The sequence below is a fragment of the Castor canadensis genome, chromosome 11, assembly GCF_047511655.1.
Source record: "Castor canadensis chromosome 11, mCasCan1.hap1v2, whole genome shotgun sequence".
Taxonomy (NCBI): domain Eukaryota; kingdom Metazoa; phylum Chordata; class Mammalia; order Rodentia; family Castoridae; genus Castor; species Castor canadensis.
The window spans coordinates 125,963,078-126,035,166 of NC_133396.1; the positions used below are offsets into that span (position 1 = coordinate 125,963,078).

General features: G+C 46.2%; 1 protein-coding gene across 2 annotated transcripts; it reads right to left on the bottom strand.

Annotated features, from left to right (window-relative positions):
• Positions 1-14,307: 14,307 nt before the first annotated feature.
• Mapkapk2 (MAPK activated protein kinase 2) lies at positions 14,308-58,206 on the bottom strand. 2 transcript variants are annotated; one of them, XM_020166703.2, is made up of 10 exons: positions 57,641-58,206; positions 19,667-19,806; positions 19,430-19,503; positions 19,117-19,196; positions 18,341-18,467; positions 17,690-17,765; positions 17,158-17,282; positions 16,743-16,828; positions 16,544-16,624; positions 14,308-15,877 (listed from the first exon to the last, which is right to left on the bottom strand). In XM_020166703.2, exons 1-10 carry the CDS (start codon positions 57,923-57,925, stop codon positions 15,734-15,736), a joined length of 1,218 nt encoding a protein of 405 aa, XP_020022292.1. In that variant the 5' UTR covers positions 57,926-58,206; the 3' UTR covers positions 14,308-15,733. The 2 variants fall into 2 exon arrangements, with proteins under 2 accessions (XP_020022292.1, XP_020022293.1); XM_020166704.2 differs by having other exon boundaries at positions 19,439-19,503; positions 57,641-58,199.
• Between the last annotated feature and the right edge of the window lie 13,883 nt (positions 58,207-72,089).

A 72,089-nucleotide genomic window follows, 5' to 3' on the forward strand; every position in this document is an offset into this window, starting at 1 on the left:
TTCTGTGTTTTTATGACCTATGCTCATCCATGTGTGCTTTACTCTTAGATATTTTGAGCAGTTGACCTAGTGTTAGATAAATTTGTTTCCTATACCTTTGCCCAAGTTTATTGTATTAGTTAGATTTCTGTTACTGTAACAAATACCTGAAATAAATGGACTTACCATGAGAAAAGACTTGTTTTGGGGGGATTTTAGTCCATGGTCAGTTGGACCTATTGCTTTTGGGTATCTGGTGAGGGGACAGCACATCATGGCAGGAGTGTGAAGTAGAGAACACCTGTCCACCTCACCATGGCAAAGCAAAAACGGAAGAAAAAGAGACCAGATTCCCACAATACCACAATACCTTTCAAGGGTATATGGGACATATGTAGGTCTCCCAGTTATCTAACTTCCTCCTACTAGGTCCCACTTCCTAAAGTTTCCACCACCTCACAATAGCGTCAAGATGTGAACTGAGCCTTTAACACATAGGCCTTTGGGGGACATTTAAGATTTAAATTATAGCACTAAAAGAATGTTAAATATGGTGGCTAAGGCCATAGCATATCAGATATCAATCAAGGTTCTTCTCCCAGCTAGAAATAATACATGGCTCTATCTTATCCACAAATTGATCATGCTAGATTTTTTTAGGTGCCTTGATATCAAAATCCAAATCTACTGGAAATGCAAATCTACCAGTTCAGTGACCATATGAAATAGGCAACTTGTCTAGACCAGAGTGACCTCAGTTCGTCCCTCTTCACCGAAGTCAGGGACCGAGCAAAAGTATCTGTTCATATCCAGTGAACTTCAGTTTCTCTACTGTAGGTAATCTGACCCCTGGCCATGACACTTGTTCTGTTCTTGCAAGAATGCCCTTGAGGTACTTTGTAAAGACATGGCTTTGCAGATCCTCTAAAATCCGCCTCTGTAGTCACACCTACAGATTTGCCCCTGACTCGGGCATCTTACTAACCCCAGCCCCAACAAGTGGCATTCACTGCCTTAAAGGTGGGACTATGCAATTAACCCTTCCTGGGTCCTAGTGGTTCTTACCTTTTCTCCTACTCACACACCATTGGTTTGAATCATGTAGCATTTCACTCCACTCAGATAGTAGAGAGGCAACAGGGAGCTGGGTTCCCCATGGAAACCTGGTGGTGAACAGGAGACTGAGGAAGGATGGAGAAGTGCCTACCTGAAGCTCTGCTGCTGATGAGATGGGACACGTGGTCTCATCACTGTGTGACCTGCAGCACATAGGAGGGTGTGGGGAGTGTGTACCTGTCTGTGTCCATCACTCCCTTTCAGTCCTGAGCTGCAACTGCCCTGACCCTCGGATATGGTTCTTTGATGGTTGATTCTGCTGTCATGAGCTCTTCCAGTCCCGCCTTAACCTGCTGTTTCATAACATATGTAATCATCTCCTCCTTCCTGTCTTTTTACCATGGGAAAACACTATGAATAAATAAAGACATACTAGTACTGTAAAACGAAAAAAAAATGAGCCATCCTTCCAGAATTGCAGCATCTTTGTTCCTGTGTCCTACATCAAAAGGCTTCACTGTGCACAAGCTGTTCACTGACAGCACCTTCTGTACAGCCAGAAAGAAAATTTCCCAATGACTTTTTTGCAGGTTTCTCAAAAGCTTCCTGGGTCAATAATTAGACAGATAGAGGAACTAGGAGCCAGCTTTACTATTGGGTATGTTAGTTAGGATGACACTTACTGCTATTGCAGATGAACTCTGATCTCAGTGACTTAACACAAGTTTATTTCTCACTCACAAAACAGTGTATGTGGAGTGGGCAGGCATGCTGATGGCGGCTCTGTGTCCTAGGCACCCCTCAGAAACAGGAGGGACCCCACACACCCAAAATGTGGCTTGAGCATCAAGATTGACTCCACAGAGGCCTCAAGAGGGAATGAAAGTGTGTTTTATTCACATGACAAGACTCTCAAGAGGAGAGGAGGGCAGGCTGCCAGCAGATACAAAAATGGCTTGAGAAGGGTGGCAGGCTTGGAATGTAGGATAGTGACAGGATGGGCAGAGTTAAGGATACAGGCTAGAACTTGCATGGTTTGAACTCCCTGCCAGTGTCAAGGGAGGGTGTGCTCAGGCTTTCTTATCAGCTCTGTGGGCAGATGGGTAAGTGGAGTGGTGGGCTTGAAAGCTGTCAGTCAACATCAAGAATGGAGTCAGCCCCTGTCATCCTGTGCCATCATCCATGCAAGGCTCCCACAGTTGCCCTGGATGTCAACATGTGTCCAGAAGATGAAAAAAGAGGGACAGTGGACAAGCATGCAGGAGGTTCTAAAAGGTCAGCCTGGGAAAGGTGGGCGTTCTGGAAACAAGTCACCCAGATGCAAGGGTGCTGGAAACTGTAACTGACTAGGCAGTCATTTTAAGCAACAACTAGGGAAGAGGGGGCAGGAATCTTCAGTGCATGGTTCAACTTTCTCTTTACCACTGAGGAACACATGCAGCAATGGATCCAGGTTTTGTGAGGCTCAAAGTTTGAATAATTTAAAGACTGCCTTACATAAATTCATAAACTGGGAAGTGGAGATTGGGAAGATTGCAGTTCGAGGCCAGCTCAGACAAAAAGCTTGTAAGACACCATCTGAACCAATGGCTGGTCATAGCAGTATGCACCTACCATCCTAGCTATGCAGGAAGTGTAAATAGATGACTCACAGTTCAGACCAGCCTGGACATAACTGGGAGACCCTATTTGAAAAATAACTAAAAGCTAAATGGACTGTGGTTCAAGTGGTAGAGCACCTGCCTGGCAAGTGCAAGGCCCTGAGTTCAAACTGCAGTACTGTCAAAAATAACAAAAATTTTAAAATAAATAAAAATTACAGATACCAATTTAGCAAAGGGTCCTTGGAAGTCAAGGCTCTGAAGTTCAAAATGCACTAACTTCCCAGTGAAGGGCTCATGCTCCACAGACTCTCACACCCTGTGGTTCATCTGTCTGCAGCAGCCCTTATGTAGCCTGCGGGGAGGAGAATGGGGAATGGGTAGGAATGGTTAGTGTGGTTACCGCCACAGGACCCACTGAGGACAGAACAAGAGGAAATGGGTTGAAACAGAAAGAAGAGGGATTGGGTTTGACTTAGGGAAGCTTTCCTCTCTATCAGGGAAGGAGGAACTGTCTTGGGTGACAACCAATCTCCTCCAAGTCTTCCTGGGGAACCTGCTCCTGGCCCCTGAGCACGTACTTTTGTCTCTCCCACGTACTTTGGCACTTACTCATAAAGCACGTCTGCATTCTCTGTAATGACTAGATGCTGCAGGTGCCTGCCAACCTTCATGCCTACTATGCTGGGCACTGGGAAGTGTCAGGGATTGAAGCTGACACGAAGTTCTGCCTGGTGATGCTGACATTCCGCCATTATAAATTTTACATAATTTTAGGGAGTGATCAGGTCTATGAGGAAAACAAAGTAGTGTAACTTTAATAAATACACTTTTTTTTTTAATAAAGCCATGAAGGTATTGAGAGGGTCAGAGTTAAAAGTTAGGGAAGTGTGTTAGTCAACTTTCTGTCACTGTTACACAATACCTGAGATAAACAACTTAAAATGAGGGAAGATTTATTGTAGCTCATGCTCTAGAAGGTTCCAGTCCATGGTTGCTTTGACCCAACATTTTGGGCCTTTTGTGAGGGATTATGGTAGGAATGTGAGGTTGAACAAAGCTGCTCATTTCATGGCAGCCAGAAAGAGAGAGAGAAGAGGCCAGAGTCCCAACATCTCCTTCAAGGGCACACCCCAATGACCTAACTTCCTTCCACTACGCCTCACCTCCTAAAAGTTCCAGTACCTCCCAACCGGTTACACCATAAACTAAACTAGGAGCTAAAGGACCAAGCCTTTAGTTCATAGCCTTTGGGGGACAATTTGGATCCAATCATAATAGGGAGGGAGGGAAGATTGTATTTTAAGTAGGGCAGTAAGTGTGTGCATCACTGAAAGTGTGATGTGAGCAAAACAGAGACAATGAGTGCTATGGATATCTGAAAGGTGGGGTGTCCTATCTCGGGGACACACTTCCACTCCCTCCTCTTTGTGTGTGTGTGGGGGGGGGGCGGTTCCAAGAGGCCACACAACCCTGCCAGACCTCTGGGTCCTGTACTACACGGGATTGCTTCCTAAGAATTTAGTCAAGCTAAGCCTCAATTTACGTATCCATAAAATGGGGATAATACCATGACCTTTTGGTATACAAAAGAGAAGTTTACAAAGGTTAAGTGAGTGTCTCTGAACAGAACTCTGAACCTCTTCACTGGGCACATTTGCTATGTGTCAGGAACTGGGCCAAGGGTTAATGCCAGTCAGCTATTTCATTCTCATAAAGATGCTTTGAAATCACCATTTTACTCACTGGGGCGTTACACTTTACAGAAATTAAGGGCTTTGAGCTGGAGAATAGCAGAGGCAAAACATGAGCCCAGATCTGTAGGAGCCCAGAGCTCCTGCCGGCACGCTACTGCATGGTCAGTCTTGAATTTCTCAAACTACATATTCTTTGATGAGGTGAATTGGAAGAAACCCCAAACTAAACATAGCTACCCTCCTATTTCTCCCAGATCAATCCTGATGGCTGTGGCCTCCCTTGCTGGGATATAATTCAGGGATTTTCTTTGCCAAATTCTTATAAGAAAAGAGAACACCACCCCCCACCTCCCACCCCCAGCCCCAAGCCTGATTAATTTTAGCAACTGTGGGAGGAACAGAGCAGGGAGGCATTCTTAGAACTGGTGCTGGGGTTGGCAGGCTCTGCGTTCAGCACACTTTAGAGACCATGGGCATGGGGGTTTTAAGAGAAACCCTGTGACTCACCCTCACCTCTCGTGATCTCAAAGGCCCACTCTTCCCATCAAGCTCCCTTGGTCCCCTTCCGCCAACTCAGTGACCGCCCCCCCATGTTGCCTCCCAGAAAGTTCACAGCTCAGCATGCCGAGGGACTCCTCTCTGATGGGCTAAAGAGCCACAAATCCAATGGGGGCATCTGGCAGACCCTGTAGCATCCTCTCTTAATCAAAGTCTCATGGTCAAATATCATTTTTGTTCAGATGTGGGATCTGATAATAATAACATGAATGATCGTGAAAGAATGACTGTTTGGGAGGAGAATCTGTATGAGGAGGGTGGGTAGGGTGAATATGATCCAAGTACATTTAAAACAGCATAATGAAACCCACAAAAAACTGTTTAAGAAGGGGAGGAAAGAGGGGGTTTAGAAAGAGTAATATAGGCAGAGTTAATATGATCAAAGTACATTATATGTATATATGTAAATATCACAATGAAACCTTTATGATTAATTTATGCCAATAAAAAATTTGAAACCACAGCATTGTTAATCACTTTTTTGCCACTGAGAGGAGTCAGGGGCCAATTGAGCTAAACTACCACTGTCTGAAAGAGTGACTAAACCTGGCTTGGTGGCACATACCTGTAGTCCCAGCACTTGGGAGCCTGGGGCAATAGGATAGTGAGCTCCAGGCCAACCTGGGCTACATACCAAGCTCCAGGGCAGCCTGAACTACAGAATAAGACCTTGTCTCATCAGAAGTTAGGAAGGGAGGGAGGGAGGATCATAGAAAACTAAGGGTTGGTGGTGCAGAGGAAGGGCAGGAAAACACACTTCTTGATTCTCGTATCTCAATTCCCACAACTTAAAGCAACCTGCTCCTACTGCATAGTAGTGACTGCCTATTGTGGCATACGACAGTATGGCGATAACCAGTTGTGTGCATTCTACGTGACTATAAGGGTTTTACATTTTCCAGCTGCTCCTCACAATAACCCTAGGAAGTAGGTGATGTTATTGTAGGTCTGGGTTCTAAAAGCAGATGCTAAAATGAGATTAAACACACAAGGGGTTATCAGAGGAACACGGAGTGCAAGGCAAGGCCGGGAGGGTCATGACACATCTACCCCACTGAGGAGACAGAGGAGCACAGCACACATGTCTTCTGTTACTGCACAGTCTAGGAAGCTTCCACAAAGCTGCAGGGACTTCTTGAGCCAAAGCAAGCTGTCACTAGCGTCCTGCTTCCTCCAGGAAAGGGTGTGCCTTAGTACCCCTGCAGGGCTCAGTCAGTGGCTGGGGAGGGGGCAGAGAAAAGTGTGGCCTCCACCCAAATGCAACTGTGGATTTCAGAGCACAGCAGCTGGGGCCTGTGGACAAGTAAGTGCCCTGAAGAAGTCTCATGGGTACTTTAGTAATTATCCCCATTTTATTGGCTGAAAAACTGAGGCCCAGAGAGGTCATGTCAACTGCCCATGGTCTGAATAGAACTGCTAAGCTTCTCCAGAGGTGTGTATCTGGGTTAGTGACTATCATACCACAAGCCTGATTCCTCAGACTCAGTAACCACAGAGGGCTGGGCACACAGTGAGTGGCTTATATGAGTTTCTTGGGAGGCAATGTGGCTGAGCTCCTGTATAGTAAGAAAAAGTACTTGCGTGTGTCCTGTGTCACCACACCACCTAGAATGCTGAGCAGAGCCCCTTTTTCCACCACAGGTCTCTCATGAATATTCCTGACCTGAGGGGGTCCCTCCCCCTAGCCTCCCACAGGATTCTGGGTTTCTCTTACAGCACCCAGCCTCCTGGTGTCAGTTATCTGCACACTTGCCATCTTCTTGGTGTTCCTGGGGGCATTTGCACCATGGTCGGAGAAGGCCACATATCCTGTTCAAGACCAATACCAGGAGAAGGGTGAATAAGGCTGGGCCTTAGATGTGTGTTTGAGCCATTCTGCCTACATGACCCAAATAGATGCAAATAACCGTAACTGAGTGAGCAGAGCTGATGGTGTGGGGAGAGGTTGAAGGAATTCCCTTCCCCTCTCTAGATCTGACTTTTCCAGTTGCCTACAACTCTGCAAAGAGTATCCATCTGTCAGTTTGAGGAAGTGTTTCAAATGTCCTGTTATTCTCAGCTGACTATTCTATCCCTAAATTGCTCCGCTGATGACAGCAAGTCCTTCCATACACCTCTTACTCAGAACAAAATATGCAAAGGACATTCATTCATGAACTGATACTGTCTCTCTGGCAGTGACTATCAAGTCCTGAAATGTACATACCCTTAGTTATTCTACATGGAAACTGTCCTTCAGAAATCCTTATGTATGCTCGGAGATATTGTACGAGATATTCAATTACTTAAAAGGAGGAAGGGAAAACAAAGCATCCACCAATAGAAGATAGTTAAATAACATTATGGCTATCCCTACTATGGAATACTCTGCAGCTATAGATAGATTATAGAGAGAGAGAGGGAGAGAGAGAGAGACATAGATGAGGTAGGTATCGATAGATGAGGGCTTGAGATGTAGCTCAGAAATACAGTACTTACCTAGCAATTGGAACTGAGTTCCATTCCAGCACTGCAAGATGAGTGAATGACTGAATATGATAGTTCTGCAAGTTGTCATGGAAACTCATGGAGATATGCTAAGTTAAAAACCAACTTGCGGCTGGGTGCCTATAATCTTAGCTACTTGTGAGGCTGAAATCAGAGATTGTGGTTTGAGGACAGCTCAGGCAAATTGTTTGGGAGACTCCATCTCCAAATTAACCAGAGCAAAATGGACTGCAGGTGTGACTTAACCAGTAAAGTGCCTGCTCTGCAAGTGTAAAGCCCTGAGTTCAACCCACACCCCCCCCAAAAAAAAAGTTGCATGCTGTTTAATGGATAGGTAAATTTCTGAGGGCTGGTTGTATAACACCATAAATACACATTGAACTGTACACTTAAAAGTAGTTAAGATAGGTGGGCGGTGTGATGGTGCACATCTGTAATCCCAGCTACTCCAGAGGTGGAGACAGGAGAATTGCAGCCCAAGCAAAGTTAAAGACCATATCTGAAAGACAAACTTACAAAAAAAAAAAAGCAAAAGGGTTTTGGGGCATGGCTTAAGTGGGAAAGTGCTTGAGGCCCTGAGTTCAATCCCCAGTACTGGAAAAAATTAATATGGTAAGCTTCGTTATGTGTATTTCATTAAAATTTTAAGTTCCATTTATTATTTTTAAACTCTCCAAAGAGATTTTTCAGCTGTGTTTATAAGCATATGTGCATGCTTAACAGAAACTTTTTAGATTAAAACAAAAAATCAGTAAAATTGAGCCATTAAAAGAAATTATGCGGGTTATTTCTGGAGAGGGAAAGAACCCTGCATGGCAGGGTGAGGTTATACAGATTAACTTTCATCCCACTCTGTACGTCTATATAATTCTATGTGCAGTTTCTATAATGTTTGCATTGAATTACTAGTGTTTGTTTTCTTTCAGATGCATTCATCCATCCAAAAGACAACGAGCACCTATCCTTCGTCACTGTCATTTTCAGATCCTGGAATAAGCAGGTCAGGCTGGATTTCTCATCTGCTCCCTTCTTTTCCCTTGCAGACTGGGTCAGCCAACAGCCTGCCCCTGTCCCTCACGTGGGTGGGTGGAGTAAGAGGTAGGGTTCCAGTCTCACTATGAGGACCATTTCCTTACAACAGGTTTATGACCAGAAAAAGAGACAGCTGAGTGCCAGAAAACTAGAGGCCCCCCAGCCCTTACTGCAAACCCAAGCTCTCTCTTCACCACAGACTCTGGCCAACCAAGGTCTGAGTCTCAGTCTCGGAAGACATGGAGTATCTCTGAAAAGTAAACCTTTGACTGGTGAATTCAGAACCACAGCTCTACAAACCAGAGGGCAAGGGCTGGGAACATAGCTCATTCTGAAACTGGAGGCCTTGTTGCCCCAAGAGGCTCAACCTGTTTGAGGAACAAGAGACCCACAGATGCCCAGAGTGGGCAAGGAGCAAGACCACATTTTACGTGGACTCAGCTAGCAGTGGCCTACAGTAGGGACTGCCCTGGGCTGTGGCCAGTCACCGGACAGGGTGTTCATATGCACAGCCTTTGCAGATATTTTGCGTGTCCAGTCCCCAAGATCGGCACTCCCTTAGGATCAAAGAGGTTGAGACTAGTTAGTATTTGCTCACACAGGACCTGAGAGACAAAGAGAGGGGAGGCAAAGGGAAAAAGCCAGCCCCAATATTTCACTTGCAAATCCTGGCAGGGTTCTGAGATGAGGGTAGGAAACTTTACTTTTCCAGACAGCAAGAAAGTTATGCAAATGAATGCATTTGCATGGCAGTCCTGGTCCCCAAAAATGACTTAGCATACACAGGTTCCACTGCCCCAGGACCCCACCTGAAATCCTGCAGGTCTGATGGCCAAAAGACTTCCTGACCAGAGGGCCTTTGGGTAGTAACTTATATTCAGAGCAAAAATAATTCCCTCCCTGGGATAGGTTGCTGGTGTGTTAAAAATCAAAACGCTCTGGGTGCCAGTGGCTCATGCCTGTAATCCTAGCTACTCAGGAGGCAGAGATTGGGAGGATCATGGTTCAAAGCCAGCCTGGGCAAAACAGTTTGTGAGACCCTATTTCAAAAAAACCCATCACAAAAAAGGGCTGGTAGAGTGGTTAAGGTGAGTTCAAGCCTAAGTGTCAAAAAAAAAAAAAATCAAGAGTGAAAGATTCAATATATTAATATTATTATTTGTCCACAGAAGGTCCCAGGGGCTTCACGTCTACTGTGTCATGGGGACCCCAAGCACAGGGGATGAGGAAGGCTGCAAAGTGCTAGGGCTTTTTAAGCAGTAAAGGCTAAAACAACAAGGAAGGCCCTGGTGACCTCTCATCCCACTCTTCCAGGAGGGCCTCCAAATTCATGTAAAGCCATCCGTTTTCACAGTGATTCACAAAATGCATAATTACAAATGACCTCAGTTTAAGATATCACTTCGTAAGGCTCTTTTAAAATGAACAAACTGAAAAACAAGTGGGGAGATCCCTGTCAGATTAGGTTCCCAAATTTTGGTTTGAGAGTAAACATTGTGAAGGAGGGGACTCCAAGTTGGAGAGGTAGGAAAGAGAAAACGGTCAGGAAACACCAAGGGCATCCCACTGAGAGGGGCAAACCAGATTTCCATGGGCAGAGCCCATAGGGACCAAAGGTCAAGCTAAAGTGCTAAGCAAACAGTGGTTTAGACCAGAAGACATAGGGACAAGCCTGCACTCAAGGAAAGATCTGGCTCTCACAGAAAAATCAAAGTACAGATCAGTGGGAGAAGCTCCACCACACTGTTCCCTCATTTCTGCTGTCAAAACTGTCCTGCAAGTGCCAGCTCAAAGGGCAGTAGGAAGCTCTCCTCGAAAGACAGCTCCTCTCCCAGCACGACACCACTGCTCCCACAGACAGAAGGTTCTCCTGCTTTCTGTCATAATGATGGCTATCCACTCCCAAGCACTGAGTTCCCTGATGGCTGGACATAGCCAGAGCTCTAGGCTCCCCAGAAGCCTGGGCACTGGCCTGACAGAGCAGGTGCTCAAGACAAGTGAAACTAAAAGATGGCATCTTGGTGCTGGTAGTGCTGCCTAGCAAGTGTGAAGCCCTGAGTTCAAACCCCAGTACTACCAAATAAATAAGTAAATAAATAAAAAGGATGTAAAGGTGGCATCTTTACTCTCAGATGCAGCTGAAGGTCTTCTCACCAGAGACCACACCACTGACCAGCCTGAAGGAGCTTGGGAAGCAGCAAGACTTGCCCGCCCTTGAACAGTATCCCCCGCCACCTCCAAGTCTTGACATTACCTCACTTAACCTTCACATGGCTGGGTGGGGACAGGACCTCAATCACCCCAACTAAAGCAAGAGTGTTAGGGTTAATCCAAACAGAGGAGGGAAAGCCATAGTTGGCTTCCTTTGACTCACTACCTCTGTCTCAAAACCTTTAGGACCCTAAGAGGCCACAGCACCACTTGCTCTCACTGTCTAGAGCAATTTCTAAGTACCCAGATGTGTGGGTGCAGGGAAAAGGAGGACAAGGGCACTTGTGGCACACCAGCATTTTGCATCTCCCCAACAGCTCCTCCAGGGCAGAGCTGGTCTTGCCTTTCCTTTCTCCCTAAGCATAAGGACAGTGCTACTATGATGGCACCTGGACATTCAGTGGTGTGGTTTTTAGGGTGGCCTTTCCATACTGGCCTGACTATGTATTAGGCAGAGAAGTATACACAGTTATCAAAAGGGCCCTCAGAGCTGGAGCCTGGGGTCCTTTGTAAACAGCAGCTATACCCAAATTCAGCCAGCCTTGCCCGAAGTGGCTGTGGCCTCTAAACATAGGCTTCAAGATATAGATCCAGTCATGATTACACTCTCAAGGCTGAGGGCACAGAAGCTGCCCCCCACCTAGGAAGTGCCCAGCAGGGTTTGTTTACATTCACGTGGTGGGAGAGCCACTTTCCCCAGCCTCACCAACCTCATCCTCCTCCCTTGAATAACTGAATTTTCACAAGTCAAGCAAGCTCTACCTACCCAACCTACCCACTCGTCATTCACAGCCCTCCGCACTTCCTGTCTCCAACCCAGTCAAAGGAAAACCCCAAATTTACTGTTATTGTTTATCAACCCAACTGCCTCCTCACCACAAGGTGTGGATGGCACTCAGTCTCAGTCCTTGGCTGGAGCAAAGGTCCAGCCTAGACCACAGACCCAGTTGGCTAAGCAACCCCTGGAGGGTGGGGCTCTACATGTGACAAAAACCACCTGAGTTTAGCATTTTAGGAAGCCTTAAACCCATTAGCTCACTGAATTTCTTACCACAGCCTCTTCCCCAGCTTAGTAGTATCACCCCTTTCATAGAAAGGGAACTAAACTTTCCTTAGCAGAGTAGAATCCAGTCCTTGTACCTGGAGGATTTCCACGTGCGCTCTGAAGTAGCTCTGAACATGGCAGCAGGAGATCCAGGTTACAGACTCACCCTGTGACCTTGGGCAAGTCTCTACTTCTCTGAACCTGCTACCTCAGCGGGCGCTTCTTTTTACGTATTTATTTTTTCTTTTATTCATATGTGCATACAATGTTTGGGTCATTTCTGCCCCCTTTCCCCTGCCCCCTCTTATCCCCCTCCTACCTCTTCCCTCCCCCCCCCCACCCCCTCGCTACCCGGCAGAAACTATTTTGCCCTTATCTCTAATTTTGTTGAAGAGAGAGTATAAGCAATAATAGGAAGGACCAAGAGTTTTTGCTAGTTGAGATAAGGATAGCTATACAGGGAGTTGACTCGCATTGACTTCCTGTGCATGTGTATTACCTTCTAGGCTAATTCTTTTTGATCTAACCTCTTCTCTAGTTCCTGGTCCCCTTCTCCTATTGGCCTCAGTTGCTTTTAAGGCATCTGCTTTAGTTTCTCTGCGTTAAGGGCAACAAATGCTAGCTAATTTTTTAGGTGTCTTACCTATCCTCACCCCTCCCTTGTGTGCTCTCGCTTTATCATGTGATCGAAGTCCAATCCCATTGTTGTGTTTGCCCTTGATCTAAAGTCCTCAGCGGGCTCTTCTGGTGACATGATGGGGAGGTAACCCAGCATCAGGACTAGGAATTTCCAGAAGGCTCTCTTCATATCTCACACCACATGGGTGTTAGAGAAGCACACCCAGTTCGTCTGCCACACACCCTTGAAAGCCAACATCTCCTCTGGGACAAGTTTCTGTTGCCATCCCACCTGGGAGTTTTGCAGAAGCTGGTTACGTTAGAGACAGAGCATCCCAGGGCCACATCAGGGTGTAAGGTGGAGAGGGCTCTTGGCCCTTCACCTGAGCCATCCTCCCCGAAAGCAAACCCCAGGCTAGATCCTCACTGCAAGAAGTATCCTCCTGAACTAGAGGAAAGGAACTAGAGAAGGAAGCAAAACACAACAGTAAACATTGGGGCCTCAAGATGAGACAAGACTCTGTGGCAGAATAGTGAACCCAAAGATGTCCACACCTAGTTCCAAGACCTGTAGATATGTCACCTTATATAGCAAAAGGGACTTTGTAGGTAGCAGTAAGGTTAAGGACCTTGTGACATGGAGATTACCCTCGACTATGTAGATAGGCGCAATCCCATCACGTTGATCCTTAGAAGAATCCTTTTGTATCTAGGGTAGAGAGCAGTGACAGTAGAAGGATCAGAGAGATGCAAGGTGGCTGGCTTCAAAGATGGAGAAAGAGGCATCATGAGCCAAGGAATATAGGAAATCTCTAGAAACTGGACAAGGCAAGGAAATGGAGCCTCCAAAACATAATACAGCCCTACTTCTCATCTACCAAACTATCAGATAATAAATTTGTGGGTTTTAGCCACTAAATTTACCACAGCAGTAACAGGAACCTCTGAACTCAGACAGAGCTCTGACATCCTTCTCCCTTCTCCCCCAGCCTCCCTTCCTACCAGCTCTCCTTCCTTCTTGCCCCTGGGTTCTTATCACTCTAGCACTGTCATAAGCACAGGCCAAACTGGATTTTTTTTTTTTTTAAACAAAAGCTCCTGCTGGCTGATTCAGAGCAGTGCTCTCTAGAGTGATGAGAGAGGCTCCAGGAATCACAGGCTGAGTGGTAAGGACACGATCCCTTTGATGGATGAGGGACAGGCAAGCCTCTCCTCCAGGGAGAAGGTTGGTGGAAAGAGAACACCCAGGTCTTGGGCTCCTGAGGCCTGAGTTCTAGTTCAAACCCATAGCTGTGTGACCACCAGCACAGTGTTTCCATCAGTAAACCCATAAAATAGGGATAACTAACCATCCCACCTTGCCTTTCTCCCTACCAGCTCTTAGGATCACATAGATGAAATGATTTAGGTTGTGCTATTTCTCCACCTGACTGCGAGGGGCAGCAATGGCAGCAGCACACAAGATTCTAACCTAGGCCCCATCAAGGCAAATCAGCTCAGCACATGGTCTTTGATGAGACTGGCTCTCTGGAAACTCTCTTCCTTCAGCTCAGAGATAGGGCACTTCGGTATCTGCCTCACCCCTACTGCCCCCTCCTGGAATTCTCAGGTACTACACCAACCTGCTCCCCTGGTCTTTCTGGGGACTGGAACCAAATTCATCAACAATACCCCCTCTGAGGGCCCCAGGTAGCTGGTTCCCCCTAGGCTAAGGGTACCATCACCTGATAGTGGTTATGTAGCTCCATGAATCAGGTGGCAAAAGGCAGTTTGGCTCTTGAGTCAGTATTTAGAACAAGAGGAAGGATTGCTCCCCATTCCTCATTGCCTACCTCCCTCCCTTGGCTCTAAAGGAGAGCAGCATTCATGGTCCGCACCCCTTGACCATCCCCCTGGCCCTCAACAGGGAGGCCTTTCTCTCCCGTCCCAGGGCACCAAGCACACAAAACCTCTCTCCACCAGTACGAAGAGCAAAGGTGAAAGATCTAGAATCTGAGCCCCAGAAAAGACTAGGCAGAGAAACTTTCAACTATTAAATCTGTTTAGTAAAGACAATTTCGCTCATACAAAACAACAGTTTACAACAGTCTGAGTGCTGGACACACCATCACAGATGAGGGAGGGGCTGCAGACACCCAGGCCCAGGCCCTGCCCCAGGCCCAGAGGAGCCCAGGTGCCCCTCCACCACCACCCCTGAGGGAGCCACCCCTCCCACAAAGAGAGAATGGGAGACCATGGCACGAAGGACTCTCCCCACATGCTCCTCAATACTGGGGAGACCCCCCTCCCAGGCTGAGTTGTTGGGGGGTAGGTGGCTAGTGAGGAGGAGGCAGAGTCAGGACATCTTTGGTGCAAAGACTGCCCTCCGCCCACTAGGCCACACAGTGGAAATTTGAGGGAGGACCACAAAAGTGGCGTTGCCCTTGTCCATAAGACAAGGCTGGCTGATGCCCAGAGCCCAGGAGAGACTTGTGAGATGCAAAAGCTTTGTCGTATGACCTGGCCAGCCTCGTCCACATGAGCTGACAGGCAGCCCACTGAGAAATGGCTAAAAACTGAAGAAAAATCAACAAGAACAGGTTAATAATGGCAAGGAGAAGTAAAGGCTATTTGGTAGCTCAGCACCCCAGAGGACCTAGGACCGACACTACCAGGGAGAAGGGATACTGAGGGGGTCCAGTCTTGCCTATGGCTGTGCCCCTCTGCCTCCCTTCCCCAGCAAACAGAAAGGCCATGGTCACCTGGCTCCAGATGTGAACAGGTTTCCCAGGCACTTAGGCAGCTCATATGGGCGGGAGAGTTCTGAAGTCACAGCAGGACCCCTTGCAGCCATGCCTGCCTGGGCCCCTTGAATGCACAGCCCCAGTGCAGATCTGGGCACGCGCACATGCACACACACTCACACTCGCTCCTATTTGTCGGGCACACTGGTGATGTCTGAGGGCTTCAGTAGAGGAGGTGGGCAGCACCCCCATTTCAGGGGAGCCTTGAACTCCCAGACTCCTGAGCCAGAGGGGACCCTGGGCTGCACTTGGAAAACAGGAAGGGCAGATAGGACAACACAAGGACATTTCCTGTAACGGTTTCCACAATACCCTTGGATAAGCCCCAAACCTTTGCAGTATCCAGAGGGGATGGGGCCTGGGAGAAAGGAAGAGGAGTATGGGAGAAGACAATAAAAGAGGTTCCATAAAAATTCTGTCAAGTGACTGATAAAATTGCAAAACTAGCGCAGGTTCGAGAGCACCTTGCCCCTCCTCTGCAGCCTCCCACCCTTCTTCTCTGGGTGGCCAGAGCCAAAGGCAGAATTCTACCAAGGCGGTTCCAGGCTCCATGCAGCTGAAGAGCAGAGGAGGTGGAAGTGGGCAGTCTGTGTCTCTTCGTTTAAAAAACATATTCACGTAGAGAGTTATTGCTTGTCCTCCAGTAGAGCAGGAGGGCACGGCGGCTCAGTGGGCAAGGGCCGCTGCCTCCAGGGCCCGAGCTTTCTTCCGCCTCTTCAGAAGCAGAGGGTTGGATGCATCTTCAATCTTTTTTATCTTGATCTGCTCATAGTCAACACGCATTGTGGCCAAGGCACTGGTCATCTCCTCCTGGGGGCAAGGCAGTGGGAATTGCATGAGAAAGGCACAAGAGGAAGAAAAAGAATGTAATAGAGAGAAAGGGCAGAAGAGAGACGTGAGAGACAAGACACAGACAGGGCCAGAGGAAGGTGCAGGTTGAGTGCAGGAGAAAAGAGGACAGGCCAGTTAGTGGATCCATGCTGCTGAGAGCAGTGTCTCCCAGTGCTGGGTCAGCAGAGCCTGATGCTGCTGCTCTCCCAGGAGCCCTCCTATGACCCCATAGGAGACAGAAAGAGCCCTGGACCAGGAGTCAGGAGCTCTGCATCTAGTCTTAGACAGCTGACACCTGTGTGACCTAAAACAGGTTACTGGCCCTCTCTGGGCTTCAGTTTCCTCATCTGCAAAATGAGGAGATGTACCAGATGGTCTTTAAGGTTCCACTGGAGACCCACAGAGTAGAGGGGTAGAGGGCTTGTAGGAAACAGCCACCACAGAATTTGGACAAGAGAACTTCTGCCTAAAAACTGGCAGGGAAGTAGCTGAGTCACAGTTCTTATTAGAGACATCCCTGGGAGAGATGACCTTAGGATGAAGAATACAGATGCAAACTGTCCCTGGCTGGCACCACCATTCACACTGGGCACTCCTGGTAGGCTGCCTCCTTTGAGCCCTCCCACCCTGAGGCACCCCCCTCACCTTGACATCCTCCCACCGCTCCTTGTCCTCCTTCAGAACCCGGCTGGTGTGCAGTGGAGTCTGAGGGACCTTTGTAGATTGCTGAAGAGAGAGAAAAGGGAGCAAGTGAAAGCCTGGGGCGGGTGAAGTCATGACTAAGACCCTGTCATTGTGAGGGGCAGTCTCCTTGAATCCAGGTCTCCCAGCCCACAAGGCTCACCATGATCCAGGGGTGGTTCATGAACTCTGTGATGGTCATTCTCTGAGTGGGCTCTGTTTTCAGCAGGTTCCGGATAAGCATCTTCACTGTGGGGTGGGACAGGGAGACAGGGAAAGCTGAGGCTACTCCACCACAGTTTTTCAGAGAAACCAGTCTTAAAAGGGGGTCATGTGGAGATAGGCTCCCTCAAGGAGCTGTGGCCTTAAGGACCATTGTGCTAAAAAACTTGACGGCCCCACAGTCCTGGCCAGGCCTCAGGCCTGTCACACAGGCAGAGCACACCCAGGTGTGGGCCCAGACGCAGGCTCACAGTTCTACCACCCAAGTGAGTATGTGCTTGAGTGCATGTGCAGTATGCACACACATGCATGTGCACACAAGCTCTTCCCCTTGTCCCAAAGGGCTGAGCTCCTACCTTCCTCCGATACTTCCGACCACTCTGGGTTGGGAAATTCATACTGGCCCATTCGGATGCGAGTCTTCATGCCCGGAGAAATGGCAAGGCCGTGATTAGAGTAGAAGGGGGGATACCCACACAGCCTGCATCCACAAGAGCCGGGAAGAGAGAGACAGAGCAGGTTGTTATTTAGGCCCTGCAATAGGAAAAGTGTGGATCAACAGCCTCTTTTCCTTGTAAAGTCATAAAGGTATCAGGGTTCTTTGATATAGATACAATATACAAAAAAAAAAGGGCAGGACAGGGCCCAGAATCCAACATACCAAGGATCTTAACTGCTTGCCCATTAGCTAGCTTCTACCACCACTTGACAAACAGAACCCACTAAACATTGAGAGAAGAGGGTATGCAGGGGCTTCCCAGGGAACCCCTCTTCCTTGAGAGGAATCTGACATTTGCTTCTTCCTCTTCTCCTGGAGAGGTACCATCCTCCCTGAATCCTTGCTCCACCACAGCCCAGCCCATCTAGCCCCCTCCTCAGCACACTCACAAGATGTACATGATGACACCCAAGGACCACATGTCACAGGACTTGTCATACTTCTCTGGCCCCAGCACTTCCGGAGCTGCAAACCAAAAACCAAGATGGGTGGGCCTGGCCCTCAGAACATTGCAGCCTGCCCGGTTTCTCTGTGGATCATGCACTCCATCCCAACCCTTCCACCCATCATGATGGAACAGCAGCTAGGCAGGGAGGAAGGGCAGAAGACCCTCCCCAAGGAGAAACCCCACAGCTAGAATCTTAAGATGAATACATCCCTAAAATATTCCTGAACTACTGGGGACTTGCAGACCCAACTTGTCCATTTAATGTCACAAATTGCTTTGGAACCTTATTCTGGAACAGTCAGCTGGATCCCAAACTCCACTGAGAACCTGATGGCGCTCCACAGAAGGAGTGCACAGGCACACAAAGTCCCGCCTACAACCCCAGGCAGATGGTTTCTACAGTTCCTCGGTCCTAGCTTAACAACCACAGCCCTGTTTCGGATAGGGTCCTGTCAGAACGAGCACCAGAAAGGGCCATAGAGGACCTGACTTCCCTAGGATCTGTGACCCCCTGAGATTGGAAAAAAAACAGTGGTGACACAACACAAATAGTGAGAAAAGATTAGGTCCCTTGGGCCTCCTCTGAACTTACCCACATAGTACGGTGTATAACAAGGAGTGGTCAAAGAGTTGTGACTGGTAGTCTCCTTGGCAAAGCCAAAATCAGTGAGTTTCAGAATGGCATTAGGTCTTTTGGAGGTGTATAAGAGGTTCTCGGGCTACAGAAAGAAAAAGAGACAGATACATAACCACCCTGTTGAACCTGAGAGGGGCTGTCACAAACCAAGAGTACAGACTTCATCCAACAACCAATCATCCACTCAACAACCAGTCAGCCTCTGCTGCACACCATGTGGACTCTGTGCAACCAGTGCCTGCCTTCCCAGAGCTTACGGAGGACCTGGGGGTGACAGGCCAGCACAGAGAACCATGATGAACACTACAGGGACAGAAGCCAAGGAGTGACAATGAGATGCTGATGAGAACCACAGGGCCGAGAGCAGCTATCGGGTTTGTGGTTTGTCCATGAGCAAGAAGAATAGGACCCCACAGGGTAGAGATGACATGCTGACCCAGTCTGTACCCAGGAAGTGGACAGTCAGGGTGTGAGTGACTCCAGAAGCCCTCCTAAGGCTGAAATACCTCCTAAGTAACATGAGCTCTGCAGAAGGTGGCTGGTGTTCCCCCCACCAGTCTGTTCCAAGCCCTGGCCCCCATGTCGGCATTCCCACTGATGTCACCAACCCCCACACCTGCAGGCTCCTCCTAATTCCCCCATCAGCATCTTTCGCAGCCCCTCCTTCTAGGCCTCAGGCCCCTACCACACAGCCAACAAAGCACTCAGCATGCGGTATAAACAGCTGGTACCTTGACATCCCGATGAGCAATGTTGATTGAGTGCAAATACTGAATGGCCTCGCCAATGCTCTTCATGATTTCTGATGCTTCTACACAACAGAGAAAGATGTGTCTGTCATTAGGCTTGAAAACCATATACCCTGCCCTGCCCCTGGCACCAGCCATAGCTAACCCCCGGAAACAAAGAAACCAGAAGCTGCCCAGTCCTCGGAGGGAGACACCCCGGTGGACAGCCCACAGAAGCAGCAGCTTCAACCTGTTTTTTGGCAGAGGCCCTGCACACTCCCACTGCCCTGCCCACCCAACCCCATCCCCAACAGACCCTTTCTACCTCTTTCTGTGAATGCTTGGTCTCCTCGGTCCTGGATTCGGCTAAAGAGTTCTCCACCATCCAGACTGAAAGAAAGCCACAGTGAGATCCAGGACCGGTAGCCCCCACCATGTGCCACTGCACCCAGAAGTAGTCAAGCTTTTATGTTCCAAGCTTCAGAGTCCACACTGAGCGTGGCATGGGGACAAGGGGACAAGCTGAGCAGGAACCCAACAGGAGACTGCTTACCACTCCATGACAATCAGCAGGCACTTCCTTCCCGCATATAGGTTCTCATAGACGTCCACGATGCGCACGATGTGTGGGCACTGGGAGGCCCGCCAGTGCAACTCCACCTCCCTGCGCGCCTTGGGGCAGTCCTGGAGCATCTGCAAGGCCAGCATCTCCTGAGTCATGTGGGCTTTGCAGGAGGTGGCTGGCGCTCCCCCCAAGAGCATGTTCTAAGTCCCAGCCCATGTGCCAGCATTCCAATCATTGATGCCACAAACCCCTCACTCTACAGACCCCTCCCAGTCCCTGCAGCATCTTCCCTGGCCCCTCCTCCTGACACTGAGAGGACATAGCAGCAACTTTATCTGCTCTCCACAAAACCTCACTATGACCCCTCTAGAGCCTTGAGATCTAGGCTGAGATCAGCCCCCAAACCTACTTCAACCAACTGCACTTTCTGTTTATGAAGTCTACAGAAGGCAGGCAGCAGTTGGTTATCGGGGACAGGGTGGAGGGATGTGCAAAGAAAGACACTGAAAGGAACCGGTACAGTAATGGCAAGGGGCCTAGAAGGGAAATTCCAGAACCAGCAGGAAGGGGCACCTCCATGATTACTTAAACCCATACACAAGACCAGGCAAATATTCTTTTTACCCATGGTTTACTTCACTCAACCAGCCAACAGCCTCCAGAGTCAGCCAATTGTAGGCCTGAATCTCAGTTCTTAACGCATTTGCAACCTTGAGAAAGTGACGTAACTAGGTAACTAGCTCCTCTCTTCCTCTCTGGACCAGGTGTCCGGGGTGCAAAGTGAAGCCTGGCCCTCACCAGTCCCAGGGGTTGAACCTTGACTACTGTGAGCCGTGGTCATTTGTTCCATTCCTTCTGCCAGTGACTGGCTTGAGAACAAGCCTAAGACCCAATGGGACCAGAAGAACTTGGCAGGAAATCTAAGAAGCCTCCACAAAGGAGCAGGATTCTACATCATCTCTCCTATATTTGGCTCTGGGGCCATGCCAGTCACCTTCGTACCAGTAAGAGGGCCAACCAAAGAAAAAATACAGTGTGCTGAAGAAGACAAGCAGGAGAGATGGCAACCTGATTCTTGTCGCATCCCTGAGTACCTCATCACTCCCCATGACTTCTTGGTAAAACAATAAACTTTCCTGGTTTTTTAAACTGCTTTCACTAGAATTTTTATATTGCTTAGAGCCAAGAGCATTCTCAGACAGCTATCTTTCATAAAATGCGTTAAGAGCCACTTTTTCATCAACATGATGAGGACTAAATGAAATATTTCTGCAAATCACCTAACAGAAAGCCTGGCTGCTCAGTAATAACTATCATTTTTATTACAGCATTGCAAAGTGCATGACACAGATGCCAAAATCACTAAGACAAAGACCCTCAGACTTATCAACTATGTGAGAAGTCAAGATCATCCCTATACAGCACACACCCAACTGCTTTGCACAGGTTAAGGGTTGTGGGTCAGGGAGCCAGGCTTTGAAGAAATGGACAGGCAGAGGGAAGGCATTCAGGCAAGGGACACGGGACAGGTGGACACGGAATGACTAAGCTGGAGTACAGCTTGGCAGTATGGGGAGATGGTACAGCAGAGGGCTAAGTGACCTGCTGGGAAGTGCATGGAGCTTGGGAAGATCACATGGCCAAAACGCAGCCAGAGGTATACACCGAATTTCCAACCATACTAGCATACTTTGGTGCTGTGGTTCAAAATATGCTGGATCTTTTCTAACTGTTTAACAATGCCCACTTTACAAGATGAGGAAATTAACCCTACAGAAATATCATACCAAAGGCTAAGTTTCTGGGAAAAGTCACAGCCAGGGTTGGAATGAAGCCTGATAAGACTCCAAAGCCCAAGCCTTCACCATGCCACCCAGTTTTAAGAAGCTAGAGGCTGAACTTCAGGTGCAATTCCCCACCCAGATGTCCAGAAAGAATCAACTAGATGGCTAGCTGTCTTCCCTTGAGTGTGCTGGAGCCATTAATGAGTTGCAGGAGGTTACAGCCCTTGTGGGGTCACACTGCCACCTTGTGGGCATATGAAGCACTGCACAGGTGGACCAAGAAAAAGTTTGTTGTACTTTCCGGTGAGGAAAAGGCCAATTTCATTTGTATATAATTCAACTCAATAAACATTGACTGAGATCCTATTAGGACCCACACACTATGCTGAATGTCAAGACTGAATGGAACAGTCTCAATCTGAAAGTTGAGGCTAGGAGGGAAGGGAGAGAGAAGGTAGACACAGAAAACACTTACAATCCAACTCGTTCTTCCTGCTCTCCAGCACCATGCAGGTTGGAAGTGAAAGGGAGAGACCCACCTGCACATCTGTGGGGGGAGTGGAGGCAGTCGGCTGGCAGCCAAGGGGTTGGAGCAGCCCCCAAGCCAGGTGCCTATGCTTTCCAGAACTAGATGCCCTGCCAGATCCTTTGCATTCAGGAGAAACTAGAAGATGACCACCCACTGTGCAGGCCGTGGGACTGAGGCAGAAGTCCCGAGAAAGGTAAGGGTGCTGGAGTATGAGTTAAGAGAGCTAAGAAAGGCTCAGATACTGCAACTTCCACTTGGGATCCAGAACACATCCATCTGGGGACCAAATATGACCTAAGCACAGGTATCTATGGTCTAAACTTGTATGTGGTGCTGAGCTGGCCAGGTTTTACATCACAGACCAAAAATGCAGGACAGGCTGCCATGGGGCCAAAGATGCAATCAGCAAAGAGGAAGGGCATGCAAGGTTCCAGAAAAAATGTGACAGAATCATTCTCCCTGGCAAGCAAATTCCCATTCCTATCCAAAAGATCAATGAAAAGTTCCCAGTGGCAGGGCATGGCATATCCCTATAATCTCAGCTCCTAGGAGGCTAACGCAGGAGGATCTTGAGTTCAAAGCCAACCTGGGCTACCTAGCAAGAGCCTGTCTAAAAACAAAAAAGCAAAACACAAAATGTTTTTCAACGTTTTCAGTGAAATGTAATTTTTAAGTGCTTAAAAACCCACTGAGATAATATGTTGTAAATGTGCTAAATTCGAAGTGTTTAGAAGCACAAGTTTACCGAGCAGCCAAGCAAGAAGGACCTCTGTCGCCCCCAAGAGGCACATGTGAACAGAGGCCTGCCTGAAGAGGAAGAATCACAGCTGTCAAATTTACTACAACAGAGGCGATGAGTGGTTTTGGATTTACAGCCAGAAAAGATGTGGACCCGGGTCTGGAACTTATCAGTTGATTTCTGGTTGCATAGCCTTGGAAAGGCCATTACCTGTCCAATTCTGTCTAAAGCAGGGATGATGATAGCTGCCTGCCTCCCCTCACAGAGTACTTGTAAGCATCTATTGAAATAAAGCCTCTGAAATATTATTTGGTTCTTCTGTTTCGGTTTTTTTTTTTTTTTTTTGGCAGCACTGGGGTTTGAACTCAGGGCCTTGCACTTGCTAGGCAGGTGCTCTACCACTTGAGCCACTCCACTAACCCTTTTTGCTGTAGTTCTTTTTGGGGTAGGGTCTTGCTTTTCTGGCCCAGGCCAGCTTGGACTGCAATCTTATGCACACTCAGCTTTATTTGTTGAGATGTGGTCTCACTAACTTTACTTGGTCTGGCCTCAGACCGCAAACCTCCCGATCTACGCCTCCTGAGTAGCCTAGGATTACAGGTGTGAGACCTGGCTTCTGAAGTGCTTTGTTATCAGAAAGGCACTCAACACTGCAAACCAGGAGCATTGCTGACATGGAATTGGGGGGCACCGAGCTGAGGCTAGACCCATATAAAAGGCTGGCTCTCAGTCTTTAGCCCAGTAACCACAGCCCTGCACCCCCCCAATCAGCTCCCTATTCTATCCAGCCAGCACCGTGCTTGGTGAGGATGCACCAAGATCCAAACCTCAATGCAAGCTCTGCTCTTTTTGTCTTAGGCAAAAGAGAAAAAAAAATGTAGTCAGATGTATATTCTGAGGTACAGCACACTTCCAAACTCACATGAATTCTTCACCTGTTAGAGGGAGCAGGTTGGTGGGGTACAGTAAAACTGGGCCTTGGAATCCCACACATTCTGAACCCCAGTTCTGCACTTGCTAGCTTGTATCAGGAAGCCAATCAACCTTGCTGAAAAGAATTTCCTCATCTGTCAAACCAGACTCACTTTCATGAAATCCTATCTTTGAAGATACTTTTCTCTTTTAAAAAAAATTACCATTTTGTATATTTATGCCTTATTGCCTCAATCTGAATTTCTGAAGGACAAAAAGTTAATGTGATTTGTTTAATCCCTCCCCTCACCCAGTGGTAAATGTTTAACTTTCTCCTACATTACGAAAAAGGAATTTCTGAGTACTCCTCCACCCCATCCTGTTGCTTCCTCTCCCTAAGCATCTAAACTGTCACTCAGGGGACCGTCCCCTAAAGTGACCAAGAGTGAGGGAAGCCAGCTGCCAGCAGGTTTATCCCCTCTGCATGAAGTACACTGGAGGTGATTAAAAGTATTCTTAATACTTAGAGAGGCACAGTTAGAATTTCTCAGGAAGACTGGCAATTGATATCTAGCCAGGCACATGTTTACCACAAATCCCTAGTTGGATATGAAAAGTAACCCCAGCCATGAAAGCAAGACCTTTGAATTGGTCAGGCAGGCTGGCTGACGTAATAGGCAGAGTCACAAAATGCCAAACACATTTGCAGACAAGTATGGAGCACAGACAGCCAAGAGAGAAATGAAGAATCTGATAATCCAGAGTAGAGGCTAAGTAAAGAACAGAAGGGGGCAATGGAGTAGCTTGAGCTCTGACCTGGCAGAGAGAGGGGAAGCAAGCAACCAGGGCACTGCCAGGGGCCACCAGCAGAATGAGCAAAGACAGCAGGTGCCACCAGAAGGCAGGAAGGTGCTGCGTAGGAACAATCTTACTCCTCTGACACAGACAGGGCAGCAGAGGCCAAAATGCCCAGGACCACAGTTCAGAAGGCCAGAGACTGGAAGAAGAAAGGACCTTCCCACTGCAAAGCCACAGGCTTTTAGTCAAGGAGTGCCTAGGAGGACTATGAAATGTGTGATGCCCACACTAAGCCTAGAACTGATTGTGACTATAGAAAAGGTTAAGTGTTGCGTGTGCAGGACTGCAGTGCAACAGCCAAGGCCACCTGCCAAGTGTAGCAGGGGTCAGAACCAGGTCATGGAGCCCACAACCCAGGGAGGGTGAGAGTGAAGGAGACTCAGGGAAAAGGCCTGGACCCCTCTCTACCTGGTCTCCCTTACCTCGCGTCCATAAGGTCCCATGAAAAGACATTCTAAGCCAAACCAAAGCCAGAGAAAAAGAAAAAAATAAGGGCACCTAGGGGCCGAAGGCACTACTCACCAGCAAGACAGACACGAAGAGAAGGAACAGGCCCTCCTCGTAAACACCACTCCTCACTAGCAGTGTGAACTAGGGAGTTCATTCCTACCTCATGGGGTTAAACAAACTAACATTGTGTAACATGCGTGGACGTTATTTAAATTACCAAGAATGATGTCGACTACAGTGAGCACTGCATGAGCGCTAGCCATCACTGTTCTGTCCCTGCTCCATGTGTTAGTCCCACTAGGTGGGCAGCTGGGATTGATCACATCTGCTTCACTGAGTGGTTATTCATAGCTCCAGGCCCTCACTGTGGGGAACCCAGGATACAGGGAGGAAAGCAGACTAGCGCAGCCCTGCCCTCTCCCTCCCTGCACCACCTAAACGGACAGCTGGAAACCAGGGTGCACATGTAACAAGAGAAGGAAGACATCCCTTCCCAAGGCTGACTCTGATTTGGTGCCAACAGTGATGCAAAAGTCCAACTCAGGCACCAAATGTGTTGTCGGTGTGTGTTGTTAAATTAGACCTCTGCATTCCTGGAGGCAGCCGGGGGTCAAGGGAAAGCCCCATGTGTCATGCACTATCCCACCACGCCTGCAGGCCAGAACCATCCTGTCCTTTCCCTGGAACACAGATGCCTCTTCTGCACCACAGGGAAGACGGCAGCCTTGGATGCGTTTCAGGGTGAGAGGACTGGGGTGCACAGTCACTGTAGGAGAGTCCCAGCAGCCTCTGAGCACAGTGCTCAAGTGGGAAGTGGGCCCAGATTTGGGGGTGGGAGTTCCCTAGTGAAAGTGCAAAGGACTCCCAGTGGGTTATGTCACCCACCTTGCGCCCACCTGGGAGGGAGTGTCCTATTTTACAAATGACATTAATTCACTAATGGGGGATTAGGTCAAGGCCTTTCAGCCGGTTGTTATGGCAGGCCTGGAATTTGAACCTATTCTTGTTGCTCCTGAAGCCCCCTTCCCACTATCCCATGGAAAGTACAGAGGGCTCCATGTGCCCAAAACTGCCTGTGACATCAACAGCCAGAATCAGAAACTGAGAATGCCCTGGCTGCAAACTCCTTGAGGCTGAAACTCCATTTGTAACTTTTACCCTGAAGTACTAACTATAGATGCAGCTTTAGAGGTACACACCCCAACAGCAACTTACCTTCACCAAAAATGGCTAACAAGCAGTAAGCAAAATAGCAACAAGTAAAATAGCAACAAGCAATAAGAGATTGCTTTTTTTTAAAGTGAGTTTATCTATTCAATCCGTAGTCACTGAAATGACGTTTCAGGAGAATATTTAATGAGGAAATGGGAGTCCTAAGTGTTTATTACAGTCTCAGCCACCATCACTACCACTGTCTAGGGTAGCACGGTTTTTTTTTTTTCAGTATAAATCCTAATCTATAATTAATTTAAATTTATTTATCAGAAGTATCCAATAGTAAATGAAAAAAGCAAGTTACAAAACCTGATGTAGAGTATTATCCTAGGCTATATGTATATTCATTTATATCGATATGTAACTAAATCTCTCTATACAAACACATAGATATATGTTCATATACATGTAAAACAGCAAGGATATCAATACTTAGTAAATTAACAGCAATTATCTCTAAAAGATAAAATCAGAGGTGATCTAATTTCCTTTACTATATCTTTACTGCCTAGGTGCTTTACAATTAGCATTTGTTACTTTTTAAAAAGACAGAGACGCTTAAGAGAGTGCCAGTCCACATCCCTAGGCCTAACTTATGGTCACAGAGCAGCATCTCTAGGGTTTCTAGGCAACTTTGCCAGGTGCTCCAGCTGCCCAGGTCTGCAGGCCAGGAGCTAACCTCCCTGAGTCTCAAGCAAGAAAACAGCTCACGCCCAGTAGGTGCAAGCAAGTGGTCCCCAGTCCCCTTCCTAAGATGGGGTAGAACAGATTGAACCTATTCTATCATTCTCCATCCTACTCCAGCGCTCTTGGCCCTGACCTAGTGGCAGATACACACACAGCCCTCCCCAGTGAGGAATGGAGCATCAGCATCTTGTCTGGCTTAAAGATCTCTGGGGAAGTAAATCCCTCCCTCCCCATCCCCACACACACGATGGATGAAAGGCTAACTTTTAACTCTAGCAAATCATTTAATTGTAAAACAAGGAAGGGATAAGGAAGCCACAAGACTGCAAGACCAGGACACACTGTCCTTACATCATTGACTATCTCTGCTAGGTCCCCTAGAGACACTATCCCCAGATCTGGGGCCAGAGACAGACCCCGGTAGGAAGCACACAGCAACAGAATGCCCTCACTCAGCAGAAGCTGGAGTGCCCAGTATGTGCCCAAACTGGTTCAGAGGGTGTGAGGACACAATGGGGAGCCCGACAGGTAAGGCTGGGGACAACCCCACTCCAGCATGGGACTTACACTGTGCTGCAAGAGGTGCACAAAAAGGTAATTCCAAAACCAGGCATTTTTAATTACACATTGTGATTTGTGATGTAAAGAAAAACATAAAATGCTTCCAAAAATCAGCCATGGTTGTGAGAAAGAATCTCAGCTCTCCAAATTACTGACAGCTGCCTACAGTCTGGAGTGACATGTCACACCTCCCTGTTCATCTATCTACCTGACTCAGGAACACAAGAGATGACAAGCAGAAATGTCTTTGTTGAATGATTTTTCTCTATGTTCACAAGGGGATAAAGGAGTATGCCACATTTCCAGAACCCCTGCAAGGCTCAACAAGGGTGACTGAGGGAGCTTCCCTTGAAATCTCATCTACACTCAAATGCAGCAACAGATTCTAAATGCCTTAGAAGGCAGACACATGAGACACACAGAAGCACTGGGCCCTTCCCTGTTGGAGCACACCTTCCCACACATTTGGTCGGAAGGTAAGGATAATTTTCTAATTGTTATTAGCATTCATGAATATGATGGGGGAAAAAATACCCAAAACAATAGCCTTAGAACATTCCTGCTGCATGGCCCAGAAGGTGGGGACTGCCTCTGCTGAGGGTGACCATCCCTGCCCTGTTCCCTCACATTCCAGAACTGTCACAAGAGAGGTCACAAAGGACCGAAGCCCATTGAAAAGTTAAGAGGCTTAAAAAGTCACACTGTAAATGACACATTTTCCAAATATTTGCAACACACAACAGATAAAATGCTAACTTAACTCTAGCAAAGATTATCAATCCCATATAAAAATTACTAGAGAATTAAGAACAGACAGTTCAAAGAAAAAGAAACACAGATGGCCAAATGGAAGATGTTCTCTGCAACTCATTAAAAGAGAAATGTTTATAAAAACAAGGATGATAATTTCACCAGGCTGGCAAAAACTTTTTTAATGTTTGACTGAACTAAACTCCTGGATTTATGCAATGATTTGGGGAGAAAAGGCTCTCTCTTCTCAAACGTTCACTGGGTAGGGAAAGAAACTAGTCTGATTTTGGAGGAATTTGGCCATATCTACCAAAATTGCAAATGTTCAAATCTTGACACAACAGCTATCCAGCTAGAAATCAAATTACACTCATAATATGAATTACATTCAAAAAGCATTTTAACAGCAAAAAAAAAAAAAAAACTAGCAATAATCTAAATGTCTGCCACTGAGGAGCTGGTCAGACAAATGACAGCAGGTCCTTCCAACAGGACACTGTACATAATAATGAGGCAGCAACTGGTCTGCCACGATGGAGAAAACACCGTGTTATTAAGTGGGAAAGCAGTCAAGGAACAAGATGACACTTTTGGCTTTATGTTTAATGTTCTAATTTTTTTTAATGGAACTGTATTCACATTTCTTAAGAAACCTTTAGAGTATATTCATAAAGGCAATTAATGCTTTTTATAAATGATGGGAAGACAGCAACATATTTTTCTTCTGCATATTTTTTATATTTCCAAAACTAAAAAGAAAAATACTAAAAAGAATGTATAGTGTAATTCCCTTTGTGTGGTATGGTCCTTATTTTTCTTCTTAAGATAGTGATTCATGGATGCTTAGAGTTTTTTTTTGGAGGAATTCATTCAAAAAATGTTAACAGTGATGACCATCAGGGAGTAGGTACTACAGAGAAGCACATGTTTCTTCCTTTTTCCCTTTTATTTTATAGTTTTTTGTATTGTCTGAATCTTTACCATCTGTGTGGATTTTTTTTTTTTTTTAAATAAAGTCAAAGAGTTTGTATTCTGAGATGCAGTATGCTTGAAGTCTTACATTTGAACCTCTGGCCTGATATGGTGACACAGTTACACATTCCCCAAGGGCGGGCTGTCCTTCCTGCTACAGGGAAGGGAGCCAAGATGAGGAATGACATTGTGACGCAGGAGGAACACAGGCCTGACACAGTACACAGGAGGGCAAGGCGGGTGAGGTAAAGGCTGCATCTTCCTGGAGGATGGAGCCAAAAGATGACAGAGGGCAGATGAGGCCCAAACCACCACTGCACACCACTTCCGATTTACATGGGAACCCTGCACACAGCAGGGCTGGCGACCACTCAGGAGTCTCGGGGAGGAAGACATGATGTTTTGGTTATGTTTCAGCAGGTGATTATGACTTTGAGAAAAAAAAAGAGGGGGAACATTCATTTATAACGCACTGCTGATGTGCCAGGCATCAAGCCAAGATTCAGACTCACTTCCCGCTGCCACCCCAGTGTTGATTTGGGGATGTTTCCCTTCATGACAAAGAAGGCTTCAACAAGTAAACCCCGAGTTGGTAATATCAGCTTACTGCCAGCTTGTCTCATTCTTCTAAATGTCTCCAGTTCTCGCTCTGTTCCCAGGCCAGTCCTATTTATCTCTCACCCGGCAGACCCACGCACAGCCTGACACAGAAGAGTTGCAATAAACACTTACTGATTAAATGGGCAGACTGTGCATCGGCCACAGGCCATGGCTTCTAACAAGATACAAGACTTCCTGATCTGGGAGACATAGAAGATGGTGGTGGGAAGGAAACACCAAACACTCCAAGTTGGCTTTAAGCTAAAATTTGAGTGGCAGGAAGAAAAACAACATGTCCTTTGTAGCATCTAAGTATGACTGGTAAAAATCTTCAGAGATTATTTTAATTAAGAAGGAAGGAGATCAGGAACACTACTTCTGGCCTAAGCAGCCTGGGTCAATTTGACCTTACACAACTGCCAGAGTAGATTTAATATTTTAGGCTGGCACAATGACTCAACTCTATAATCTTAGCTACTTGGGAGGCAGAGATTGGGAGAATCATGGTTTGAGGCCAGCCTGGGCAAAAAGTTCACGAGACCCCCATCTCAACCAAGGGATAGGCACAGTGGTGCAAGCCTGTCATTCCAGCTAAGCAGTGAAGTACAAATAGGGGGATGGAGGTCCAGGTCAGCCTGGGGAAAAAGGTAAGACCTTGTCTTAAAAATAATCAGCACAAAAAGGGCCAGTGGAATGGTTCAAGTGGTAGCGCACCCATGCAGCAAACACAAAACCCTGAGTTCAACCACCGGTACCTCCACACACACACACAAAAAAAAAGTTTCACTTAGAAATGATATAATGCAATCTTACCTTCACCACCCAATTTAGCAAATGAGATTCATGTACACCAAAGTCAACAGACCTAATACGGAGAAGAAGTGGAGATCAGCGGGAGGGTGGTGAGGAGAGAAGGACAAGAATCAGAGGACAGACCACTTTTGTGGTTACATATGGAACCATACATGATCAGGCAGAAAATGTGAGCCATTCTTTCCATGCAGGAAGCAAAAATGGCCCAGGCAGGAGACAGAGTACAAGTTCCCTAACACAGACATGAGAACATCTGTGACACAGGGTAACTCCTTTTTCTGCTAAGTTCAGAGCATCTGACACATTTCTGTCTTTCCTTACTCAAGACACAAGGAAGGGAACTGCTACTCTGAACTAATTCTGACCAGGAAGTAACACACACACCTTACCAAAAACAACAAGAACAAGAACACCACATTGGGAGGAAATAACCTTGTTAATTTTGAGTTCAAAGGAGGGAATTAAAAAAAAAAAACTGGTGTCAAAACCAATATTTAGTCTAGACTACAATTTAGGTACTGCCCAAAGGAGCAGTAGAGGCAGAGATCCCAAAAGGGAATCCACTCAGAAGACACAGCCTGAGTCTCTAACAAGTGAATTCTGAGAAAGAAAGCAGTAGATGCAGCTGCAGGCAAGAAGTGAGGAGCTCAGAGACTAAACAATGTGTCCAAAGACACAGAGCAACTGCCACCAAGCCAGGACAGACCCAGAGAACAGCACAGGCTCACAAAACAAAAGCTTGTGAAAAAAATAAAAGGACTTTGAGAAGCATGTCTTAAAGCTGTTGCCAGAGTTGCCGGAGGAACCAGGAAGGAAGTGGCGCCCTGATGGGAACAGAGGCTGGTGTACAAAAAAGACAAAGAAAGATCCCAATGTCAGAAGAGTCACATCCTAGGATGCAGCAAGGAACAGGGGTGTTAGGTCAGAACAATGGAGGGCAGTGGCTCAGCAGCCCTGAGAGAGGGGCTGTGCAGTGCTGTATTTGGGGCAGCCTCACATCCTGGGTACCTACTGTTAGCCAAGAGAAAAAAGAATCAGTATGTAAGCCAAATTGTTAGTAAGTGGATACAGGATACAGGATTTCTGTTTGTTTGTTTATAGGGAAAGAGATAAACAGGACAGACTACTTCACATAACCTCCATCTCTGGCAAAGCTTTAGAACAGATCATGAACTAAACCTTCACAACACAGTCTGGGCTCCCTAAGGAGCCACAGCAAATTAGTCTCATTTCCTTTCTAGCACAATTACTAAATTATACACCAAAGGAATACCAGACACAAGAGGCCTTGACTTCTATAAGTGCACAGACACAGTCTCCTGCCAGGCCTTTGGGATAGCAAAGAAAGACAGGGTGAGATGATAGGCATTTAGATAATATTTGCAATTGCTGTCAGTGACCAATAATAAAGTGTCATTTAATGGATCTAGGACAGGCTGCTGAACACCAAACTGAACTCACTGCCCCCTCCGATTTGCTCCGGAACCTCAGTAAATAGCAGTGGCATCCCCATGTAGCCAGGCTCCCAGATATAAATCATGAAAGACTCCGCCTCCCTCCTCTCTTCCCCCAACAGGACCAATTCGACTGAATCTCTGGAGACATCTCCAAAATCCACCCTTCCTGTTCAGCCTCGCTGCCCCTTGCACCCCACTTTCTCCCGTGCATGTTCTAACTGGTTTCTGAATGGCAGACTCACTCTCTTCCAACACATCTTGGATCAGGCAAATCTGAGCATTTTCCTTCCTAAACATCTCCACTGAATAAAGAATAAAATCCAAATTCTGAACTTGGTCCTTCCCAGTTTCTACCTCCCAACGTTCCCCATACTTAACTTACACTGACTTCATGACTCAAACAAGCTGTGCCTTTTTCACAACTCCCTGTCTTTAACCCCTTCAAGAACCAGCAGTACAGTGTCACCTTTCCTAAAAGCCTCTCTGACAACCTGCAGGCAGCTGGTCCCTCTTTTCTCTTCATTCCCTGAAAACTATTGTTAATGTGGTACTCACTGGTAATCTTTACAAAACAATTCCTCCTCCCACCAGAGGCCTCTGGGAACCTTACTCTCATTCTCACTCTTAATCATCTTTGATTCCAAGTCCTAAGCCCAATATATGGTATTTAGGAGATACTCAATAATACTCACTTGTTGACTCAACTCAGAGAACATCTCTAATGAAAAACCAAGGAATGCTACCCTTGGCTTTGTCTAATATTTTATCAAAAGCTGGGAAGACACAGCAGACAGCAAGCTTATCAAACTTAGAAGTGAGCAAAAGTAAATAAAGGAGAGATTGGTGTGCCAGATTTTAAAGATTACAAAAGGAGAAAATATAGGCCAAAACTAACTCCCCAAAAAGTCATACATTAGTATTCAAAAAAAAATAAAATAAAATCACCCATACCACAGAAGAAAGAGAACTTTCTCAAGCCAAGTTCAGATACCAGGAGTGACAGCAAAGGCTCTGAAGCCAGCCTGGGGCCAGATCCCAGAACCACCACAAGCCAGCCGGGGCCTGGCAACTTCCCTCATCTTCTTAAGCCTCCAGTTAGTTGCTTTTGCTGGAATTTAGGGACAGCAAAAGTCTACCCATTGGGGTGTATTAATAATGCAACAGCACTTACAACTGTGCTTCCTTTCTTTTAGTTTGCTGTTGCTTTTGTTGTTAAAAGCTGCTTCTGAGAAAAGGGAAGAAAGGTGTAAAGCACTGTGGTTAAAAGCAAGGGCTCTTAAGTTGTTTTACTTCCTAAATCTCCATTGTCCTTACCCACTAAATGGAGCTGATGATAATATCCGTCGAAGGTACTCAGTTCCATGCTACCCATTTCAAACTGGAAAAAGGAAAAAACTAGACAGAAAACCTAAATAAATTAAACATCTTAAAGATAAGTTGGTCAAACAGATAGAAAATGGGTGCAATAAATTATGCAATTCTACAGTTGCAGAAAAGAATGAAGATCTTCAAAATGCCAAAATCAGAAGGTCTTCAAACAGATATTCTTCCACAAAAAAGCAAACTGCAATTTGATAGTCTGATCCCAGTTTTGTAAATGGTTTAAAATTAAAAAAAGAGAAAAAGAAGTGCTGTGTGTGTGTTTGTATACATTCACCTTTGCTTCTATATAAATACTCTGGTTTCTCTTCAAATCGTTTAAATCTTTCATCTTTTATGAATATACAGGCAGCCTTGCTTTCTACAGTAACATGTGACATAAAAGTGACCATGCAAAGCAAACTTAATCATCACTGGAGAAAATTATGATTGCTCCAAGGCCTTTAAAAAAATCTGTCAAAATGTTTTTAAATTACTTTCACAGTACAAATGAGTAAGGAGATTAAAAGTCAAAGTCATATTTTTTAGTCATTTAAAATATTACAAACACTGAGAATGAGTGTTTCGTTTCTTTGTGAAAATCTTACCCAGAGTGATCGAGCGGTGTTACTCAGGGAACATCTTTTCCAGCCTTCACAAACTATCCAACTGCTTTCTAGGTTTGGATCCATTTCTAACATTTTACCCTTCACACTTAGTTGTGAGATATCTCCAAGAGTACTACTAATGTGAGTTTTTCCAGTGTAACTTCCTCTGGGACCTCTTTATCCTCTTCCCAAAACTACTTTCTATAATCATGTCCACTTCCATTTATGTTTGGCTTCCAGCCAACATCACTTAAACTTTTCATTTCTCTGCTGAAAATCTGTATGTGTTGGCCAATTCTCTCCATCAAGTCCCTCTCAATTGTTCATTTTTACAAACTATCACATCAGTTCCTCATTAGGAGATAAAGAGGCAACACTACTACTAAACCTTTCTGTCTGAGTGTGAACTAAACCAATGGGGCAGTGACCAATTACCAACTGATGTTTACAGAAGGAACATAATTGGTCAGCGACCATAATGAGCATCTGTTACATGTGCACTGAAGAGCTCCCTGTGAAGTTTGTACTCTCTGCAATTGCTCAGTTAATATACTAAAGCAACCGAAATCCGAGTCATGTTGTTGGGGGACTGGTTTTATTTAATCCATACTAGCTAAAATACATAAACCATGAAAAGTGAAGACTGTCCAAAGAACACAGAAGTATGCACATGAAAGAGCTAATAGTGATCACATTTGGGAAGAGCTACATCTCGGACAGAGTTCAATCTGTGCTGATTTTGCCCCCAGGGGACCTCTGGCAATGTATGGCAGATTTTTTGAGTACTATAACGTAGGGGGACAGGTAATGGTTGCAGGGCAGCTAGTGAGTAAAGACCAGGGATACTAATCCATATGAAGCACAGGAACAACCCTCCAATAAGGACATATCCAAAAAGGTCAACAATACCAACGCTAAGAAAGCTGTTTTTAATCAAAGAGTTTTGATTAGATTAATCTTAATAGTAGCTTTCTCATCAAGTAGTGGCTGAGACTGAGAAGCAAATGAGACCATGGCAAGTAGAAAGTATGCAAACAATGCTATTAATATCAGAGACTCTTGAAGCTGAGTATCTTAATACCACCATACATTTACAGCATTTTTACAAACATTAACTCATCTGACCTGACACCATGATGCAGCTACCAAAGAGAGAGTACTGCCTAGATCAAGGACCTGGGTTGAGAGACGAACGCAAATCCAACCACACTCTGTACCTCTCACACATCTGCCTCCACATCCAGACTACCTCTAAATTTTAATGCTCTGTTCTGGGCAACACAATGAAAAAGAATGTTAAACTTCCAAAGGCAAATACCAGAGGTTACGGATCTGAGAACCATGACACACACAGAAACAGTTCAATAAGCTGGGACAACTGGCCTGAGGAAGAAAAACTCGGAAGGAGAAGATGAGGACCTGGATGGAATAATTCTGAAATTCTATAGGGCTGTCACAAAAAAAGGGGCAAAACTGGCTTGCCCCTGTGTGGCTCCTCAAGAGAGAAATTACAAAGCAATTCCACAATGGTAGGAGCCTTGTCAGGTGGCCAGCTCCCTGTCCTGGAAACAGCAATGGTGTTCCAGGTGAGCTCTCAAGGGGAATCCTATATTGGGAAGAGATTAATCCAGCTGAGCAGAAAAGCCCCTTTCTAAAGGTTCCTGGGTGTACTAGAGTGCAGTGAAAGGGCAGGGCAGAGACTCAGACAAGACTGAGAAGCAGCAGTCTACCACAAACCAGCAATCACACTCCTAGGTATTTACTCAAGAGAAACAAAACCATCTTCACAAAAAAGTGTTTGTGCAAGAACTTGGAGCTTTACTCATCACAGCCCCAAACCGGAAACAATCCAAATACCTATCAACAGGAAAATGGATAATCAAACTCCATCAATTCATACGATGGAATACTACTCTGCATACAAAGGAACGAACTGCAGATATATGCAACCATGTGGATGGACTTCGCACAAGAGTTCATACTGATTATCCAGTTTATATGAGGTTCCAGAACACACAAAGCTAATCAATTGCAAAAAATATATACAGACATAGACATGGACATGTACACACAGGTATATTTATACATACACATATATGACTACCTGCAAGGGGGCAGGTGTGGAGATGGTCGGGAAAGCACACAAGGAAACTTACTCATGTAAGTTCTGTATGTTGCAGAGGTTTGGGATGCACATGGAGGACACTACCAAAGCTCATCAAATGATAACTTAAGATTTTTGAATATTAAACTAATTAATATATTAATTAGTATATAAATTTTACCATCAAAAAAATGTATTAACAGGCTGGGTGCAAGTGGCTCACACCTGTAATCCTAACTACTTGGGAGGCAGCGATCAACAGACCCCATCTCAAAAATAGTCAAAACAAAACAGGGTTAGAGGAGTGGCTCAAGTGGCAGAGCACCTGCCTAGCAACCATGAGGCCCTGAGTTCAAATCCAACTACTGCCATACACACACACAAAAAAACCATGAACAAATATTGCTAATGCCCACGTATGCTGAAATGTTTGAGGGTGAAGTGCAGTGATGTCTACAACTGACTGTGAACAGTATCCCCCAAATAAGATGGACTATAAATGGATAGACTGAAAGATGGTAAGAGTGATAAAGCAAATAGAGTAAAAGGTTAAAGTAAAATATGTGGTCAAGCACATGGGTGTCCCCTGTCCAGCTCTTTCAAGTTTACTGCATATCTGAAATGGCTTCCAGGAAGATGCTATAGGGAGGAGAAAGTAACAACTGGTTCCGAGCTCTGAAAGAAAAAGAGGAGGTGGCTGGGAGATCATGGGAGGGGAGCACAAGCGGAAGGAGAGGACTGATGTCAGCCTACACAGGGGCCAGTCAAGGCCAAAATTGCGAAAGGCCAAGCTGACCGACCTGGGGACAGGCAATCCTGACCAAGACAGCACACGTGAGGTCGGTGCTCAGACCTTTGCCATCATAAGCTTCTGTTCCTATGGGACCAACTCCATCACTATGTGACTGTGTGGTCAAGGACAAGTCGTGTCCTCTCTGGCCTTCGCTGAAGGGATTAGTGTACAAGGAAGGGATCAGTTTAAAGGACGACATGTGATTCCAACTCTGACAGTCTATTATTCACAGCAGCTCTGAAAAATGCTTTTCTAGACAGGAACCAAACATGTAGATGTCAATGACAGCTTTAGTGAGCTCGGGTGGTTCATACAGGCAAAAGCAAGGAGCCTGCTGTTACATCAGTGTGTCCTCAAAGAAAGGGCCTGGGTACAAACAGCTCTCAACTGTCAGCGTGTGGATGGTCCACTCTACACCAGCCACAGCCAACACAGAATCAATAGGCAAAGGTCCTTCCTTTAACACACCGCCCCCCACAACATACACACACACACACACACACACACACACACACACACACACACACACACGTTTCTGGAACACAAAATATTATGGAAGCCCAAGAGAATTAAGGAGATACATTTAGTGGAGGGAAAAAAAACAAAGCAAAACCTTACTGCTATTTTGAAAAGTCCAATTTCAATCATTTTAAGAAGGCCTGCTCTGCCACCTCCCCTTCTGCTCCCAACAACACAAACCATTTGAACTTGATGGCACAGAATACCATGGTATGGTTTCTCTGCTTTACGGCTTCCTACCTCAAGGACATACGCACTAGAGTTTACCAAGTGATAGCAGAATACACCGGAAAGCAAATCAACCCAATTCATGCCCCAGTTCTGCAATTAGCTTACTGAAAACCTGCAGACAAGTCACTTTCATTCCTCCTCTGTACAAAGTAAGACACACCTAGCCTGCCTGAGTGGACCCTTGGATTCCCAGAAAAAAACACGGGAACCCAGAGAACCCCACCTAGATTTCAATACCTACAACTAGCCCCTTCTTTCTTGGCCTCAGCCACCCTGGTTTCCAAGGAAACTGCAGTCAAGTTTCTAGTCTCATATCTTAAATAGAAAATAGTACCTTAATTTATATATTTTGGCATATATTATAATCATGTCATGTATTATACTTATATCATATATAATTATATATTATGTAAATATAAATTTTATTATTAAAATATAGTGTAATATATACATATATATGCATACACATTTGTATTTATGTGTGTACATGTTTCTCAAACCAAAGACCATTACCTCACAGACCAAAACAACCTCTGGCAGGACTTGCTTCCCACCATTCTCCCTGGGGGGAGGTGGAAGGCAGGTGGGACGCTTAGAGCATGGAGGTGCCTAGGGCAGGGGAACTCCACTACTTACCCTGGAATAACTGGTTAGACACCTGGGGAAACCTGGGCTTCTCATCACTCAGGGCAACAGGATACCCTGTCTAGGTCCAGATGTGCCAGATGCAAGCAGGACCACAACAGGAAGCGAAGGTCCAGTCAGGCTAAGGCCTCAGAACCAAGAAAGTGAGGCTGCATTGCCAACCCCTCCCTAACTACAAGCCTACTTCATGTGGGCTAGCACCACACACCACAGTCAGAGGGGCTAATCAGGGGGTGATGGAAGGACAGGTGAGGACAGCAAGGAGAGGAAGTGACTGTAGGATGGGGCTCAGCCTGCCCTCTAGCCTTGAGAACAGCAGATAAATGGCTTAGTCCACACTGCCATGACCTGGAAAAACTGAAGACTCTTCTGAACAAGCCCCACCAGGAGGGCAAGAAAGAATTTCCATTGTGACCAATTTGTCTAGAAGAGGCTGGAAGGTCTTCCTAGCAGCAGTGATGCATCCCCAGCTGATGGGGGAAAGAGGAGTCATCCCACATTCCTCTCTTGCACCCAGGCCTTCTCCAACCCCACCCCACATCCACCTTAGTGAGCTGGCAAGCATTCCCCATCCGTTCCCTCTCTGGGAGCCACAGCAGGTCCTAGGGGTCAGAGCTGCTGCTCACTCCAGCAGCTGGAGCCTGGGAGTCAGCAAGTACCCTTGTTAGCAGCAGTGGCAAAGCTGGCCCACCCAGACTTGGGGGTGAGGTGTGACTGGGGAGAAGCATCTGCCCTTTCTCCACTAACAAAGGGCAATGTTCTACTGGGCTGGGCTTGCTCCTCCCTGATCTGAGTGACTGCCCTCTGGCTGTAGCTAAGGATAGGCAGGGAGCAGGCCAAAGAACTGGGAGATGAAGGACACATCACCCTGGTTCCTGCTGAAGACCAACTAGCTTCCTCCCTGTGGGAAGGGAGAAAGTGAGAAAGCAACTTTAAAAGAAAATGTAAATCAATCAATCAAGTAGACAGAGACAGAAATCTTGGCCTGCCTTAATTACCCTGAGCTCTCCCGACACTGAAAGTCAATCTTCAGGAAGAGTGACTGATGCCTATCCCATATTCCCATACATTTTCAGTTGCCATTTCCTTAGACACAACCATGGCCTCCCCAGAAGGGCACTGAAGCCTGCAACAGGCTCTGGGAATCCCCTTGGCCTGGGTTTGTTCCAAGTAAAGAATCCAGGGAGGCCTCCCAGACATTTCTCAGGAAGCCAGCAATCTAGGGGACCATTCATTCACATCCAGCTCCCACCACCCCACTGATGGTATAAAAACAGTGTTAGCCAGGACTCTCCAACTAAAAACAAAAAGAAGAAGGAAACCTCCATAAATGTCTATCTCTTTCACAATTCTGAATTCTTCCTTAAATACAACCCAAAAATGCTTTCATCTCAGCTCCTCTGGATGATAGAGAGCTAAGTGCCTTTCTACCCTGGTCCACCCTCCAGAAGCCCTTTGACCAGCCCACCTACTTCTTCCTGGATGTCCCCAGAGTCAACACAGACCTGTTATTGTCCTTGTCATCATCACATCATAACCATCATCATCAGAAAAGGAGATTGCAGAGAGGTAAAGGGGCTAACTCTTGCTCCCCTTCACTTGCAGGATTAGCAAGCAGCTGCCCCAGGCCCCAGCTCCTCTATTCTCCAGAACCAAGGAGGCTCTGAGCAGCTTGGGCCCCAAGTAGGGGTGTCTGCTGACTGCTCATTCCCTTCCTCCACCCCCCTGCATGCACACACACACACACACACACACACACACACACACACACACCACACTGTGCTTCCCAGGCATGACAGATGTGGCTGCTATTCAGTGTCTCCAAGCCAGGACAAAGCTGCACTAGAAACACAAAGCCCACAGGGATGCAGAAAGAGCCACCTTCAATAGAAGCCACCTGCCAGGCCCTTCTCAGCCACACCCCCAGCACACACAGGCACACCTTTTTCAAACAATCTCCAAGTAGTGTTGGTCCAGGGTCAGATGACTTTTCCCTGAATCACTGGACAGTTCTCTCAGAGGAGGGAGATTATATTTCCATTTCTCAAACAGCACCCCATAGGATGTTAATAAATGTTATGTAAACGAGAGTCTTACAAATTAGAAGCCCTAGGTTAAACAAAGTTAAACTGTTTCTATTACCACAGAACTTCTCCCAGCCTTTAATATGGCACTGTGCATGGCAGAACATTCCCCACTTATGTGATCACAGAGTAGTCAGGATTGGCACTGGTGCTTGGAGACATGAGTGGCTCCTTCTTCCTTCATCCAACCTCTGTACCTAGCTCTTCTACCACTTAGGAGTACATAAGACATGCCTTGCTTATGTTTCCCCACCATAAGCTTCCAGTGAGCAGGTGAGAGAGCAGATTAATGAGGGCACACATGCACTGACAGAACCTTCACTATTCAGGCCCAGTGGTAATGAAGCTTCTGTAAGGACCATTAGAAGTGCACGAAAGGGACAGAACCTATGCATCATTCATCCAACCTGGGTTGTGGACTATCTGTGCCAACATCACTAAGGATAACAGTTTGACCTCCCAGATATATCACCTGGTTTTGTTACCTTATCTAGTCCTCCCCACTCCAGACCTCACCAGCTGTCTTACCTTTGGCCTTAAGGGTATCTGGGTGACTTCACTCAATATACACACCTATGGCCAGTGAGCAGTCACAACCATAACCATCACACAAGGTCTGGGTGAGCTCAGTCACTGCCACAACCCCTAATTCCAGCAGAGAAACCTAAAAGGAACAGGAGGAAAGCTAAGGCAGCTTGATCAGCAAGGGGGCCCTGGCACTTCTCACCAAGGGGCCAAATAACAAATGGACAGGTAACAATGAATGGCAGACACTCAAACATGGCACAAATCTTCAAAGATTCTCAGAAATTTCATATTCCAACCACATATCACAGATTTTCTTTTGGACTTGAAGAGCACCCCTCCCCCATCCAAGAAAAACTGTCAAGACTAACTCCACTGGGTGGGAAAAAAAAAAAGCCCCTGTGCCTTGCTGTGAGCTTTCTGCGGTGGGCATTTGCTTTGCTCATAATGAAGCAGACTCTGAAAGGGTACCTGCAAGAAATTCTGCAGCTGAGTATGGCAGGTGTGTCCCCCTACACACACAAACACATACACACACACACACACACACACACACACACACACACACATACACACACACAGGGCACTCTCCAGCCCTGACCACCACACAGGAAGCCTCTCCTGGACTGACCATCCCTGCTCTGAAGCCTCGGACTGTTTCTGGCACACAGGAGTTTCTCAGAATGCTTTCAGCAGAGCTGCTAGTTGTGGTTAACATCTGGGCACCATGGAGAGGTCGGGGAACTCCTCCCACTCAGGCTGACCTAGAGGAGAGGAAGCCCCAGTGTTAGCCCTCTCCTCCCATCCCAGGAACATCGGAAGAAAGCAACATGAAGTATCAAAAGGCACTCCTGAACAGTCTATATTTTAAAATAAAAATCAATCACTTTTTTAAAAGTGTGTGTGCTCTCTCCCATAAGGATAAAGGCTAGAGTTTATCTCTACCCTATCTCTCCAATTTCTCTTCCTGCCCACTTGACAACTTAAGTCAGCCCTGTAGATACTGGGTATGAAGGGAACACTGACAGCCTCTCTGCATGTCCTCACTGCCCAACCAGTCCCAGCCCCAGCCCCACAGCAAAATCAAGACGGTCCCTTCCTGGCTCCTGCCAAACCCCCCCAGCCCCATCCCCTGAACTCTTCTCAAGGCCAGCCAGAATTCTTTGGCTCTGTTCATTATTCCAATTATCTCCTCTAACTGTTTGGAAGTAGCTGCTTCTGAAGCTGACACTTTAATACTTGATTTAAAACACTTTATTGTTTAAATACCAGTTTTGCCTCTAAGGCAGTCAAGCCTCCAGCCCTGCTTGTTAATTATCAGCTGCTAAACAGCACTTTCCTCAGAAGCGGATGAACTCCAGGCTCTGAGGGTGAGAATGCTGGTAACAGCAAGGGTTCTAGCTCCCCTAGGGCAGCCTCATTAAAACCCCAAAACGTCATACTGGGATTTGAACTCAGGGCTTTGCACTTGCTAGGCAGGCACTCTACCACTTAAGCCATGCCCCAGTCAAAAAAACAAAAGAAAACAAAACAAAAAAGAAAAACAGGCAAAAAGTGGATCCACTCCAGTGGCACAGATTGCACCTCACAAGTGCCAGGCACAGTCCTTGTCTTCAAGGCGCACAGTCTCACAGGGGAGGAGATGGTGGTGACTTGAATTCAAGTTCACAGCAAACATGCAGACAGGATGAACTGCCACTAGTCCATCTAATACAGTTGGCACTGCCTGGAATGGGAAAGCGTGGCCAGGTAAACTCTTGCATGAGTAGAAAGGATGGATGCAGAAGGATGAATACACAGGAGGCCCAAGAGAAGAGTCTGCATGCATGGTAGCAGACTGGAAGGCAGAAGGTGGAAAGGAAGGTCAAACCCAGCTGCTCAAATACCAGGTTTAGGAGTTGGTGTTCACACTGGAAGGGGAGGTATACTGAAAGTCTCTATAAACAGAAATGATGTCTATGGCCACATCTGAGTCCCTCAATGCCTCTAAAGGAAGCCAAGTGGGTGCCCTTGGAAAAGCACATGCTAACCAACCATGCAGACACACAGGAGCAGGCCCACAGCAGCTGGACAGTCCCTGGGCCTGTCCTGTTGAGATTCAGACCTTCCTCGGCCTCTCAGCAAGTCCTGACAACTGAAGTGTCAGGGGGACAATGCTGTGTCTCTGCATCTCCCTAGAGCCCTTGGCAGACAGGCTCCCTGAATGTGTGCCTTGACGCCAGGTGACAGGAACCGCACTGCGGCATGCTCGAATACCTGCTGAGACGAAGTGCAAGAGGTGAGGTGACACTGCCTGAGGGCTCCGGAGACGGCGGGAACACCAAGGATTTTAAAAGGTCAGGGAACAAAATTTCTACTTAATAAACATAGAACTATGACAACGTTAAAATTTTTAATGGTGGGGGTTTCTGAAAAGGGGTAAGCTCACCATCACTAGAGGAATCTGAGCACAGGTTGTAGATAGATTGGTGGGTGCCAAAACCCTGATAAATTCTCATTTGGAAGCATACTAAAAACACAAATTCTTGAATGTCACCGCTGTAAAGTCTAGGACTCAGTAAGATATAAGAATATTACCTAGAAAGCTGTACCTTCAAATGCTACCTACAAGTGAATAACACAAACCTGGGTTTGAAGCTATGAGGCTAGAGGCTAGATGACCATGTCGTCCAGAACAAAAAAACAAAATGCTTAAAAAGATTCTTTTCTAAGATGAGCATGGTGGTTCACTCTTCTAATCTCAACCACTTGAGAGTCAGAGGCAAGTGGCTCATATGAAGCCAGCCTAGGCAAAATTGAGATCCTTGTCTCAAAAACAAACCACACACTCCCCAAAAAGAAAGGCAAGTGGTAGAAAGCACTTGCTTAGCATGCATGAAGCCCTAGGTTCAATCCCCAGTACTGTCAAAAGTTAAAAATGTTAAAATAAATAAATAATTTAAGATCCTTTCCTAAATGATTACCTTCTATTTGCCTGCTCCCCTGGGCTTCCTGTGCCTTTCTACAAGTTCCCTTCCAGCTCAGATGCATCTTTACCAAGGTGTAGAATGATTATCTCAGAATCCCGCACTAAGGGAATGTTGTGTGATGACGGAATGTTCTCTATCTGTGCTGCACAATACAAAGACCACTTGCCAACAACTGAGTACTTATAATGCAAGCTGGGCACCAGTGGCTCATGCCTGTCTCCTAGCTATTCAAGTGACAGAGATCAGGAGCATCAAGGTTCATGAGATCCTATCTCAAAAAACCATCACAAAAAAGGGCTTAACGGAGTGGCTCAAGCAGTAAGAGCACCTGCCTAGCAAGCACGAAGCCCTGAATTCAAATCCCAGTGCTGCCAAAAAAATTTTTTAAAATGTAGTTAGCACTACCAAGGAACTAAATTTTAAGTTTTATTTAATTCTGGTCTGGAGGCATAGCTCAAGTGGAACAGCACCTCCCAACAAGTATGCAGCCCTGAGTTCAAACTCAGAACTGCCAAAATAAATAATTAATTAATTGAAATAGCCACAAGTGGCTAGTGGTGATCATATTAGCCAGTGCCCTACCCCCTTCACCACACTCTTTAAGCTCTCTCCAGCCTGAAGACAGGGAGCTCAACTTCAGAGCAAACATCAGGAAGGGAGAAGCTTTGTGTGTTCACTGTACCTAAAGCAACAGGTACAGAGAACAAAGAGCCTGAACAAAAACTTCATCTCTGGAGACTTTACCCTGTTCTGCCCAGGAAAGCAATTAACACCAGCAGCCAACACCTGTCCTGGGCAACCCAACTCCCTCCCAGCAAACAGAACTCATTCTCAGGGATGACCTCGAACTATCCACCCCTTAGTTGAAAAACTGAAGTTTCAAAAATTATACTGGAACATTTTGGCTGTGTTGAAATATAGAAAGCCAAGGGAAATAAATGTCAAAAGAAAGAAAAAAGACAGAAAGTCAGTTAGTTAGTTAGTTGCACTACTTTCCCAGACCTCCATCAAGTTTTCATCAGAAAAATATATCATCTGTACGTTTCTAAATATAACTGGCCTCTTGCCCAGCTCCTCCAGAAAGGCCAAAATCAAACCTGACCAAGAACTCCAGATTAACAAGTGTGGTCTTCCAGCCTTGATTCCTGCCTCCCACACACATTTTGGGCAACTTCTCCCAGCCTCTGCCTATATACAGTCTGAATCTACCACCATGGTGGTTACCTGAGTTGAGAAACAACTAGAAGTAACTGCTTCAACCTTCTGGGATACCAAGAATTGAGCAAGAGGCCCCAGGTGGGTGCTGGGAACCACATGTCCTATTTAACGAGCTCTCAGCATCGAGTGAGAGACAAGCAACACCGTGCAGTTGTGTGGTATGTACCAGCCCTCCCTGGCCTGGACAGCAATGGATAAGGTACTTTCTCAAGGGTCCCCCTGTCCAAGTCTTGGCTGCTTCCCTCTGTAGACACACAGCTAGCCTGCTGCAGAGATGCAGTCTCTCAGAGAAGGGAGGAAGGTGCAGATGGAAAGAAGGGCCTGGAAAGACTACATATGAAAAGTCCTGTGGGAGGAAGGGGCAAAGACCATCCATCAAAGACTAGACACTTTTTCTGAAGTTTACTGGAAGATGGAGTTTTTAACCCCCACCACCATCTCACTCTAGAAAAAGAAAGAAAGGAGGGGGCAAATGTTGCAACTTCCTTTGTCACGGCATATGCTCAGGAGAAAACAGACCCAACCCATTGCTTCACTTTCCTAGCTGCACTAACGGACAACTCATTCCTCAGCCCTGCCCTCTGCTCACCCAACTCCTGAGATGCAGGAAGCCAAGATGACCAGAGCATGGGGCCACCGAGACCTTCAGTGTCCTCATATGCAGTCCGCCTGTTCCTCCACTTCGAAGCAAACCCAGGAAGGATGTGATTCTTCAGAGCAAGAGAGGAGCCTCCTGAGGGCCACATGAGGATAAAAAAAACCTCCGCCACAGCTTAGCATTCCGATCCTCTATAGCCTCTGGCATTTGCATTTGCCTTCTGCCTGATGTTTCCTCTTTCCTCCAAATGTGTATCTCAAAAACAAACCCTGTTAAAGCTACAATGCCACACACACACTCCTAGCATTCCAGGGCCTCCTTCCCTCTTCATTTTCTCCTTTGCATCTATCAACAAGCTGTGCCATTTAACGGATTGTGTTCTGTTTTCCCTTGCTCGAATGCAAGCTCTATGTGGGCAGAATTATGTTTTTGTTTGTTTTAGACACCGATATAGCCTCAGAGCACTTAGTTGGTATTCAATAAATGATTGCTAATGAGAGAATTATTCTGAGCATGTTTCCTCTTCTATTAAAAAAGAGACTTTTACTTTGCAGTACTATTTCCAGGATTACCAAGGGTGTAAGTCTCTAACATGATGTCTGATACGTAGTATTTGCTCAGTAAGGGCTTGTTCCTAATCCAAGGAACCTTCAGAGCTGCTAAACTTCGAAGGAACAGGGAGCTGAATGTCAGAAAATTGTTATATGTATCAAAGCCAATCTGGTGTTCTGCTCTATCCTTAGGGAAGCTGCAAAAGTCATTCTTGGCACTGCTAATTAATTTTCTTAAGTAGTAAGTTACTTTGGATCCCAAGGGGATAGAAAACACCCTAAGGCAAATCCTGCTTAGAAAGGCAGGGGTCTGGTCTAAGCTGCTAGAAAAACCAAACCTCATTGTTCTAAATTCCTCTCATCTCATACAGCAGAGGTATTAAACGGGTCTAAACCCAAGGGAATGACCCTGACTATTCTAAACTAATCCTGCCATCTGGGCCTCCTGATGGCCAGTCAGCAGGAAAGACAGGAGGCAGGCAAGGAGGAGAATAAACGTTTATAAACACTGGATGAATGAATAAAAATACTGCAGCCATGAGAAAGATGAAATAACACTGGCCTGCAGAAACTGGAAGCGGATGACTCTCTGCCCCTGGGCTCCCTGGGTCCCAGGCTGACCGGCACCAGGTCATTTTCCTAGCAGTGGGGCTACACCAACAGTGAAGAAAGGCATTTGGAGCCGAAGTCCTTTGAGGTCAAGTCTGATCCCTTTGACTTACAAATGAAGAAACTGAGTGTTGTCCACATGGATTCTCGGACTTGCTCAGGGCCACATGGGTAAGGTTGGAAGCCAGGTCTCTTGGGTTCTCTATCCCGCCCAAATCTTGTGGTACACAAGCTCCATGAGGCTCAAAGCTCTGACCTCAATCTCAGCAACCGAATGTCAATGCTGGTCCCTCTTGCAACATACCAGCACAAGCCTGGCAGACAGATAACCCTGGATTGCATCTGTGTGTCTCCACTGCATGTCTGGAGTCAACTAGAAAATGCCAAGAACTGTAGGAAAGTTGGCACACTCCAAATCTGTCCCTTCCTCAGTTCAAGTTCTCCAAGAGACAGAAGGGCCATTTCCGTAACAGAAATGGGAGGGACCTTGCAACAGGAAGAAGAAGGAGAAGCATCAATTCTTACAATTGTCTTGTAAGAACTCCACTAACAAAAACACGAGGTACCGCCTTGAGTCAGCAGATCTGAGTGGGCAGAGGGAAGAAATGCCCAGAAGTCTGTTCTGAAAGCCAGCAGACAGGAGACACTTGGGGGATCGACACTATATTCCTGACTCAGTCTCAGAGGGCCCAGCCCAGCACTGTCTCACTCCCAGAGCTGCCATGGCCCCAACCCTGAATTTCTTCTTAAATGAGGGCAGTCAGTACATGGAAATAAGAGGATGCAAAAAAAAAAAAATTGTGGGTCTTCAAACAATTTAAAACCCAATCTAAATCTAAACAAACACCTTGCACATGGAGGAATGCATTTAAAATGTAAAATAGCAGGCAATTTGAAAAGGAGGGTCACTTTCATCTTTTCTTTTCTTTTTGGGTGCTGGAGAGTTCATCCAAGGCCTCAAGTATGCTGAGTCCACACTCTGCCACTGAGCTACCTCCCAAGTCCTGGTGTGAAGGGCTTCATGGAGAGCAGCCTTTGGGCAGGGTTGACATGAAAGTGTGTGAAGAAGAGGGGAGGGGCAAAGAAGATACAGGTGGACACATGCAAAGGTAGGGGGCAGAAAGGAAACAACATATATAAGTCACTTAAACTGAGCAAGGAAAGGAAAAAGCATGCCTGAATTCAGGGAAAAATAAGACTGGAGCCAGACCTGGGAAGAATTAGGATGTGTCATCTATTCAGCACGCCAAGGAACCCTCTGAACGGTTTAACCTACAAAGCTAACATGATCAGAGCTGGGCTTTAGGCAAACTACTCCCCAGCTGCACATTAAGGAACTGAGGGGGCAAGACCTTCATTCCACAGCTGAGGGTGCTCAGAGTCAGTCTCGTGGTTCTATTGCTCACTCCACCCTTCAACACCGCTTCACTCTGTTCCTGCCTTCTCTATTACACTCAAACCCAATTTTATTTTCTTTCAAAGAATCTGAGCCAAGGTAATCAAGTCCATGAAGCCAGGACAGTTTGAGACCTAGGAGAGGGATCTAAGACTCCAGAGCACATGAATGATCTGAAGTCACTGAGAATACAGGCAGGCTCTGCTGAACAGGACACAAAGCTTATGAGCTTGGAGGTCACAGAAGACAACACCACCACAGGCATTTCTGAGGTAAGCATTCACAAATCAGGTTACTATACAGGTCTTCCGCCTGTCAGTGACCTGGGCACCTGTAGGGAGAGAGAAGAAAGGCAACAGATGACCCCTTGCTAGCCTCTCCAGCACAGCTCCAGAGTACATGTGGAGTCCACCAGTCCACCTGCATTCCTGGGATGCTCTGAGTTCCATACACCATAGGACCTTCAGTGTCCACAGCTACCCCTCCACTCCCCCAGGCAAGACCCTTTGAGCTCTGCAGAAGTCAAGCGTGACAAGCAATCTGCAGACTCTTACTTAAAAGAGTCTGTCCTCCTCAGCTTCTGTGAAGTCTGGTTTTTAAATCCTACTAACCTCCTAAGAATACAGAGGCTGAGGAAGGAGGCCAGATAAGGATAGAAGAGGGAGGCTATGGCTCTTCCAAGGACAGGGGCTCCTTCTGTCAGAGTTAAAAATAAACTCTTAGCAACTATACCCAGCTCCTCCCCTCCAGAGGCCAGTGGGCCTTGGCAGATAAATCTCTCCCTGCAGGGAAAATGAGACCTGGGGACAGAAGGGAAAGGACAACTAAGGAGACAGGTCTGGGTGTATAACTCCACTGAGGTGAAGGGTACCCCAAGTCCTATCCCTTGGCTCCTGTCACTCTCCCCACACACCCTTTCCCACATATAAATTTTAATCCCACAAAACCAACCCAGAGACCTCTTGTGTCATGATTAGCACCAACACCTGTCCAGGAACTGGAACGATCAGAAAGAAGAGAAAGCCAAAGTGAAACTGAAGGATACCTGCCTAGTAACTCTGGCTAAGCAAATACTCTGGCTACCTGTGCCCCTTTCTCATCTTGCTCCACAGGTCTCCAGAGGAAGAGGACAGACCCCAGGGACACAGATCACCAATACTTCTGCCCCTGCAGTTACAGGGTAAAAGAAATTCATGCCCTCGGTGATATTCTACAGGTAGCTGAGCTGGGAAGACCAGAGAGGCTATGGTCTGACTTAGGAAGGAGGCCCCAAGAGCCAGACCCAGTTATTCTCGGAAGCCAACAAGATGATGTCACACTTGACAATGTGGTAACCTGAAGCCCCACACTGGGGTGGAGAATGTAACTTAGCAACAGGGCAAGAGGACAAGCAGGTAACAAGCTCAGTCCCAGGACAGTGGGCCCACAGCAGACACAGCCCCAAGTATCCTATGTCTAGGAGGCCTGCTTGGAGGACACCAGAGCCGGGGACAAGCACAGCAGAAGACCTAAAAAACTCTGAAGAGCATGTTCACCCTCTTGGTCTAACCCTGTCCCTTCTAGGGAATAAGCAAGGCAGTTCCATGGGGCCTCATTCATGTAAATGTAGATGCCCAGAAAAGGACAAGTCACCACAAGTACACAGAACAGTAAACTGGCCCCAAACTTCCCATCAAGTTCAGGCTGGAAGAGAAAGGGGCAAAGAGGGAGGGCATGGAGAAAAGTGACAAATAGTTCACAGTGTGACAGGAAGACCTAGGACAGATATCAAGGCCTGGCGGTAAGGAGAAGACTGCAGCAATGGCAGGTTTATTTTTAGCCACTGGGACAGAGGGACTGAGTAACCATCCTGAGCCCTGGGCAGGAAGCCAGGCTGCAAGTGGCTAGTGCGGGTTGGGAGCCTCCTAACAGTATAGATAACCAAAATGGCAGCAATGTGGTCAACTGAATCATCTGCTGCAGAGAAGTGGGGAGGGTTAAGACACTCCCTAGGAAGAGGAGGGTGACAGACTCAGCACAGGTAGGTCTCCTCTGAGCTCCCTCCCCTCCCCAGGACTACAGAGATTTCACCTCTACTTCAGGTTCAAAAGAAGAATCATCATGGAGACCAGGTATGGTGGTTCACACCTATATTCCCAGCTACTCAGGAGGTGGAGATCAGGAATATCACCCAGGCAAAAAGTTAGTGAGACTCCATCTCAATCAAAGAGCCAGGCAATGGTGGCATGCACCTGTCATCCCAGCTACACAGGAAGTATAGGTTAAGAGGATCTTGGTCCCAGGCCAGCCCAGGTCAGGAAGGGAGAGACCCTACCTGAAAAATAACTAAAGCAAAAAAGGACTGGGGGGTGTGTATTTAAGTGGTAGAGTGCCTGCCTAGCAAGTGCAAGGCTCTGACTTCAAACCCAAGTACTGCAGTCAATCAATCAAACAATAAATAAGTCATAAAAAAATCACAGAAGTGAGTCAAATACAGACTCTCTCATCTCCTTGTCTTCTCTAGGACAAAAGAGGTTTCTAACAGGTAGCCAGCCACAGAGCTGCCACTTCTGGCCACCCACCATTCTTCACTTCCCAAATGAGTCCAAATGTTGCCTGAAAACGACCCTCAAGAATGGGATGCCCTTTTACACATCCCTTCTGAAGAGCTGAGGTTTCTAACAGGAGGAGCACACAGCTTGGCTGACCTTAGAGAGGAACATCACATAAAATGACTAGAGGCTGACCTTGGGGCCACATCCCAGGCTCTCCCACCTGCTGTTGGCACACAGAGGTGTTTACTGAATCAGAGAATAAAGTCCCCAAGAACTCTACAACGCCAGAGGCCAAGCCCAACCTCATGCCCATTTCCTCTGTGCCTCTTTCTCCTGCAACCAAACTGAATGGCCTGGTATACAGGACCCCACAGTCCAAACCCACAGGGCTGAAACCAACTGCTCTTGCCTTGAACCAGCAGGACAGAGAAGAAACAGACATGACCAGGCAACCCCTTCTCCTCTTGCTTCCTCAGACTCCAGATCTCTCTTCTTACCCAGCCCTCTCTGGGGGCTCAATGGACCTGGAATTGAATCCTAATTTCCTCATCAGCTTTGGGAGTCAGTCCCCAGCTGTCAGCTCAGAACAGCCCATAGCACATAACTGTGTCTGTGGGTGAATTAAAAGGTGCTCCTTTCAGTGAATGCAGCCTGGCAAGTGGGCAATGCTGGATGTCATTCACACTCCCCTCAGCCAGGTGCCCCTGTACATAACCAATCACAATGGCCTTCAAGTGCCTGTCCCATGGCTTCAAATGACAAAGGGGTCTGAAGTAGGAAAAATACAGGATTCCTAATCTTGACCTTATACTAAGATTCTTCTGATTTCAAAGAAAAGAGAAGATACTCCCACCCATCCTGATTCCATAGCCCATCCTCTGCCCAGTAGCTAGCTGGAACTAAGTTTTTCCAAGTCTTCATACAGGGGAAAAAGCAGCTAGTCAGTGATGATTATTGACTAACTGGACACAGGCTGCCTTGTAATCCAGCATTACGCTTACCAAAATGGCATCCACACTGACACAGAGCAAGTCAGCACCTCTCCCACCTGCCCTCAGCCTCTTGTCTCCAGCACAGCCTCTTCCACTACCCAACACTGTGCTCAGCATCTGCTGTGGCCCAAAACTGTGATGTGTACACTAAGAGACCTACTCACAATTATCTGGCAGGACAGAAAGTCTTGCTTTGGGGGTTGTTATTGTTTGGGGTTTTTGTTTTGTTTTGCTTTCTTATCCCTAAAAACAGCTAATTTTTACTTATTTACATCTATAGTTACATATCAGTATTTTCCTAAGGACTAGAACTGGCACAACAATCTCACTGGGTAACACATACCTGGTATATATTAAGCTATCCAGTGGTGCACCCCCTTCTCCATTTATAAGGTGGCCTACATGGAAAGCAGGTTAGTGGAGCTTAGTTTTGGACTGCCAGATCTACAATCTCAGTACAACTACCCACTAGCTATCAAAGAACCCAAGAAACCTGAACCAAGAACCTGGTTCCCAGGGAACCAGGCCCTAAGAGGTGGCTCTGATGCCAACACTAAGACCTTGGACACGCCACTGAACCTTTCTGCACCAGAGCAGTCTCTTCCTCAGTGAGATGGAAGGAAGCAAGAAAGATGACCTGGGAGTGTCAACTGCAAGTTGCCATGAGGTGTGGGTTCCTTTACCTCTGGGCCTTAAACCATCACTAAGAACAGCCACAGCCAATGTAAAGAACAATTCTACCTTACCCATGTCCCTGCAAGACACAAAACCACCTGGAAAGGTGCAGTAAAAGGAAGACAGGAAAAAAGAGACCTAACATAACCCTTGGAAGGGCTGAAGCAGAGGGAAGAAGGCAGGATAGTGTGAATTCCTGTGCCACAGATATTAAACCACCAGGGAGAATCCTGGCAGAGAGCACAGCAGAGCTGCTCATTCATTGTGAAATAACTCAGATGCGAATGTTGGTGCCCAGCTCTTACCCACCTTGGCTGACATTCCCCTTGGCACAGACCCCTAGCAACCCTGGGCTCTGTGGGTTATAGGAGTTCAGCCCCTCTCCCAGCCCCAGGATTTGGCCAGGGATTAAGTTTGCCTCCAGCAATCCTGGGGCTTGGCTCTTCCAGGACCTCTTCCCAATCCTGCAAGGGCTCCTTCAGTAAAATCATCAATTGAGGATGGTACAACTCCTTGCGTTCCAAGCCCTCCAAACATTTTCTCGACCATGAATACCAATATCTTCATCCGCCCCCAGAAAATCCCTTTGTTTCCCAGACCCCCACCAATATGTGGCCCTGAGGCTCTAGGAGGGCTTTTCTCTTCCCTCCTAGCAGCCACTGGTCCTCAATCTTAGCTGCAGATTATTTTCAAATTCTATCAGAGCCCAGAACTCACAAGTGAAAAAGAACCATGAGCTTCAGTGATGCCAAGAACTCTGTTTTAGTAGAGGGGACAGGGCCAAGGCCAAGGCAGACATACCTGGAACCTTCTCTCAAGAAAAGAACAGAGTCTCTGCAAGCAAAAATCAGACACTTCCCTCAAAAATCCACAAGCCCCAACCTCAGTGATTTCAAACCTTTCTTCATAACATCTTCAAGCTCCCAAATGCTTTAAAACCTGCTTTGACACAAGATCAGTAAAGGTCAATTCTGAGCTCCCAGCCCCACTTGCCCCTGCTCTGCTGCTGCTCTTCTCAGCTCTAACCATGACCAGCTTCACCGTGACCTCTGGCAGACATGCTCATTCTTTAGAGGCCCAGGAATGTCCCACTGACGCCACCAAAGCTTTCAGACCTCACAGAAATCCCTCTTTCAAAGTTCTTCTGTTCCTAATCACACAATTTAGCCCCTAGGCTAGCAAAATCCAGTATGATGTTCCACAAGGATGAAAACATTCTTTCGCACTATTCAATTCGTGTCTATCAAATCAATTTTTAATTGAGTTTCATTCCTTCATGTTCATTAATTTTAATATTAATAGTTGCACATGGGTCGTGACTACCATATTCAACAATAAGGGCCTGGATACAGTTGTTAATTTTGCCTTCTTCAAATAGGTTTGGAAGGTTTTTTGAGACAGTTTCCCTATGTAGCTTAGGCTGGCCTTGAACTTGTTATGTAGTCCAAGATGGTCTCAAACTCTTGATCTTCCTGCCTTGACCTCCCAAGGGCTATGATTACAAGTATATGCCACCACTCCTGGGTCAAATAGGTTTCTTTCTTGAACCTCAAAATTTTACAGGCTACTACGTATGTCTATATCCTCAATGGTAAGTGCTCAGCAAACTGTTCACTATCTAGAACCATATTAGATACAAAAGAGGCTGGTTTAATCTGTGAGAACTTCTTTACCTTGTGATTCTATCCAGCAAACTCCAGTTGAGACACTGCCTCTCCCCCAGCCACACTACCCATCACTTCTCCCACAAGCTCACAGAAGTAGGTGGGTTGGACAAGACAATGCCTGTACTAGGGGATGCAGGAGCTCTAGTGTTTCCCTATAACAGTGTCCAGACCAACCATGAGAGGTTCGAATCATCTTCCCTTCATGACAGCAAAGGAAGCCACATTGAAGTGGCACTTACATGACCTGGAGAGGGAGGACCACTAGAGAAAGGAAAGGAGGAGAAACTATGAACCTCATTTCCTCTAGGCTATGCAATGGAAAGATAAACAGAGATAAGTTATGACAACATTCTGTACTCAGTAAGCAATAATATGCTTCACCTAATCAGCGCTGCACAGCAGAGGACAACAGTACCAGCTTCAATTAAAGTTGTTCAGCTGATACCTAAAACTTACCATGATACAGTAAAGCAGAAAGCAGCTGAGGGACGCCACGAGGAATATGACCAATTAATACCTAAATGGGCTGAAACTAGGTATTCCTACTGATGAATTCCCATGTTCTTATACGAATAATAATAATTAAGATTTCTATCAAACAATGTCTGTAAAAGGGAGACAAGTGGCAAAAAAAACTTCTAACTACAAATCCAAAATTCATGCCGGTTTAGAAGCTGCCCCTCCAATGTTGGCCATCCAGCTTAAGGTGCCAGATACCCACCCATTGCCCACTGGCCAACAGCCAACAGTCAAAGGAGGACTTGTGGTCAGAGCAGTTCCCCAGGCTCCAGGTGCTCTAGAATGACAGCCAGCCCATGTTTGTCAATGTCACCACAGTTAGGAAGTAGAGAAAGGCCTGAGATTAGGAGTGAGGTGCCCTGAGTTCTAACCCTACCTCTGCCAAGTGAGTGGCTATGTTACCGTAAGCAAGTCACTCCTTCACTCTGGGTCTTGGTTTTCTCATCTACAAAATGAGAAGGTTAGATGAGATGACCTCCCAAGGCTCTGCCTGGAAGTACAAGTGTGACTCAGAACCTGGCAGGAGATGATGAGGCCAGGCCATAGTACCCAAAAGCATTTCAACATCAGCTCTCCTAGGTGGAGGTAGAGAAGCAGCAGGATGAGTTAGGACCATTTTTAAAGCACTGATTTCACTTAACAGGGCAAAGAGGTTACAGGCCACAGATAGGGAGCAGAACCTCTAGGCAGCCACCACCTTCCTTCAACTCTCAGGGCTATAAGACAGCAGACATCCAAAACCCCCAGGAGCTGCTGGCCCACAGCTCTGTCCTAAATTCCCAGGAATAGGCTGAGCACACTCTGCAGAGCACAGGTCTCTTCCCTTTTTCTCAGCACCTTCCCAAAGAGGTCATCCATGCAGCCGGCCCCACCCCACCCCACCCACAACACACACATCTTCCTCCCTAGCTTCATCATCAAAAGGCTCCTGGTTTGGAAAATCATTCCACTATTCAGCACCTAAAGTTAATCAAAATCCAAGATCTAGAAATCTCTTTGGTGCAAGTCTCTGGAACAGGATTCTTTGAACCAGATTCCCCCACAGCTATAATTATGCCTTAGCCAATATTTGGATATGAAAGTGCTGTTGACACTGCTGTCAGTCTCCAAATGCATCGTCCCTCCTTTCTTCCTCTATTATTAAGTTTTAACACAAAGATGTGTGAGAAATCTACAATTTAACTTCTAAGATCTAGGAGCAGGCTGCCTGTCAAAACAAACTGTCTTCAATCTTCACCCACTTCTTACACTAGAAGCATAAGCTATGAGGGTTATTTAATATACTAGATTTTTCCTTTAAAAACTATTCAAGGGAAAAAAAAATACCCAAACTTCACTCCTATTAATTACAATAGAAATCTGAATTGCAACTGCCAGTGGGTGAAGGCAGATGGCATCTCAGAAGAGATAGAAAACTCTCCTGGAAAGAACATCTGTCACTTCCTCAATGGTACAGGTTAACTGTGGTCAGACCATTCACACACCTCCAGTCTCCAAGATCAGAGCCACAGTCAATCCAAACAACTCCTCCCTTTCCCCTTAGTTACCACAGCACAAATAGTTTTCATTACACTGATTAATTCCCTCTTCAACAGTCAACACTAGACAACAAGCAAGATCCCATGGCAAGAGCTTATAGTAGAAACCAAAGAAATGTGACAGCACTGAGGGTGAAAGCAGCAAGAAAATTATTTGAAAGGCCTTAAAATATAAAATCAGACATGCTTACACTCAACAGTGTAAAAATAGGTTTTTATTACATCTGATTGTGTATGCTACGGGTAACTCTTATCTAAGTTTAGTATTTGATAACTGAAACACAGTTGGCTGTGAGGCTTGAAAGGGAAGAGAAAAATATAACACAGGAAGTATTTCTCTCCTCCTCCAATCATTAAGATACCCCAGGGGAAACAGACCTGCCATGTGACCTTTAGAGATGTGGTTTGACCTGAAATCCTTCTGAGAAGAAAACCTTTTTGGTGACTCTGAATGACTGGCTCACACTTCACTAGGGACCCACCACACCACATCAGACCTCCAAGTCTATTCTGTTTAACTTCTGAAATGGTGTTGTCACTTAAAACCCTCATTCTCCCCCTTACCACACTCCCTCAAAAAAAAAAAAAAAAGGTTGGGTTTCCCCAGCCCAAGAATAGCGTTTCCTCCTGCTGCCCACCAATCACCCGGGTCCAGGACTGAAGTGGCTGTCTCTGGATTGCAGAATCAGCACAGGGCCAAACTGTGGCTTACAGACTTGGTTTACAATGATCAATGGAGCTATGGAAACAGCAGACACCGCGCCGGAGCCTGCTGGCCTCCCATCTGGAGCCTCACAAGCTCTAGAGGTAGGAGGGGGCCAGCTCTCCCCAGATCAAAACAATCCCTCCCCCGCGCGGGGGGCGGTGTCCCGGCGGAATCTCCAGCCTTGCGCCTCCGGAGCCGGCGCGCCCCACGGCCGCACGGCCGCCCTCGCGAGGCCCAGGGAAGTGAAATCACACATTCCGGCTCCCAAATAAGGAGCGAGGCTAAATAAACCTCTGAGATCCGACTTCTCCAAACCAACCGACCAACCAACTCAATGAGTAATGGGCCTTTTGTGCCCGCAGAAAGAAAGAGAGGAGGGAGGGAGGATGGGGAACCACAAGCCCCAAAAATCACTTCCTTGAGACCGGGATGAAATTAGCAGAAGTGAACCCAAAGCCAACCGTTGCGACTCGGCTGGATCCCGCTCAAACCCCAAAATGGCAGAGTGCTCACGAGTCCCCGCCACTCACCGCCAGAGGTGACCGGAAACTCGGTCCGGGCGGCGTGGTCTGCTCCGATCCTACGGTCCCCATCGCACACCCGCACCCCTGGGCGCCCGGGCCAGGACAGCCCCACCGCGGCCACTCGCTGCCCCGGACGCCCAGTCCCAGCAGACAGAGAGGTCAGCACCAAGACCCTAGCGATCTGTGCGCCTGGGCAGCTCCTGCGTGTTGGTGGTCGTCCCCAGGAACACCCCCGCGGCCCGTCCCCCACTTCCCGGGTTCCCAAACCTACTTTGAGGGCGAATTTCTCCTGGGTCCTCTTGTTGAAGATTTGCAAAACTTTCCCGTTGATGCCCAGTCCCAGGACCTGGCTGGTGACCTTGTAGTCGTCGATGATGGCGTTCTTCTTGATTTGCAGGCTCGACTTGACGTGGAACTGGGGGAACTGCTGCGGGGGCTGCGGCGGAGGCTGGGCCGGAGGATGAGGCTGGGCCGGGGCGGGGGGCTGCGGCGGCAGCGGCGGCGGCGGGTTGGGGAACGGCACCGGCGGGGTCTGGCCTTGGGAGTTGGACAGCATGGTGCCGGGAGACGCGGGCGCACAAGCGGGAGGGCCCGCGGCCGCCCCCTCCTCCAACTCCGGACAGGGTCCCCGCCACCCCGCGCCCGGCAGCGAAGTTTGATCCGGACTGGAGCCGGCTTCCCCGCCCCGGCCCGGCTCCAGGCTCGGCGGGTCGCGGGGCTCCGTAGGTCCCGCCGTGCGCCGCTGGCGCCCACCGGCCCTGCGCCCACCCTCCCTCCCTCCCCCCCGGGGGCCAAGCGCTCCGGAGAACGCGGGATGGCGGGGGCCCGGCCGGGGGGAAGCGGTCGCACTACAAAGTACCCAGCCCCGGGGCCGGCGGCCGCGTCACAGGCTCGTCTGCGTCCGGGGCTGGTCCTTAAAGGGGAGGGTCAGGGGGTGGGGCTTGGGGAGGCGTGGGTATGGGGGAGGGGCAGGCCTTAAAGGGGAGGAAGCCAGGAGCGAAGAGAGTGGAGGAACCACGACTAGAGACTGGAGGTTGGAGAACTGGGAGAGGGGACCAAGAAATTCTAGTTCTTAATCCGGGCCACGCAAAAGAAAGGGGGAGGCGAATGAAAGTAACTGGATAAATCAGACAGAAAATCTTCTGTTTTCCAGTTGTCCGGATCTTTTGAAAGAGCATCCATGAATTGGGAGAACCTGTGTTATTAGAAGGACAGGAATGACTGGTAAGAATCCAGCTAGATGAGACCTGTTGAGCTACAGTTACAGAGGTCAAGTGTCCTAGGGACGAGTATCAGGCAATATTAAGTATTTTCTTAACTGAAAATTTTTCTTCTAGTTTTACATTTCGATTCTCGTGAAGTTACTGTTTTCAGTAAAGATTTATTACTGTGTAACCATGAGCAATTTAGTAATTACACTTCTGAATATATTTTTATGTAAATAAACTTTTAAAAGACACCGGTAGGAAGAGGATAGGTGAAGGTTGAGACGGCACAACTGGGGACAGTGGTTGTGTGTCTGTAATCCCAGCTACTTGGGAAGTAGAAGCAAATTCAAGGCCAGCCCAACACAGACAGACCCTATTGAAAGAAAAAAAAAAAAAGGAAGAAGTATTGAGACTACAAAGTTTCCTTCCAGCCTTCCCCTCTGGGTGACCCTGAGCAACCCTTCTATCCCTCTCCGTGGGAGAAACAGCTATACCTTTTCATAGGGTTCTGGACAGAATCCCATGAAATAATGTAGCAAGGGGAAGGTTTAGGGAATGGTTCTGATTTCCAATGTGGAAAAATTAGTCCCTGAACCCTACAACCATAAGGAAAAGTGGTTACTTTTTAAGAAACCTAGTTCTAGTCCAGGTTATCCCAATGACTGTGACAAAGATACCAAGGATCTAGCTGGACCCATAGCATAGCCAGGATCGGGGAGGGATCTGGGGAGGTCCAAGCTGCCAGAGAGAGGGCCTCTATACTTACACGGGGTGATGGGGTTTGAGAATGATCATGAAATACATTCCTGCTAGCCCTGCTCTAATAAAGCTGTTGAGAAATAAGACAAGTGAACAAAATAGGCAAAAGTGAAACCTCATCTTAATTGCTGATACAACCAAATTAGAAAATGAGTCTTGACCCACAGCCACACAAACTCCAACGGGATAAAAGCATCCTGAGAAAGGGGCCCTTGGGGACACAGCCCAGGTGGGCAATTCTTTCATCCTTTCAGAAGCAGCAAGCCACACTAGGAAACAATCTAGAGATGAGTGAGCGAAGTCACGGTCTACAGGTGAGGTGCCTACCTCTCTCTGCGTCTGAAAAAAAAAGAAAAGGAAAATAACCTTTTTCCTTCGGGGCTGAGAACGAAATGAGATAGTATCTATGAGAACTCTTCATAAAATATCAACCATAAATTATCGTGAAATAGTATCACCATTACGAAAGTGCGGCTGGCTTGCTCCTCTGCTCTGTGCCCACTGCCTAGGAATCTGTCCCGATTTAAGGACCTTCCCATCCAGCTGGAGTTGGGAGAAGATGTCAAGCCTGGGACCATAAAACCCGGCTGGGAATTCCTCCTGGAATTACCAGATCCACACGGGCCTAGGGGACACACAATGACTCCGGGGTACATACACAGTGCACAGAGGTTACATAGACTACACGCACAGCACTCAGAAAACACACTTGTATATGAATACATCACAGAGAATGAGGCATCTGGCATGTTACAGCATCCGAGGCAGATGGATGGATAACTAAGGAGCAAGTTGGTCCACAGGAACAGGCCCTCAGCAAGAAATCCAGTCTGTAGTTCTCTCCTGATACTGGCTAGCTATTTGACCTCACAAAAGTCCTTGGCCCTCAGTTCTTTTTCATGTGCAAAATGGTGGTAATAACATCTGCCTTGCCTTCCTTGTACAGCTATTGAAAGAGTTAAATGAAATATTTCACTATAGGGCAGAAGAAACTCAAAGTTCTATTTTTATAACACTAATCTCTTAGCCATCTATAATGAACAAATTAATAGACAGTTGTTAAGGACATGTAAAAGTACTTCAAAAATTGGAAGATGGGCTGGGGTCCTAGCTTAGTAGCAAAGTGGATCCTTTGCATGGGTGAAGCCCTGGGTTCTAGCCCCAGCACTGAAAAAAAAAAAAAAAGTTGAAAGTCTGTGCACATAGTAACTATTTTTGTTTATTAAAAAAAGTACTATTTTTTTGTTGACATGTAAATCTATATGCATGCAATATAATGCACAAAAAGACAGTTCATTTAAGGACCTTGGATACATAGAATTGAATTAGTCCTAATCCTCATTTCATGACATACCTTATCATTGGATTAATAGACTATGCACCTCCACTTTTATTTAGTTAGCTAACAGGCTGAGTTTAGTTGGTGTTGGTTGGTACTAGGGGTTGAATTCAGAGCCTGCTAGGCAGACGCTCTACCTCCAGCTCTTTTTGGTTTTAGTTACTTTTGGAATGGGGCCTCAACTTTTTCACCAGGCTGACCTGGACAGTTATCCTCCTATTTATGCTTGCCATGTAACTGAGATGATGTGTGCCACCAACCCAACTTATTTGTTCAGATGGGGTCTTGCTGACTTTCCACCCTGTCCACTGCTGGCCTCACTTAAATCACAATCCTCTAGATCTCCATGTCCTGAGTAGCTAGGATTACAAGAGTGAGGCTCTGCACCCAGCAATAATTATTTTTAATAAAGCAATAGGCACCTGCGAACCCACTATGCAAAACAAAAACCAGAACTTTGACACACATTAATGCAATCATTCCTCCGCCCCCCCCAACCCATCCCTGTTTACATTCCCCAAGGAGACCATCATCCTGAATCTCATTCACCTTCCCCTTGTCTTCCTTTTATTTCATGAGGATGTGTTTAAGGTATCATAAGAGATGAAGCCCAAAGTGTCTTTAAAAAGGGAGGTGGCCCAGGGTGATTTTGGCAGCAAGATGAAGGTAAAATCAGGCAACATCTTGCCATAGTTTCAAAGTATTCCTCACCTTCTCCTGGAGTTGATAATGATGATGATGACAGTGACTCTTCCATGTCCAAGACCATGTTCAACTCTGTCCTTCATTGATTCATTTAGCTCTCACAAGCATCTGTAGCTGACATCGCTAGTTGTCTAGGCCAATATCTATTTTCCCCTCTTTGACAGTGAAGAACCCCAATGTTTAGCTGTGCACGTGCCCACCTAAGTAAAAATTACATCTCCCAGTTTCCCAGCCTCCCTTATAGCTGGTTACATTCATGATTTAAGTTTAGCTAATAAGTTGTACATGGAAGTGGTTTGAAGGTAAAAGATTCCTTCTCCTCTTTTCTCCTTCCTGCTGCTGGAGTGAAAATTTAACAGCTGGAGTGTGAGTAGCCCTCTCAGATCATGACAGGAAAAGGACAGAAGGAACCTGTGTCCTGGTGAGCGTAGATCCATCATATCAGCTCTGAACTACCTACTTAGACTTTTACATAAGAGAGAATAAATGTCCTTCTTGTTGGAGTGACTGGTGTTCTAGGTCTTCTACCACTTAGTGCAAAACTTATCTTATTACCCAAACCTATGAGTACTATTATCCAGAAGGACCTACTGGATAAAAGAGAAAACTGAGTTCAAGAGAAATAACTTTAGCAGGATCATTCCGCTAGCACAGGACAGATCTTAAGTCTTTCTGACCCAAAGTCTGTGCTCATGGCCCCTACTCTAAATCCTGAGCAGACATACACCCACATATTCTTCTTGATGTTGGTAACATGGTATCTGCCCTTGCTAGGCAGGTATGGCCAAAAGACATATAAGCTATTCTTTGCATTTTAGATCAATTTTAAATTTCCTCTATTTCCCTTCAATCTTGGCCTTAGCTCTTACAAAGCATAGATCTATGTTAATTTGAATGTCTGGTTATATTAAAGGGATTCACACCAATCTCTCCTTTCTTCCCTATGACAGCCTTCATTCTTGCTTTCACACCACCTAGGAGCAAAAAATTCCTGTTTTTTAGTATGCTGTGGTATGATGAATGTATGACAGGGTGGAAGTCTGTGAAGACAGATATCTTGGAAATGTTCAGGTGGTCTCTCTGGCTGAGATAGAATGGCCCATAGGCTGATGGCTATGTGTATGCACAGATGAAGTGGCCTTTGTGTCAGTTGCTAGTATGGTAGACAAAATTCTGCAGAGGGGCATGATTCCCAGGAAAAGCATTGTCCCCAGAAAACTCACCCTTGGAAAGGACAATGACTTCAGGTCAAGGAGAGATAGGTCTTTATGTGATAGGCTAGTATTTCTTAAATAAAATGAGAAATCTTCCAAAGCAAAAGTGACAGATAATTAAGAACCATTAGTCACAAAATTTCCTTTCTTTCTTTTTTTTTTTTCTTGGTGTTACTGGGGTTTGTACTCCGGGCCTTGTGCACACGAGCCACACGCCCAGCCCTAGTCAGAAAATTACTTCAAAACTTCCATCTTAGAGCCAGGTATGGTTGGTAGCACACATATGTGATCCCAGCACTTGGGAGGCTGAGGCAGGAGGATCCAGAGTTCCAGGCCCAGCCTGAGCAAGATGGTGAGACCTTATTCAAAAAGAAAATAAATAAATAACTTTACACTCGGTGACCCCTATAATCCTTTCCATCTTACCCCTCTGTGAAGGTATGAAGGGCTGGTCCACAGAAAGAAATTCTACCCAAAGCAAGTGTTATTGGCAATGACCTTCATGAAGACCTTCTGGGGGGAAAAATGCTCTGCTCCCCCATAGGCAGAGCCCTTCCTTATTTGCACCCCATCCTTTGACAGTTTAAGCCACACCAAGGAGCAGCTGGAGCAGCTGGGAAGAGTGGGAATGGAAAGAGAAAGTAGGAAGTACCCAAAGGAGAAGGGAAACTTCACCTCTGCACATCAACAGACATAACAAGGTCCATAAGGGCTACAAATGGGAGTAATGAGGACTATGAGATGCCTAATTATAAATCCTGCTGCTTAGGATGGGAAGTGCTCAAGAAGGCCCAAGGCTGTGTCCCTGTACTAAAGGCTCTGCCCTCCAGTCTATCATGTATCTGGCACATCGCTTGCTTCTCAGCTGAGGACACAGCCTGGATAATGAATTGGGGAAGGGAGAAAAGAAAAGGGAACTTGCTGTCCAGGAACATAACCAGGGTAGGTCAGCTGAAAGGACCAGTAGATCTTTGCCTGGTGACTAGCTGCCTGGTGTTTTTCTCCTTTCTTGAGATAAATGGAAATGGGAGGGTAAAAAAGGTAGGAAAGAGGCGTGTGAATGTGAATAGGGCATTGGTGTAGATTCTCTGTGGACATAATCATAAATAGCTTCACATGAGAACATAATTTTGAGGCAGCAAAGCATGATGGAATCAAATCCAGGGTTCAGATCTTAATGGCACCTCAGTGTTTCTTTGTAACATTCCCTTGATTAAATGTCAGAACAACAGTTTTTGAACTGCTCTTAACACATAGTAATTGGCCTCTAAAAATGTGGGCTGTTGGTATGTGGCAATACTTTCATACTCTAAGTAGAACTATTTCTGCTATTTTCTTCATTGAAAACACTGTGGCTCAGAAAGGCTAAGTAACCGTGTGCTGTCAAGTTTGGAACTTGACCTTAAGTGTCCCACAAACACTCATGTGTTGGGGAAAGTGTGAGGCCTTGCAGAAGTGGGGCTTAGAAGGAGGTTTTATATCACTGGGGGACATGCTGTCAAGGGGAGACTGTAGGACCCTGTCTCTTCCTTTTCCTCTTCCTCTTTGCTCCCAGCCACAAGGTGAATGGACTTCCTCTGCTGTGCACTCCTGCCATGACTTACTGCTTTGCCACAGGCCCAAAAGTAACAGAGCTAATGACCATGAACTGAAATCTACAAAACTGAGCCAAATTAACTTTTTTTGAAGTTCAAATCTTTTTTTAAGTTAATAATTTCAGGTATTTTGTTACAGTGAAGGAAAACTAAGGCACTGGTGGAAGTCATCACACAATCAGAGGGGGAAGAGTGGAATTCCAACCCACACTGTTTCAGCACATGTCAGAGCCCATGTTCCTAAATGTTCCTGTGAGTGGTCTGGCTACCTGGCACCTGCCAGCCTGTGTGCATGGCTCAAGGGAAGGAAACATAGCCTGCAACTGCAAACTACTCAGAGCTTCCAGAGATTGTACAACTAAGACAGAGAGGTGAAGGCAAAGAATAGAGTCATTGGACTGGCAGCATGGCTCAAGTTGATGGGCTCAACCTGCCTAGCAAGTGCGAGCCCCTGAGTTCAAACTCTAATACTGCTAAAAAGAAATATATAGGGAGTTGTTGATTTGGGAATATTTGCATAAATTTTACGGGTTGAACATCCTTAATCCAAAACTTTTTGAGCTTTTTTCAGTGCTCAAAAAGTTTTGGGATTTCAGAGTTTCAGATTAGGGATGTTCAACCTGCACTATGTTTTGTTTTGTTCTTGCTCATCTCATGATAGATGGGTGTAGGAACTAAGTTCCCCCCCATATTTCTGATGAGAGTGTGAAAACTACAACATTGTAGAGATGAAATGGACAGGGACCTGTGGACCTGATCTTTCTCATTCCTCCAAAGACCAAACCTGTACCATCATATAGACAGTTGTATAACCTTAAAAACTGTAGGCTTTCAAAACTTCAGGTGCCTCATTCTGCCACAAGAGGAAACTCTTCCTTTTGTGTGGCCATTATAGTACATATTGTAGACAGGTCTCTCACTCCTAGAAGCACATTCATTGATTCTAGGGAGAGTTTTACCCATGGCCCTGGGTAGACGTCTAGAGCCTCCTCTAGTAGGGACATTCACAGATGCAGAGGAGTTAGACATCTTAAAAGAATTTGAGGGCCAGATTGAGACTCGCATCGACCACCCCCCATCAATTTTGTGCCCCTTTTCATGGCAGCAAACATTGACTGAGCACCAGTCAGTGCCAGGTATTGGGCTGAGTTTGTAAATACCCAAGACCTGTAATGCATTTGTCATCTAGTAGAGAAGCCAGAGGGTCTTGAGTGGTTTTTTATGTACACACACACACACACACACACACACAGGGTTAAGAGGTATGTATATATGTAAAATATAAATAACATAAAACTTACCATTTTAACCATTTTTCAATATACAATTCAGCAACATCAAGTTCATTCACATTGTTGGGCAACCACATCACCATCCATTCCACAACTCTTTTCATCTTGCAAAACCGAAACTCCAGACCTGTTAAACAATAGCTCTCAATCCTGCTCCCCCTCTCCCAGCACACACAATGCCTGGAAAATAATGGCAGTTTCTGGCGTCCAGGATCACACTGACTCCTCAAGGTGCCAGCCCTGGTCCATCCCCTCCCTGTTGGCTCCCAAATACAAAAGTAACAGAGCGAAACAGATGGGCTGCCCTGTGGCCTCTCAGAATCAGTAAGGACTTCTGCTGTCCATTACACGAAATCATGGCCTTCCAGGTCCATCCTGCTCCCGTTGGCCCATGCTCCATAGCCAGAGTCTGAGTCCTTCAGATGCTTGGAAAAATCTCACACCCGAACAGCCACCTGCCTTTGACAGCCCCTTCTGTGCCTGACGGTGGTCCAGATGAGGCCTCTCTGATGCAGTTGTGTCATTGTCCCTTCTGCCAGAGGCAAGGGGGTGTGCTCTGTATTTGATATATAAGGGATTTACAAAATCATAGAATTCCTTCCCTGTTTTTTCATTTCTTTTGAAAGCTTTTGATACATTCTCAGGTAAAAAATGTAAAAACTCAAAAGGGTCTATGTCTTCCTCAGCCACCCAGGCTCCACCCCAGTTTCTTATGTATACTTTTAGAGTTATGTAAGCCTGTGTAACCTTCTACTTCAAAACCACCACAGGGACTGTGTTTGCCCTAAATCCTAAGAGATCTGATCCCATACTCAGCAGTCACCTTGTTAAAAAGAAAGTCTTGGGCCCAGCATCAGAAGGCTTTGACATCTTGTGGTCAGCACCAAACTCAAGGCATCTTTATGGGAGGGTAAGGCTCCTCCTGGGCTGAGGAAAGTGACATGAGATTCCTCCTTGTGGAATGGGGGTTAACAAGGCCAAGGATGGAAGTTAGGCACATGAGCAAAGAGAAAGGTGGAACAAATCCTGGAAAAGATGGGGGGAGGATTGTTCGGTAGGGTTGACTGGTTGTCCACTTATATCTGAAGCACTGATGCTGCCAAGGCCCCTCTAACTCAGACAGAGAACTACTAGAAGGGAGCAAAGAGAGGGCACCCTCTCTGGGCCCTTCCTAGGCAGGTCAGGGCTGCACAGGAGTGTTTCTTCATGTCTTGGTGTAATCACAGCTGCCTTGGCCAGAACGTCACTACCTAGGAATCTAGTTCTTGTTTACCATAAAGAAGTGTGGCGATTACCCAGCCTAGTGGCCCTCCTCCAGCTTCTCAGAGAGCTTGTGGAGGAGCCCGGGGCCTGGGAAGGGGAGCCTTCCCAAGGAGAATTGCTGAGTGGGAGGACTGGCCAATTTCCGGGGACCTGAACCCTCCCAGGTCTCCCTCACCAAGACAGAGAGCCTGGAGGGATTCCTCCCTTCCTTGGCCAAGACACGAGGGGCCTATCTTCCTATAGAATCAGGAAAAGAAAGAGCAAGGAAGCAGAAGCAAATGAGTTCAATGTGGCACCACCTGTTGTGTGCTTGGCTCTGTATCAAGAAGTAATAGGGGCTAGGGTATAGCTCAGTTGTACACCGCTTGCCTAGAATGCAAAGGCCCTGAGTCCCTTCCCCAGTCCCAGGAAGGGAATGGGGGTGGGGAGAGTAGAGGAGTGAGGAGAGGGGAGGGGAAGAACCCAGAAGTCTAGGGAATGGGTGAAACCTCTCTGAGACTTATAGTATGTTCTACTAACTTTATACCTACCCCTAGTGACTTGCCAAATGTGGGTCACAGGATATAGTGTTTGTGTTTTTGCTGGGTGGATGACTGGAGGATGGTAGACGGCAAGCAAAGACAAAAATGATTGTAATAATAGCTCCCATTTACTAAGCACTTACTACGTCCCTGAAATGGCTGTCCATATTTTCATGTGTTGACTCAACCAATGCCTCAAAACAACCCCACAAGGGAAGTGTTAATAATAGCCTCCCAATGGCCCAGATGAGGAAACTGAGGCCCAGTGAATTCCAGTGACTTCTATCAAGGTCTGGAGTGGAGATATGAATTCAGGAGCCAGGACCCAACATCTGTCTTTTTAGCCACTGTGTTCTCCAAAATAGGGAACATGTTTGTCATGTTATTATATATACATATATGTGTTATTATTTTATGTTATGTTCTGTTATTATGGGGAGAACACTTAACACAAGATACACTCTTTTAATAAATCTTTAAATGTACAAGTCTTGATTGTTGACTGTAGATGGATTCAATGTTGTACCCCAGGTCTCTAAAGTTTGTCTTGTTTGCCTGAAACCTTATGCTCATTTTTTATTAACTTCTTATTTCTTTCTCCTCTGCCAATCACCATTCTGTCTATTCTTTGATTCTCTGAATGTGACTATTTTTGATAACTCATATAAACAGAATCTGCAGAATGTGTTTTTCTGGCTTATTTCACTTTACATAGCATCTTCAAGATCCATCCATTTGTTGTGGCATCTTGCATATCTCCTTGTTTTTTGAGTTTTTGAAACAAGTTCCCTCTATGTAGCTAGGCTGGCCTCAAACTCACCTCCTGAGTGCTATGACTACAGGCATGTGCCACCACACTTTGCTATAAATTTCAGTTTTTACGAAGAAAGCCGAATAAATAGTATTCCATAGTATTATATCTCACTTCTATTTATTCATCTGTTAATCTTCCTTTAAGTTGTTGTTACATTTTTGTTATTATTAATAGTGATGGAAAAAACATAGGATTTTAAATTCTAATGACCTATTAATTCAGCTCAAGTTATTGGTATGAAAGCCATAAAAATAGGTGTGGACCTAGGGGACCATGACACAAGCCCAATGTCTTGCACAGCTGAAGTGCTCTCTCTTTCACTTCTTTACTACCTCTCCTTGATGCCTTTCCTTCCATTGCCTCTGTGTTTTTTCTGAACAGTGTTCAAATGAGGAGGTATTTCTGAAACATCAGCTTGGTTCATTTATTCCCCACACAGCTGTCTGCTCTTTGTTCCCTGGGAAGTTGAGCTTACAAAGTACTGTAAAAACCAGGTCATTTTCACTGTTTCTTAGTGCTTCCAGAGACCATGGTGCTGCAAATGGAAATGTCAATGTGGAATAATTACATTGGCCTTGATGCCCTGTTTTTCTGACTGCCATTTATCCATAATCGATTCCTGAAAAAGACAAAAGACATGAATAATCAACCAAGCAGATGGAGTGTCAGGCAGCCAGGACAGAAGGGAAAACAGGACCCCCTGAAGAGTGAGGGAAGAAAGGCCTCTGGCCTATGGGATGTGTCCACTGTGGGGACAAAACCAGCTACAAAGAAAGGCACATGGCTCAGATCTGGCCTGGGTAGATAAGGTATGTATGGCAAGAACCAATTAATCGTTGTGCTTCTCCTTTAATGTCTCTGACAGTCATGGGAAGCTCTCTCTAGGAAACAGGGAAGGAAGTAGTAGGGAAGCACCCCAAGGATATCACATGAAGAGGGAAGAACTGGCATCATTTTAAGGTCGAAAGATCATGGAAAGTTCTGGAGCTGCATTTTTACAGACACTTCTTGTAACACCCATACCCCCCCAACACACACCCACACCCACACATTGGAAATTGCTAGAGCCTGTGGTTGTGCTACAATTTTCTTTGGCTGGCTTCTGTATCTTTAGATCCAGCTGAGGAGATGAGGCCAGGCATTTATCACTGGGCAGTTTCACTTCCTGTTTTCTCAAACTGAAAGCATAATTGTCATCACAATGATGATAATTAATTCCACAGTCTACCTCTATTTACCTAGGGCCTCCCAGAAGTGTGTGTATAAGTGGGAGGAAGAGAATACAGCATATCTACTCTGTCAGTCCAAGCTGAGAGTGGAGGAATAAGAAGTAATGAAAACCATCTCATTTTTTTCAAGAGGAGGAATCTAAATGGGTTCATATTACCTCAAATGATTAGTCTCATCATAGAGGCACCTGTAAATTCCTTCTTCTAAGACGTCCTCCAAAAATAAATCCTTCCCCAAATCTTTTCATCTTCTAATCTGTCCCCAGTCAAGGTAAATTTTGTGATCTGAGGCCCAGAGGGTTCAAGCTAACTTCCCAAAGTCACATAGCAGGTCAGGAGGGAAGACAGGACCAGACCAGATGCTTCTTCTGCACCTTTCAAGAGCTTCTAACCAAGAAGGGAATTTCCAACTCTCTGGGGAACTTGCAAAGTTGTTAGGAAAAACCACAGCTATTTCTGCCAAGGAAAGATGTAGTTACTACCACTTGAAACCCCCAGACACTGAGAGCTGTCTCTCTTACTGAGACTATGCTGAGAAAATCTAAGGTTAGGATGAGGGTAGGAGGGGGCAGCTCCCAGTCAGGACAATGGGTTCATGGAGCAGAAGCATTGGGCCAGCATTTAAGGGCTGTGCTCTAAGGACAAAGGTTAGAGCTAGGCTCTGGAGAATGAGAGGGGAATGGAGGGAAAGGTCGGGGAAGGGAGCTATTATCTTAAACAATGGTGACAGAGCGCTCTTCAGATCCGGCTCTCCCCCAGGGGATCTGAAAACAAGGGGAGGGCGGGAGGAAGCAGGTGGTTTAAGAGTCCTTTCAGACTAGACAAAAAGGCAGGTAAAGGAAAAAAACAGATCCACCAGAGACAGCCTCTAATTAATTGAGTTAACCACCCCCACACACATACCCAGTCAGACATACAGACACATACAGCACTGTAACTCTCTCTAGCTACACTAAATAAAAAGAGGATGTGATATCACACGTTTATTATTATGCAATTATAATTGTTGGATTTTTTTCTCTAAAAGATAATTAATTATAAGCCTGGGGCTGGATCATGAGTGACAGTTTAAAAATGTGAAAATGAAAAAAGTCAACTATGACCCTGTGAATAATCAACTCATGCTGTCAGAGTTGAATCAGTGCAGGGAGGAAATAATGATAACACACTCTTTCATGACATTCCCTGGGCACCAGACACACACAGCTCTAAGCACTTTCTGTGTATTTGTTCATTTAAGACTCAAAGGGCTCTATGAAGTACACTGCTATTATTTTGATAGAGTCACTCATATTCATTTTTGAATCCATATCATTCATTCATTCATTTATTCATGTCCTCGCTATCTTGGCAACCGTGACTCTGCACAAGGACTGGGTTCCTTTGTCCTCCACCTCTGCTCAGGACCCAGTGCAAAGGAAAATGCTGAGCTCTTTGCTCAGTAATTAGTAAGACAGTGACAAGCAGAGTATTAAAACAAGTGTGGGGTCCTGTGCCACTACACTTCTGCCTTACATATGCCCAACTCCTTAATAAGAAAACTAACAGAAAAGTACTGCCTATCCCAAATACATTGGTCCTTCTGTGTATGGCTTTATTGCAGAAGGTACTCCATAACTAAACGAAGGGTTGAGAAATATGATCTAGATTACTTTTTAAGGTCTTTCCCAGTGCTGCCTTATGAGATCTGTCCTTTTACGCATCAGTCTCCTCACATCCCACATATAATTGGTTGGTGATTCTCGCTGACTCTATCTCAGCAGGGTCTCCTGTATCCTGCCTTGCACTTGCTAGGCAGGCGCTCCACCAGCCCATGCTTAGGCTTTCATTTCTTATTAAGAAGGATATTTTCCCTCCTAGGTTGTCAATTTATCCAGAGCAGGTACTCCATCCTAGTTACCTGTATATGCCTCAGTATCCCTGAGAAAAGTGTTTTGTACCTGCTGGGTACTTATGCAATGATTCTCTTGCAAGTATCTCTCCTTTTCCATCAGTCCCACACTTTGGACTACAGCTCAGCTTTTTATACTCTTAATGGAGAAAGTGCTGTCTTTTCTGTCTACAGAGTAAAGAATGACATCCAAAGTCCTATCTCATATTACAGTCAAAATGTGGCCAGATGAGGAATATTTGTTTCCAATGGACCAATAAGGGATGGTAATAATGATGAGAAGCTATGGAAAGAGCTGATGGGTATTTCTTACTTGGAAGGATTTGTATGGCTTTTCAACAAAGAGGCAGAGACCTGATTTCCATAATCCTCACTACTCATGGTAAAGTAACTGATTTATTTAAATAATCAGATGTTTTAGAGAGATAGCCTTGACTGCTAATTCAGAGAAGAAAACCACAATCAAACACGGCTTACTTCAACATGTCAAAAAGTCATTCTGGTACCCTGATTTTATTTAAAAACCAACCTAAATTACCTTGGGTACAGAATATTCTAACTTTCCTATACCAGTTAAGACACATTTAGCTGAAAAGGTCATGAGCAATGGCTTAAACCATGAAGAAGTTTCATTTTTGGCGGTACTGGAGATTGAACTCAGAGTCTCATTCTTGCTAGGCAGGTAATCTACCACTTGAGCCAGGCCACCAACCCTTTTTGCTTTATTATTTGCTTTTATTTATTTATTTATTGGCATCACTGGGGTTTGAACTTGGGGCCTTGCACTTGCTAGGCAGGCGCTCTACCACTTGAGCCATGGTTCTAGCCTGCTTTTGTTGTTTTTGAGATAGGGTCTCACTTTATGCTCCTATTTATGCTTACTGAATGCC

What these genes read in the sequence shown, in the direction of transcription:
- Mapkapk2 (XM_020166703.2), bottom strand. Translation starts at nt 57,925, where the DNA reads ATGCTGTCCAACTCCCAAGGCCAGACCCCGCCGGTGCCGTTCCCCAAC. An exon ending in GGTGTCATCATGTACATCTT is followed by an intron (nt 17,283 to 17,689) that starts GTGAGTGTGCTG and finishes TTGTGGATGCAG; the next exon opens with GCTGTGTGGGTATCCCCCCT. An exon ending in AGCGGTGGGAGGATGTCAAG is followed by an intron (nt 15,878 to 16,543) that starts GTGAGGGGGGTG and finishes CCTTGCCCCCAG; the next exon opens with GAGGAGATGACCAGTGCCTT.